Source organism: Alnus glutinosa, chromosome 12 (genome assembly GCF_958979055.1).
Source record: "Alnus glutinosa chromosome 12, dhAlnGlut1.1, whole genome shotgun sequence".
Lineage (NCBI taxonomy): Eukaryota > Viridiplantae > Streptophyta > Magnoliopsida > Fagales > Betulaceae > Alnus > Alnus glutinosa.
Window position 1 is genome coordinate 21,758,819 of NC_084897.1, and position 52,539 is coordinate 21,811,357.

General features: G+C 35.3%; 7 protein-coding genes and 2 pseudogenes across 7 annotated transcripts; 4 read left to right on the forward strand and 5 right to left on the reverse strand.

Annotated features, from left to right (window-relative positions):
* Positions 1–8,476: 8,476 nt before the first annotated feature.
* LOC133851106 (carboxylesterase 15-like) lies at positions 8,477–10,137 on the reverse strand (annotated as a pseudogene).
* Positions 10,138–11,273: 1,136 nt separating this feature from the next.
* On the reverse strand, positions 11,274–13,564 carry LOC133852220 (bidirectional sugar transporter SWEET16-like). Its single transcript, XM_062288921.1, has 6 exons — positions 13,438–13,564; positions 13,292–13,328; positions 12,984–13,194; positions 12,435–12,596; positions 12,168–12,287; positions 11,274–11,727 (listed from the first exon to the last, which is right to left on the reverse strand). Exons 1-6 carry the CDS (start codon positions 13,469–13,471, stop codon positions 11,383–11,385), a joined length of 909 nt encoding a protein of 302 aa, XP_062144905.1. The 5' UTR covers positions 13,472–13,564; the 3' UTR covers positions 11,274–11,382.
* A 4,609-nt stretch (positions 13,565–18,173) lies between these two features.
* On the reverse strand, positions 18,174–20,582 carry LOC133852653 (carboxylesterase 15-like; annotated as a pseudogene).
* Positions 20,583–21,715: 1,133 nt separating this feature from the next.
* On the reverse strand, positions 21,716–24,708 carry LOC133852077 (bidirectional sugar transporter SWEET16-like). The gene is made up of 6 exons (XM_062288751.1): positions 24,557–24,708; positions 24,429–24,465; positions 24,118–24,328; positions 22,970–23,131; positions 22,755–22,874; positions 21,716–22,184 (listed from the first exon to the last, which is right to left on the reverse strand). The coding sequence occupies exons 1-6, from the start codon at positions 24,588–24,590 to the stop codon at positions 21,840–21,842; spliced, it is 909 nt and encodes a 302-aa protein (XP_062144735.1). The 5' UTR covers positions 24,591–24,708; the 3' UTR covers positions 21,716–21,839.
* A 6,131-nt stretch (positions 24,709–30,839) lies between these two features.
* On the reverse strand, positions 30,840–36,254 carry LOC133851533 (uncharacterized). Its single transcript, XM_062287974.1, has 8 exons — positions 36,072–36,254; positions 35,072–35,153; positions 34,894–34,961; positions 34,668–34,765; positions 32,073–32,209; positions 31,865–31,932; positions 31,408–31,471; positions 30,840–31,228 (listed from the first exon to the last, which is right to left on the reverse strand). Exons 1-8 carry the CDS (start codon positions 36,080–36,082, stop codon positions 31,211–31,213), a joined length of 546 nt encoding a protein of 181 aa, XP_062143958.1. The 5' UTR covers positions 36,083–36,254; the 3' UTR covers positions 30,840–31,210.
* Positions 36,255–36,456: 202 nt separating this feature from the next.
* LOC133851532 (large ribosomal subunit protein eL18y) lies at positions 36,457–40,057 on the forward strand. The gene is made up of 5 exons (XM_062287973.1): positions 36,457–36,600; positions 36,698–36,787; positions 38,154–38,282; positions 38,374–38,556; positions 39,677–40,057. The coding sequence occupies exons 1-5, from the start codon at positions 36,598–36,600 to the stop codon at positions 39,833–39,835; spliced, it is 564 nt and encodes a 187-aa protein (XP_062143957.1). The 5' UTR covers positions 36,457–36,597; the 3' UTR covers positions 39,836–40,057.
* A 1,510-nt stretch (positions 40,058–41,567) lies between these two features.
* On the forward strand, positions 41,568–42,068 carry LOC133852655 (pectinesterase inhibitor 3-like). Its single transcript, XM_062289418.1, has one exon. It carries the CDS (start codon positions 41,568–41,570, stop codon positions 42,066–42,068), a length of 501 nt encoding a protein of 166 aa, XP_062145402.1.
* Positions 42,069–45,192: 3,124 nt separating this feature from the next.
* Positions 45,193–45,711, forward strand: LOC133851253 (pectinesterase inhibitor 12-like). The gene has a single exon (XM_062287586.1). It carries the CDS (start codon positions 45,193–45,195, stop codon positions 45,709–45,711), a length of 519 nt encoding a protein of 172 aa, XP_062143570.1.
* A 5,626-nt stretch (positions 45,712–51,337) lies between these two features.
* On the forward strand, positions 51,338–51,853 carry LOC133852656 (pectinesterase inhibitor 12-like). The gene has a single exon (XM_062289419.1). The coding sequence runs from the start codon at positions 51,338–51,340 to the stop codon at positions 51,851–51,853; it is 516 nt and encodes a 171-aa protein (XP_062145403.1).
* Positions 51,854–52,539: the final 686 nt, after the last annotated feature.

The following is a 52,539-nucleotide window of genomic DNA, read 5'->3' on the forward strand; positions in this document are numbered from 1 at the left end:
CTAGTTGGCAATATGTTTTTTTCAAAAAGAAAATAAAATAAGAAAAGAGAAGTATTTGAATTGACACAGATGATTAACTATTCTACACCTTTACATTAAGGAAATCAAAGTGTAAATACAACCGCATTTGTTTGTAAAATTTAAAAGTATCCAACATTGGCACGTAAATTTCATTGAATCTTTTTCAATTATTCTATATTTCCATTGGCATTTAATAGAAATGTTTGGATTGACGAAGATGGTTAACGCATTTTACACCTTAATGAAAATGAAAGAGAAGTGTAATACATTATATTAACACATGTCATCATCATATTCTGCATCACTGTCGCTTGAAGATGAATCTTCGTGATCAGAGTCGTCTACATGTTCAGAGTCCGTATCATTGTTGCTAGATAACTCCTCCTCCTCGTCAGAGTTTGTGTCGTATTATTCAATCAGCGGGTTATTGCCAACAAACAAGTTTGAATCAAGTTGCACATATAATTCATCAATAGGTATTGTTGGATCATCTCTACCTAATGTAGTGGAGTCTTCAACAATGGCAATATTGCCCCCCATCACATACACGCTCCTGGTATACATTAATGTTCATACCTTGGTCATCATCTCTCTCCACTATTGCTGGAACATCGTATATGTTTCTACTGGTCAACTTCTGCACCACTTTCCAACTATCACATAATTTGGGATCATTCAAGTAAAACACTTGTGCAGCTTGAGTTACTAAAATGAACGGGTCAGACTCGTACCATTTACGAGAAGTATTCACAATCGTAAAGTTGTTGTCCATTTTCATTCCCCTCATACTCCCAATATCCCACCAATCACACTCAAATAGGAACACCCGATTTGTGCCAGGATAACGTAACTCAAAAATGTTCCTCAGCTCACCATAGAACTCAATGATTGAATTTTTGTGCTCACCTCGAACTAGAGATGTAAATAAACTAATCCGTTCGACAACCCACTCGGTTTAGTCCGATTCGAACTCGATACTGTAGAAACTCGATTGTTACTGTAGAAACCCTCTCGATTAGTAAGTGATACATACCCGACTCGCCCGACAAAACTCGATAGGGGCTCGCAAGCTCAACTCGTTTAAAGCTCGACCGGATCGCTCGTCCGGCTCGTTAGTCCGACTCGTTAGCTCGTTCATATCTTACATATATATTAGTGAAAATAGTAAATATAGTATAATATATATAGTATTACATATTAATTATAATACTTTGATAACAATATTAAATAGTTAGCATATAAGTATATATATATAAACACATATATATATATACTTATACTTATATTATAGTTACTTAGTTATATAGAATATATTAGACTTACTATTTGTTTACATTATACATATATCATAGTTTATACTCTCTAGTTATATATAATAATATATTGTTAATTTGTTACTTATAAACTATAGTTATATACTATATTTTATAATATACCTTATATAGTTACATATTATATATTTATGTTATTAATAAATGCTTACATGTTGTTCATAAACTTGGGCTTGAATTCTGCTTTGATCACTCATTAAAAAATTTAATAGTTTACATCAAGCTCTAGTTGAGCCAAGCTTGTCGAGTAACCCAGCTCGGCTCGAATGTCATTTTCAACGAACTCGAGCTTGAGCTCGAGCTCGAGCTCGAGCTCGAGCTCGCCCGAGTTTTAAACGAGCCGAGCTTGAACATGCAATTTATAGCTTGGCTCAAATTCGAGTTCAACTATTTAGGCTCGACTCATAAACGAGAGTCTTGAAATCTTCAAACTCGACTCGGCTCGACTCGATTACATCCCTACGGCTCGAACAACAACTCCACTATTCTGGGTAGTACGATTTTGTGCACATTCTTTTGTGTGGAACCTAACCCCAATCACAATACAACCTCTATAAGATCTAACTTGACGCTCAGCCCCGCATGCTAGAAAATATAATGGTTTTGGGACATTTCCTGCATTGCGCGCACCACGGTATATATTATCTCTAAACCAACACTCGAAATTAGCCTCATGCTTCTTCTGAATGTCATGGTAGCCATCTCGTTCAATCAACTGATAGTGTTCACTGCATATATATCCGAAATAAAATGTTAGCCGTCATCTTGTTACATGAGTAAACATAAAGTAATGATAAGAAATCTCTATTATTACACTTCAAGTATGAATTGATGTCCTTACAATTGCTAAGCACATACCATTTAGCCCTTACAAAAAGATTCTCATCAAGTTTTACCAATTTCGCTGCACCCAACGGTCGGACTCGTTGACTGAACACATCCAACTCTTCTTCCTTTTCTTCTCGGCCGACGTCAGCACTTTTCTCGGCACGATTCCATCTTGTCTCAATATCACGAAGATACATTGAGCAAAAGGTCAAACACTCATCAGCGACGTAGCACTAGGCAATTGAACCCTCCGGTCGCGCTTTATTCCGCACACACCTCTTATATCTACCAAGTGTCATTTCAATTGGATACATCCAACGGTGTTGCACTGGTCCCGCAAGCTCAGCCTCTCGAGGTAAATGAATTGCTACATGGACCATAATGTCAAAAAACGTAGGTGGAAATATTTGTTCCAACTTGCACAAGATTATGGCAATGTTGTCCTTTATTTGCTTCAAGACATCTACTTTCAATGTCCGTGCACACAACTGCTTAAAAAAAGTACTCAACTCAGTAAACGTTGTTTGTATTTCAGGCTTTACATACCCACGGATTGCAACAAGAAGTAAGCGTTGTAAGAAGACATGAGAATCGTGACTTTTCATTCCCGAAAGCTTGCCGGGCAGCTTGTTCACACACCGACCGATGTTAGATGCATACCCGTCTAGAAACTTAACTCTTTTCAACCAATCACACAACCTTTTTTTTTTTTTTTTTTTTTTTTTTTTTTTTTTTCTAATCTCTTGTCAAAGTGTACTTTGCAAGTGGCATTTTCACCTTTGCACAATTTTCCTGCAAATGCAATTCCTTACATACACCCATCTCATACAAATCTAATCGTGACTTGTATGTGTCATTTGTCTTCCCATCAATATTCATCAGTGTACCTAATACACTGTCGCATATGTTCTTCTCGATATGCATTACATCTAAGGTAACTCAAAGAAAATACCCTTCTTCGTCCAATTCAATTCATCATTTATGCGCTTTCTCTTTGTCCCACTTCCTTTTCCAAACTGCACACCTATAACTTGATCGAGCTGCCGCAACAGCTCATCATTTGACAATTCTTTAGGTGCTAATCTATGCTCCTCAGTACCATCGAACAATTCTCCTTTTCGGCGCCATATATGACCCCTAAGAACCCACCTACGATGACCCATGTAACACGTCTTCTTCCCATACTTCAATCTCTTGAACATTGTATTCTTGTTACACATCGGACATGCAAGACTTCCCTTGGTAGACCACCCAGACAAGTTTCCATACGCAGGGAAGTCATTTATTGTACACAGTAATGCTGCATGTAATTTAAATGTCTCTTTCGTCGATGCATCGTAAGTGCTTATGCCTTCATCCCATAATTCATGCAAATCATCAATCAACGACCGCAAATAAACATCAATCTCATTTCCGGGGGCCATGGGTCCAGGGATAAGTAATGCCAATATCAAATTTGGAGCCTTCATACACATCTACAGAGGTAAATTGTACGGTGCTAATACTACTGGCCACATACTGTATGATGTACTCATATTACCAAATGGGTTGAAACCATCACTTGCCAAACCAAGTCGCACGTTGCGGGAATCACTAGCAAACCAGTCATGTTCCTTATCAAACTCTTTTCACGCAATGGAATCGGCCGGGTGTCTGAGAGTGTTGTTGTCATCTTCTCGTCCATCTTTGTGCCACCTCATTTGTTTGGCTATATCTTTCGATGTAAACAACCGTTGCAACCTCGGTTTTATTGAAAAATACCGCAAGACTTTTTGATACCACTACCTTTGACAATACTCCATCTTGAAGTGTAGCATTTTGGACATTTATCTTTATCGGCATGTTCCTTCCAGAATAGTACACAGTCATTCTTGCATGCATGTATCAACTCATAACCAATACCCAAGTCTCGGGTCCACCGTGTTGCTTCTCTGTATGATTGTGGCAAGGTCTCTCCATCTGTAAGGGCCCCCTTTATCAAGTTAATCATCATATCGAATGCCTTGTTAGTCATGTTGCAAATCGCCTTTATATGAAGCATCTTCAAAATGAAAGAGATTTTTGAAATTTTCTTACAGCCTGGATAAAGTTCTCTCAGGCCATCTACACATAATCGGTCAAAATATGTTCTCGGCAATTGATTGTTGGTTGTGGAACCTTGAGCAGCAGAGGACTCGCCTATGTTAGCATCGTAAAATGTCCTCATACGCACATCACCTAACAATTCTTCAACCTCATCAATCTCATCTATCGTTTCATTCACACCCACGAATTGTGAGTTGCCAGTAACATTTACCCTACACGGATCTTCTTCCTCGTGGAATATCCATCGAGTGTAGTTAGTGTCAATTCCATGTACATACAAGTGACGCTCTACCAAGTCAATATGATGAAAATATTTGTTTCCGCATTTACGACATGGACACTTTGTCTCACCATCTACTCCCACACAATTACCCGCCATTCTTATGAATTCTTCAACACCAGCCTGATATCTATCCGAACATCGAGTAGGTTCTCGCATCCAACTCCGATCCATCTTGATGTCTCTATAACTATTTACTCTTTGCCTACATTAACACCCAAGTCACAAGAATACCAATAGGAAATGATTTAGGTGAATGAAAAAGAGAGAGAATGACAACTTATGTCAAAATCATTAAAGAGATAATGAAAAAGAGTGACAAACAAAGCCGATGATTTTAATGCACACTTGACAAGTGCTTCAATGGAGCGAGTCCTTTGTGTTTGTTGGAGGGTTTCAGCCTTCACAAATAGGGAAATGTGGTTTGAACACACGATTAACTACAATGGAACTTTTCAAAGTAACTTTCACGCCTATGCAACTTTATCTACGTAGTTATGTATTGAAAAGAAGCTACCTCCTCCAAGTATGGAGATTCCTATTCCTTTTTTTCATTTCCAGCTTCAATATTCATGTTTCTAAAGGTCATCTCGACAACGTTTATAGCCCCTAAACTACAAATATACCCCAACACATCACAAGCTAAGATATCACAAGAAATCTATTTCCAAAAATACTATTATACATTCCCAAATAACTTAGAAATAATCGCTGATTTCATTTAAAAAAAAAAAAAAAAAAAAACCAGGGAAGTAGACAAAGAAGTAGACAATTTGAATCTAATTAGTAGGTATTTTCATCCACGAGGCAGTTGTCTGCTTTTAGCATTGACCTGTTACCATCAATTCCCCTTTTTTCCTTTAAACTTTAAAAGTAAAATAAGACCTAAAATGATATGTGAAAGTACGGGCCTTAGATTCAACCCCACCACCATTAAAGGTCTAGACTGAGTATATATGCATTCTTCTAAGACATTGTCCCTGCTGCCTATGTGTTAGTAGGATAGAGTAATCAAGAACCATATTTGAGATCTACGTACGTGTTAGAAACTTGCTCTTTTTTCATGTCATCATCTGTTTAATTTAATCTTAAGATGATTAGTGACTAGTTTGTTTTTAGTTTACAATAATATTTGACTAATTCGAGTGATGTTTATCTTTCAGTTCTTAATTAATTTCTATATGCTTTTGAATAACTAGAAGGAAATTAAATATGAAAATATCTTTTGTGGGGTGCACTCTTATTTGTCAATCATTGTCAATTGTCTTCGTCTACTTTTCATGCATTTAAATGGGTTTTTGGGCTTTGGCATGGCATGGGGTTGATCTTCTTCTTCTTTCTTTTTTCTTCTCTTCTGGTTTTTTTTTTTTTTTTTTTTTTTTTTTTATTATTCATTAAATAATTAAATTTATATTTTTTTTATCGGTTTATCCGTTTAGGATAAATGGTGATTTAACATGGTATTAGACCAAAGATCTTGATTTCGAACCTTGTCTTAATCAATAATTCCAGAGTATTTATTAAATTATTAAATATCTATTCTTATCAGTTTAAGCTTTTAGAAGTAGAAGCCTTGTTCTATAAACTGGAATGATACATGATTTTTGGTTTAAAAAGGCAAGTTATTGATGTTGTTTATCTTTGGGTTCTTAATTTCTATATGGTTTTGAATAATTGTATTTTAAGCTGGTAGAGTCATAGCCATGGTTGGTGTTTCTTTCTTTTCTATATATTTTTTTAGCTCAATTTCATTGGGAAATCAAAGAATGTGAACAGTTTGCCATTGGGTAAATTATTAACCCAAAAAAAAGGAAGCAATAATATAGTACATTAATTAATTCTTGTTTGAAAATTATAATTAAAATCAACATTAAACAATTTTAAATGATTAAAAAGGAAGCCCGATGAGTCAATCGATGCAATTGACTCAATCTTAGGGTGGCCTAACCCCCCAAGCCCCATGGATTTTCCAAAAAAAAAAAAAGAAATTTACCCCTAAATTGGTGGTTATATTATGGTTGTGGAATATAATTATGATAAGTTTTTGACGTAATCGATGATTAATTAACAAAAATAAATATGGAAACATGCCCAGAATTAATGCCTCTTCAAATATTTGGTAGAGGCAAATTTATGATTTTAACTCTTGACTGAGAACCCATAAATTCATTCCGTAGGATCTCCTCGAGAAAATTTTAACTAAAGGTTTATTCATTTTATTTTTATTTTAAAAAAAATTTCCTTACCCGTCCAGTTTCTAACGAATCCAGATAATCATTCATTCCATTATAGATAGTCATATGGCCAAAGAAGTGGGCCATATATAATAAAAAAAAACTAAATTGAATAGAATGGGCCATATATAATAAAAAAAACTTTACAAAAATTACACTAAAAGATTTTTTTTTTTTTTTTTCTATGCTGTATAAAAAAAAAAAAAAAAAAAGAGAGAGGACATTTTAGTCTTTATTTAAAATGTGACATTAGTTTGTAAACTTATGTTTGTAAAAGTGGAACTATATTTTTAAAAAATTATTAGCGGCCGCTAATAATAATGATAACTTTTTATCAAAATATTGACATCAAAATATTATTAGCAGCCACTTATATAAGTGGCCGCTAATAATGATTAGGGCTGGGCAAGACCCGCAAAAAACCGATCCGCCCCGCAAACCCGATCCGCCCCGCCCAGCAAAAACACTAAACCCGCATAATATATTCGGATTTCGTTTTAGTTTTTAGCAAACCGCGTGGTACGGTGCGGTTTGCGGGTCTGGATTTTTCAAAATCCCGGGGACCCGCCCCGCCCCGCACCTTGTAAACAAAAAATAATAAATAAAATATATTTTAAAGTCCTTAACCCTAGCGTTCCCTAAACTAAACCTCCTCTTATTTTTTTCCTTTCTTTTCTTCTAGCCGCCGCACTCTTCCTTTTCTCTTCCTTTTTCATTTTTTCTTCCTGCACTACTCCTTCCTCTTCACGAACCTCTCAAGATCTTCGAGTCCATGGCGAGCATTGCGAACATTGCGGGGTGGTCAAGGTTGCTGGACGTCCACAGGCGAGGTTCCTGTACATGCTCTCGTAGCTGACGGTGAAGATCTTCAAGGTCTTTTTCTTCGGCACTCCGATTTGTATCTTTTTTGAGTCTCTGTTTTGTTCCTTAAAAAATATTTCAAGATTTCAGTTGAGAAAATATTTTGGTATTTCTTTCTTCTGAAGTTTTTATTTTGTTGTTTGGTTTGTGAATTGTGAGTGGTATCCTGTTTGGTTGGTGAGAAAATGTGAGAAAAGAAAAGAAAACCAAATATTTAGAGATTCAGAGAGGTTTCTTGACTCTCTTCAACAAAACCTGCTACCCCTGCAAACCCGCACCCCTGCCCTGCACGTACCCCCTCCCCGCACGTACCCGCACTGCACGTGGTTCCCTTAAAATAAGCAGTTCACAGGTCTAATTTTTCCAACCCGCAGGGGTGCGGGGCGGGGCCAAAAAGGGCGAAAAACCGCCCCGCCCCGTGCCCACCCCTAATAATGATCACGTTTTACATCAAAATAATATTAACGGCCACTTTTATATGTGGCCGCTAATAATAAGCTATTAGTGGCCACAATATCTCGTCACTAATAGTTTTATTATTAGCGGCCGCCACTAATGTTGTCGTTAATAGCTTTTCGGAATTTTCAGCCGATTCCCACCAAGTTATTAGCAACGACCCGAATTTCGACGCTAATATTAATATTTTTGTGTATTAGCGGCCACCTAATTGTGGCTGCTAATAATCAAATTATTAGCAGCCACTATGCGCTGGCCGCTAATAATGTGGCCGCTAATGATTAAATTTCTTGTAGTGACCAATGATTTTGTAATGTACTGCCACTCCACCAGATATTTAATTATATCATGATATAATTCTTGTGTTAATGAATGGGAGTTTAATTTTCAGCGATGAAGGCTTTAATAATTTGGATGACTCTCTGAGCAACTTGTGAAAATGGACGTTCCGTGAAGAAACCATGCATGTTGCTCTCCTGCAAACTCTACGTACTCAATTTTCTTTCTTAACACCTTCAACCTTCTTGCATACTCCTCCACCCTATCTCTCAGAATTTCATCGCCGCCAACCACCACCAATATTGGATCCAGTGCCACTCCTGCTAGGTTCGGACTTGATGGTCCAAAGGGGTTCGCCAACGCGCGGGTGGTCCGGACTGCCTCCGATTGGAAGAGACAACCTCCAAAACCTGCTTTCATGAATAGAGCACGCACATCAATTACTAATTAATATTAATTTCCTAATGATGATCATATATAATACGTAATTTTAATTTAGTTAGTCAGAAAAGTGTGCATGCAACTTACTCTTTGTTGTTGGAAGAAGACAAACAGAGAGTCATTGATTGAGGGACATATTTGGGGTAACAACAATTTTCACAAGAGTGATTTACATAATGATATAACGGTTTATAATTGGTGAAATGATTAAAAGCATATACTTAACAAGTTAGCTATTTGCTAATTAAATAGACACATTAATTTTTTTTTCTTAAGCATTTCACTAATTATAAACTGTCACATTAGTTTATAAAAGACTCGTAATAAAAATTAGAAAAAAACTTCACTCAACTCTTTTAAACTTTTTTTGTTTTTGCAATCTCTCCCAAAGTTTAAAAACTCTCAATTTAGTGTATCAAACTCTCAATTTTTTACAATCCCACCCCTACTGTAAATCCTAAAGGAAGACATAAAAATTACCAAAATACCCATGTATTTTACTCTTCTTTTTTAAAAAGATTTGATTGTAATTTAAGGGCAATTTTGTAATTTTATAAAGTTTACAGGGGGTATAAGGGTCATCTCACTATTTGACTGTCTAATTAAATTAACCCCAAACCTGAATGAGAGGGATGAGATTGCAAAAATTAAAAGTTGGATACACTAAATTGATAGTTTTTGACATTTGGAAGGAAGATTGTAAAAGCCATAAAAGTTCAAGAAATTAAGTGAAATTTTTCCTAAACTTAAAATTTTTGAGCCTAGAGAAGAAGATTTCACTAATACCCAAAACAAGGCCACATTTATATTCTTACTTATACCTGTCAAACATGTCCAAATTCCAAAAAGCTTCACATGGCCTTTCTTCCTCAGACCTAGTCCTCACACTCCCACCAAAATAAGGAAAAAGGAGCCAAGAGCACATAGCCCCGCACCCGAACAGGCTGCAACTCGACCGAACCTGGCCCGAGCCTAATCGCAACGTAGTGCGCCATGTTCCCACCAGACGAGTCACCCAACAGAAAAACCTTATCAAAGTCCACAACCCCCTCATCCAACCACGCATCATCGCTAGTATCCCCGTGCAACATTGCTAGGGCTTGTAACCATTTTAGAGAACACTTCGCATCATCAATGGCCGATGGGAGCCTATGCTCCGGAGTAAGCCGATGGTCCGGTGCAACGACAATGACACGTAGCACTGATGCAAGGCGATGATAGGGATGTGGGAATCTACGTCGGTCGACCTTGAGATAGTGCCATCGCTGTAGAGCTTCAAGATACTGAACAAATCTTTAACTACATGAGGAAGTTAATCCATCTCTCTAAGGTTCATGATATAAGAACAATGTAAACCCAAATGTGTGTATATATATATATATATTTATTAAAAAAATACATGGTGCCATGTTAGCATAGCATTTCTCTATATACATAATTACAACGTACGCTCAAATTATTGGACGTATATTGAGTAGTTTGCCATGAATTAGGATCCTAGTCTCTACAATTATTTGTCCGAATTTGAAAGAATTTGGGTAGGTGATTATGAGAGACCACTTATGAGACTCGCCTGACCAAATAAAAATTAAGCTGTCCAACCACTTATTAAGTCAAGTGAATTTTATAAGTGGCATCTCATAATTACTTATCAAAATTCTTTTAAATTCAAATAAATAAATATAAAGAATTCTGATTGAGTTGCTAATTCCTATGTTTATTTAATTATTGTCCGGTGGAAAAGCATCTTTTGGCTATTGGATCCATATTAGGCAAAGGGAAAGGAAATTGTCAATATGGCCCACTGGCAAAATTGTTTTTGTCGTAGACTTGACTTATTCGGTTTTTTTTTTTCATAAAGAACTAGGCTTTGGAAAAGTTGGCCAAATTCTGATTTTTACAATAACAGTACTCCTCCTTTGTCTTTTTCTCTTCTTGTCCTCATATTTTTTGGCCCGTGTAGTTTTTTAATTAGTCTCCATGCATATAATTTTTCTTCTTTTTTATTTTTTTGTTTTTATTTTTTTTGTTTTTTTTATCAATTCAGGGGAAGAGAAAAGAGGAGATTACAATACAAGAAATACAAATAAAGGGTGGGTAACCTAACTCTCAAAACAACTAGAAATCTGTGTGATAAATTTAATCTAAAATTATTGAGAATGTGTCAAATAAATAACTTGATTTATTGGATGAACTGGGTTTTTGTTATTTCCGTTGTGCGTTGTTATTATTATTAAGAGTATTAATGATAAAAATTATATTTTTATTTCATAACTATCTTATAATATTAATGTGACAGTTCTAAACAAATATCACAAATGGGTAAGTACTGTATTTCTTAACATAGTACTGACAGGTAATTAAGATGCTAATTTTTTTAAACAAAGTTTAGTTTATTAATCATATTTCACACAGTCGTTCATATATCTTTTTTTTTTTTTTTTTTTTTTTTCTCTCTCTCTTCTATTTTCTCCATATATATTTACAATACTGCAATATTCATCAAAGACGAGGCTAATTAACTTGGAAAAACACGAATGACTTCTAATTAACGTACGTTGATCGATCAAGAGTGATTAATCTTTTCTCCATTTTCAACATCAACTTCAAGGGCCCAATTAGAGTGTATTTCATGTGGATTCAAAGAAAATGTCTTCAAGATTCTTTGGAAGCTGTACTGTCGGATTGCAGACGGCTTTGGGAGGCTTCTTCCCTTGCTCAGGCTTCGATTTTTCAGGGCCGCTACCTTTTCGTCATCCTCATCAAGTGCTCGCATCTGGATCATTCCTTTGACAAGGTGGGCAGATCCCTCTTCTTCCATCTTGTCCGTTGATGACATTGACTTCTTCTTGTAGACTGTGTAGAGGATCAGCTGGGCCGTCCCCAACACAAACCCAACAGCGTTTGGTACCTGATCCAACATGTTTGGTATCAATCAAATCAATTTTCAAAAGCAAATCAACTCAATTTTAAATAGTTTGAGTTTGTAATTTGTCTAAATTGTATGAATTGTCAAACTAAAAAAAAGTAGATTTTGTGCGTTTTCAAATTATAATTTTTAAAAATGTAAATTTTAAACGATTTATGTTTTGAGATTTGATTTAAAATCATACTTATTGCCTAAAAAATCACAATCACAAACGCACCAAAGAGAGATATCATTCACACAATCTGAAAGTCTGAGAATATATATCTGGGAGAAATGATACATATTATTGGAGAAAAGGTTTGAAAAGAAGAAATTAAGCCAAAATTCAAAACGTAATATACACTTTAATTAGATAATGATTTGAAATCTAGAAAATGCTAAAAAGTACTGGAGTAACCGAGTAAGGATGAGGTGAGACTTACTCCAACATAGAAGTCTTTGACAAGAACGGCATAAGCAGACCAAATGCCAGCATTAAGGAATAGGAAAAATGAGAGGAAAAATGGCATGTACTCCACGCTTTCAGTCTTTATCACTGTCCTCTGCCAAATCAAACAGGTTATATATTTGCAAATAATTTCATTTTTTTTTAAAAAAAATAAAAATTGTAAATGGCTGTTTTTCATCAACTAATAACATATATTTATGAAGGAGAGGAGATTGGAGGAGATTAATAGTTAATTAATTACCATGGCTGATAGAGGTGATGCATACATGCCTACGGTTAAGCCAGCACATAAAATTCCGACGAAGGTAAGCCTCACACTTCCATGGAGTGCCAGAAGAGTTACTGCGATTACCAACCCAAGAAAACCGACATTCAATCCGGCCACCAACGTCGCCGTCCGGACCTGAATAACATTGTCAATTTTGTCTTTCATTTTTAGAATATAAATTAAATGATTAAATTTATCCGTTTTTATAAATTTAAGTTTTTATAATAAATAGTGATTTAATGTTTTCTTTTTTTCTCGAGCGGATAAATCTATTAGGTTAACAAGAACAGAAAAAAAAAAGTTAATTAACAAAAATGTTAATTAGGTTAAAGAAAGTTAATTAACAAAAATGGTAGAAGATAAGAGTAAAGATGGACGCAACTTCTAAACTAAAAGTTAATTAGGTTAAAAAAATAGGATCTTCCACTAATGAAGCATGGTCGGCGGGAATTCTACCATATACGTAAACAAATTTGACGTGAAAGAAAAGAGATCGAGCTTTAATTAAATTAAATTCAGTACCTTCTTATCCTTGGGAGCATAGATGAGAAAAAGAGTGACATATATGAACTGAAAGACAACGCCGGCGCCGTTCACCGTCGAGATTAGTAAACCGCCGGGCTTAACAAGTCCGTAAAAGGTCCATAAACTTGTGCTCAGTAGTGTAGTTATATATGGAATGCTTTTGTAATTCTCAGTGGATTTCTTCTTCACCACCTGTCGAAACGTTTTTCTGAAAAAGGAAAAAAGACGTGATGAACACTGATAATTAATCAATAAAGAGATTCTAAGAAAAAAGAAACCATCGTACGCGCGTTGTTATCACTTACATGGGAGAAGTAAAAACCAGTATTGAAATTATGTTGCCTGTAAATAAAGAAAGAAATATATATAATGTGATATTATATTGTTTTTCTCGAAGAAAAAGAGAAAATTAAGAACTTTGATGACCAATAATTAAGGATGATAGACTAACCAATAATGCCAATGATGAAGCTCAAGGCAGCCATGGAAGGAGGAGTAGAGGAGCTAGCTCTGTACGTTGCAGGAATATAATATTGATGATGAAACAGCAGTGGTGATGGGAAATTACACGTGAAAATAAAAAGATGGAGGACGTGCATATATAAGTCGATCGAGCTAGCTAGCGAGGTTGATATTTATATCTACCATGCAATGTTTGCCACGTATACACGCATTTATTTGTACCTAAATGTTCGTACTTCATATATATATATATATATAGAATAATATATACATGGCATGTAGACCACTCCTTTTCATGTCTGGGCCCTTTGGGGGGCTTTTAAATTTTTTTTTTTAAAAAAAAAAATTTAAAAATACTAGGGTTGATGAACTTTCTCATAAAACGACAAGGTATATATATATATGTCGGTACGTCTATTATTTGATGAGATTCTAGGGGCAATTGTCTGACTGCTTTTAACTGTATTAATTATTGACATTTTCTCTCCAAAGTAGCTAGGGATTTGATGGCCACTTTTGAATGTCCACGAAAGCATTGTTGCAGAAAAATCCTTACGACCTACCCATGGTGGGGGGAGGTGAGGGCCGGTGGGAATGATGATGATCAGAAAATATCACCCTTTTCATTTCTCCTCTTCGATCTATATCTTCTCCAGCAGTAGCATATTTTACCGATCCCTCACAATTAGTAAGAATTGCCAAACAAGGAGTTCAACAAAGCTTTCGCCTCTTCTTCATCCTTTTTTTTTTTTTTGTTGGTCGTTACAAACATCAAGAAAAATCAAACAAAAGAGAAACCGAAATGGCCGGGAAAAGCCTCCAAGTGGGGTGATTAAAATAAATTGGAGTCCATTGATAGACAAAATTAAAAAACAGATGGGTCATGAAGGAGTCATGCATTAATTGCTAGAGATCGATTATGAGAAAATGTGTTGGTATCTATATATGCATGTGTAGCGCAAAGTTGGGTTTAATTGAGGTGTGGACAGTATGGAATGCTATAGAATTTTGTAGAGATCTAGAGCCTCAATGGGTTATGATCGAAAGAGACGCCTTAGAGATAGCACATGCCTTGCAAAGGGATGGAAGCGATTGGAGTAGATATGAGCAGTTGAGAGATGAATGAAAAACTATAATGAATAGTTTTCGGTCATTTTATGTGGAGTATGCAAAATGAGAGGCTAATTAATGAAGTGACTCACTGCTTAGCGAAATTAAGAATATAATGTGTTATTCGAAATACAATCATTAAGAAATAAAATGTACTTCCTTGATTTTTAATGAGAGTACGGTGATTTTTGCTTAAAATAAAAAATAATAATAATAATAAATTAATCTACTAAAAAAAAAGGAGGTTACTTTTCATATTATGTCATAATTTATGTTTTTTTGCCTGTACTTATATATCATTGTTTATTAGTATTCTATTCACTAACATTTATTTAATTTCTTTTTTTTAGCTGATGATTTATTTTTCAATCAAATTAAATACAGTACTATAAATATAAATGTTACTTTTTGAAATGGATTTTTCACTTTCATTTCTATTGGCTCACACTTTGGACATGAGAGAATAGATGGCTGTTAGAATGGATCTTTTACTCTTATTTCTATTGGCCAATGGTAAGAGGGTTGATTATGTGAATTTTGAAACTATACTTAATTAATATGTTGCCGGTTTTTACAAATTTAAAGAAAGAAAATTGACTTTTTTTTTTTTTTTTTTAAATAATAGCTTATGATTTAATTATAAATATAGATGTTACTTTCTATCATTGTTTCGCATGTCATTTATGAAGAATCTCACGACTCACGAGAGGCCAAAAAAGATATTCATTTTTTTTGTGTGTCAAATCATGAGAAATGATAGACAGGGGACTTCTGTTTGTTCCTTGTCCATCATTTAATATTAAAAAAATATATTTTTTAAACAAAAAATAAAAAAATTAGAAAGAATAAATGAAAAGAAATATATAATATATTTTTTTAGTATTAAATGATGGACAGGGGACCTGTCTATCATTTCTCGTCAAATCATTTCATTATCAACCATCAGATTTAAAATAATTTTATGAATATTAACAAAACTATTAAATGGTCATTTTTTTTTTCATTTAGTACTTATTATAAATCAACAGGGCTATTTTTTCAACCCGTTAAAATGATGAACAACAAGAGCCGGGCCGGGTCCTAATTGAAGATCATGTTGTAGAACCCGACATAAGATATGCTTCCTAAGATCACCGATGGCTTATTACGGAAAGCAAGGCATATGCATGGCATCTATAAAAGTAACCAAAAGCTTAAAAAAAGACCGACACACGTGAAAGACGTGGAAGTTAAAAACAAAAGCAAACAAGACAAGTCACTCAACAAATTGATCTTCATCTTGACTTCAATTCTTTGGAGTCTCTAATGCAAATACCTCGTGACATCGATCTCCTCTAATACTCCTAAAAGTAATTACAGGCTACAAACATTAAGCAAGTCCAAATAATGCTTGAACTTTGAGAATCGAAACTGATTTAGTCAACATGTTGGTTGGATTTTTCATTATAGCAATTTATGTCATCTTGTGTCACAGTCTCTCGAAGGAAATGATATTGACATCAATGTGCTTGGCCCTCTTGTGATATATTTTTATTTTTGGTCAAATGTGTTGTGCTCTCGCTATTGCAAAACACAACATTTTCATCTTGCTGCAAACTTAGATCGCCAATCAGACCTCGATCTCAACCAAATTACTTATTTTGCTGCCATATACTCTATTTTTGTGGTAGACAAAACAACCGTCGACTGTAATATGCTTTCCAACTAATGACATACCCTCAAAAAGATGAAAACATAACTTGTCGGAAATCTCATCTTATCCAAATTATCAACAAAATCTGAATCAACAGACACTAGAACCAATATCACCAATATCATTGCCTCTGCTGCACCAATGAACTTTGTCAAGAGTAGTCAATATAGCGACTAATAACACTGATTGCACCGATGGGCTTGCACATTCTAAGTTTAGCAATTTTTTTTTATTTATTTATTTTTTTTTTCATTAGACAAATATAAACACTTGGGCTGGTTATAAATTTGTCGGGGAACTCCACTTATAATTTTTAATCTTTTATTACTTTTGTAATTAGGGTATCCATCTTTAAAAAATGTCAATTTACTGTATTCATCTTTTAATTTTTTTCAATTTTAATTTTCTGTTAGAATTTTTCGTTAAATTCTACAAAATTCTCAAAATATCCCTGTATTTTTTATATAAAAAAAAATATATAAAATTTTTCAAAGATTTAGGCATGAGTATTTTTACAAATTTCGTTAAATTCTTACCAACACTTAAATCCTTGCGATTTTTTTCCCGAAAAAAATTATGGGTATTTTGAAAATTTTAACAAGATTTAACGAAAAATTCTAACTGAGGGTTGAAATTGAAAAAAAAAAAATTGAAGGATAAATATTCTAAATTGATACTTCTTAAAAATGAATGCTCTAATTGGAAAAATAATAAAATATCAAAGGTTATAAATGAAAAAATTTCTTACTTCTCGCAAGGCCTAGATTATTAAATTAATAATTTTGATGCTCTATTTGGTGTTTGGGGATGGAAGTCAAAAGCCAGCCTACCTTTGTTTCTTTGGTCTCTACCTGAGATTTCAAATGTTTGAATATACGTTTGAGGCAATTCACATTTGTTTTAGTAAAATTGATGAAGGCAGGCATATACTATTAGAGAGACGGGCATGATCCAATAGCTATATTTTATTATTATTATTCAAATCCGGCAAAAGGTTGCAAGGAACAATGGCTAGATTCATGCGTTTCATTCATTTAATATGGTTGATCGAATGCACGAGGATTGTCGGCGAAACGCTTTATGGTGGCAGTGCACATGGTTATAGTATAGGATCGGCCAAATTAAAGAATCGTAGGCCTTTAGGCTAATATCGACATAATGAGAATTGTGGGCTCCAAGTCAAAACAACAAGACTCTCGGATGGGCCTATCTGGGAAATAGACACTCAAACGAATCTTCCACAGAAAAATGTTATTTTCGAGAATACATGATTGGCGGCACATCTAGATTGAATCCCGAGAGTGGATACATCACAGGCCCAAGATTCAACTCCGGCTCGAGGCAAACATGTCCTGAGAAATCAGGTCTTATCCTATGAAATATGGATCAGAACTCTACTCCAAGCCGAATTGAGTTAGGAGTCTCAATCTGAGTTCAATTAGGACACATTGAAGAATCCGGTCAATAGTTTAACTCCCAGTTGAATTGGAATAGGACTTTAAGACCGAATCAAACTCCTAGCACTCTTAGTTTAAGTTGGAGTAGGAAACCTAATCCAGGTTTGACTCAACTTCTTCCCCTATAAATATAGGCTCTTATACCAATTAAGTATAAGCTTTACACTTAATTATTGTGTATTAAGCATACTTTTCTTTCAAATACTGACTTTGATATTAGAGTGAGACCCGCTGACACCCCGATTAGTTCTCTTAATTTTAGTGATTGTGAAAACGTGAACAACATAAAAAAAAAAAAAAAAAAAAAAAAAAAAAAAAAAAAGTGCCATTCATACTGTACAGAAAACTGTTTTAACAATTACTTACAAATAACATAAGATAATTGCCATCCAAAAGGTTGTCTTCATCCAATGTTCAACCAATGATTTTGTAATTTACTGCCACTCCACCAGATATTTAATTATATCATGATATAATTCGTGTGTTAATGAATGGGAGTTTAATTTTCAGCGATGAAGGCTTTGATAATTTGGATGACTCGATCTCTGAGCAACTTGTGAAAATGGACGTTCCGTGAAGAAACCATGCATGTTGCTCTCCTGCAAACTCTACGTACTCAATTTTCTTTCTTAACACCTTCAAACCTTCTTGCATACTCCTCCACCCTATCTCTCAGAATTTCATCGCCGCCAACCACCACCAATATCGGATCCAGTGCCACTCCTGCTAGGTTCGGAATTGATGGTCCAAAGGGGTTCGCCAACGGGTGGTCCGGACTGCCTCCTATTGGAAGAGACAACCTCCAAAACCTGCTTTCATGAATAGAGCACGCACATCAATTACTAATTAATATTAATTTCCTAATGATGATCATATATAATACGTAATTTTAATTTAGTTAGTCAGAAAATTAGTGTGCATGCAACTTACTGTTTGTTGTTGGAAGAAGACAAACAGAGAGTACTTATTGATCACTTAATTCCTTTGAACTTTTTTCGCTTTTGCAATCTTCCTTCAAAGTTTAAAAACTCTCGATCAATTTTGTATATTAAACTTTCAATTTTTTACAATATCATCCCTCCGTTAGGATTTACTGTTAAATCCTAACGGAGGACATGAAAATTACCAAAATACCCATATATTTTACTTTTCTTTTAAAAAAGTTTTGATTGTAATTTAAGGGCAATTTTGTAATTTTATAAAGTTTACAGGGGTATAAGGGTCATCTCACTATTTGACTGTCTAATTAAACCCCAAACCCGAATGAGAGGGTGAGATTGCAAAAATTAAAAGTTGAATACACTAAATTGACAATTTTTGACCTAACTTTAAGAGGAAGATTATAAAAATAATGAAAGTTCAGGAGGTTAAGAAAAGTTTTTCCTAAAATTTAAAATTCTTAAACCTTGAGAAGAAGATTTCACTAATACCCCTAAGCACCCACATTTATATTCTACTTATGCCCGTCAAACATGTCCAAATTCCAAAAAGCTTCACATGGCCTTTCTTCCTCAGACCTAGTCCTTACACTCCCACCAAAAAAAGGAGCCAAGAGCACATAGCCCCGCACCCGAACAGGCTGCAACTCGACCGAACCTGGCCCGAGCCTAATCGCAACGTGGTGCGCCATGTTCCCACCAGACGAGTCACCCAACAGAAAAACCTTATCAAAGTCCACAACCCCCTCATCCAACCACGCATCATCGCTAGCATCCCCGCGCAACGTCGCTAGGGCTTGTAACCATTTTAGAGAACACATTGCATCATCAATGGCCGACGGGAGCCTATGCTCCGGCGCAAGCCGATGGTCCGGTGCAACGACAACGACACATAGCGCCGATGCAAGGCGGTAGCAAATGTTGTGGAACTTGGGATAAGTACGTGAACCAAGGCAGAAACCGCCGTTGTGAAGGTAATATAGGACGGGAAGTGCCGTGAGTGATGAGGCGAATGTGGGCTTGTAGAGGCACAAATGTGCTGCTTGTCAAAGAGATAGTCTTTCCAGAGGACCGAGCCATCGTCGATGATAGCCTTGATAGGGATGTGGGAATCTACGTCGTAAAAGAAGATAGAATGTAGAAAGTGATCTTTGATAATTCCAAAGTTACAAGGTATATCAGTATATATACAGTTCTGCAAAACCAACAAGAAAGGAAAAAATAATTTTACAATCAATGAGAAAATGTTTATTTAGCAAAGGGTCTCCTCCATATTTTTTCCATATAGATTTGGCACGTCTAGAGAGCATGCACATCTGTTGTATCTTGATAGACTTGAGAAGCAAGGTAGGCAGTGATTTCCGGGTGCTTTCCATCTTGGTGTGATTGCATCAATATTTGATGGACAGGATTGGCTCCATGTTGTGTGTACTAGCTGCTTTCCTTTGGTGGTACATAGCATAGCATGATATGCGGGCATTGACATTCCATGATTGGTGAGTTGTCTTGTGGCTGATTGATTTCCATCATAGTGCTTATGATACTTTCCTTTGGTGGCTGTAATCTCAGAGGATGATATTGCAGTATTGTTGGTGACAGTATCTTCAATGTGCTGGTTTTGAATGTGCGAATCTCCACTAGACATATATAGCTGGCGTGGTTGCTGCCTCATTGACAATAGGTGATGTCGTGGCTGCTTTAGATGAGGCTTCATCATGTGGTGTTGCATTCGTGACTGTTGTCTCATCGGTAGTGGGTGATGCCGTGGCTTCTTTAGAGAATACTTCAGCATGTGATGCTGCATACGTGGCTGCTTCAAAGGGGGTTGCATCATATAGTTTAACACGTCGGTCAAGCGTGAAATAGTGCCATCGCTGTAGAGCTTCAAGATACCAAACAAATCTTCAACTACATGAGGAAGACAATCCAAAGGTTTAAACCCAAAGGTATATATATATATATATATATATTATTTTATTTTTCTTTATTAAAAAAAATACTAGGTTTCATTTCAGCATAGTATTTTTCTATATATGTAATAACAACGTACGTTCAAATCATTGGACGTATAATGAGTAGGTTGCCATAAATTAGGATCCTAATCTCTAGAATTATTTGTTCGAATTTGAATAAGGAATTGTAAGAGACTATTTATGAGATTCATCCGACCAATTAAAAATTGGGCTACCCTGCCCAACTACTTATTAGGTCAAGTGAGTCTTATAAATAATTTCGTACAATAATTTATTTGAATTCTTTCGTATTCGTACAAATAATTATAGAGAATTGGGTTGCTAATTCCTATGTTTGTTTAATTATTGTCCGATGGAAAAGCATCTTTTGGCTATTGGATTTATATTAGGCAAACGGAAAGGAAATTGTCAATATGGCCCACTGCCAAAATTGTTATTGTCAATTTGTCATAGACTTGACCTATTCCTGATTTTTTTTTTTTTTTTTCATAAAGAACTAGGCTTTGGAAAAGTTAAGTTGTCCAAATTCTGGTTTTTACAATAACAGTACTCCTACTTTGTCTTTTTCTCTTTTGTCCTCATATTTTTTGGCCCATGTAGTTTTTTAATTAGTCTCCATGCATATAATTTTTCTTCTTGTTTTTTTACTCAACTCAGGGGAAGAGAAAAGAGGAGATTACAATATAATAAATACAAAAAAAAAAGGGTGGGCAACCCAAACAATAGCTCTCAAAATAACTAGAAATCTGTGCAATAAAATTAACCTAAAATTATTGAGAATGTGTCAAATAAATGACTTGACCGATTGGATGAACTGGATTTTTATTGTTTTCGTTGTACATTGTTATTATTATTAAGAATACTAATCTAATGATAAAAATATAAATCTTATAACTATCTTAAAATATTGACGTCACACTTCTAAACAAATGTCACAAATGGGTAAGTGTCGTATTTCTTAATATAGTACTGACAGGTAATTAAGATGCTAATTTTATTAAACAAAGTTTAGTTTCTTAATCATATTTCACACACTCGTTCATTAGTTCATATATCCTCCCTTTTTTCTTTTTCTTTTTCTTTCTTTTTTTTTTTTCTTTTTTTTTTTTTTTCTCTTCTATTTTCTCCATATATATTTTCAATACTGCAATATTCATCAAAGACAAGGCTAATTAACTTGGAAAAACACGAATGACTTCTAATTAACGTACGTTGATCGATCAAGAGTGATTAATCTTTTCTCCATTTTCAACATCAACTTCAGGGGCCCAATTAGAGTGTATTTCATGTGGATTCAAAGAAAATGTCTTCAAGATTCTTTGGAAGCTGTACTGTCGGATTGCAGACGGCTTTGGGAGGCTTCTTCCCTTGCTCAGGCTTCGATTTTTCAGGGCCGCCGCCTTTTCGTCATCCTCATCAAGTGCTCGCATCTGGATCATTCCTTTGACAAGGTGGGCAGATCCCTCTTCTTCCATCTTGTCCGTTGATGACATTGACTTCTTCTTGTAGACTGTGTAGAGGATCAGCTGGGCCGTCCCCAACACAAACCCGACAGCGTTTGGTACCTGATCCAACATGTTTGGTTTCAATCAAATCAATTTTCAAAAGCAAATCAACTCAATTTTAAATAGTTTTAGTTTGTGATTTGTCTAGATTGTATGAATTGTCTAACTAACTTTTAGTATAAACGTGCATACACTTTCAATTATCTTACAAGTTAATTAGTAGTTTTGGTGGTAATTAGAAAGAAATGAACAAAAAAAAAAAAAAAAACCAGAAAAATTGGTGAAGAGAAATCATTCACACAATACTGAGGGTGCGTTTGAGATAACGATTTTATAAATAAAAAATGCTATTTTAAAAGAAATCGCAGAAAATGAATCTTTTGACAAACGTTTAACTGTATTTTTAAAAATTATTTTAAAATCGCAAATTGAAATGGAGCATGAAAAAGTCTTAGAATATCGAGGGGAAAGAATATTGGAGAAAAGGTTTGAAAAGAAGAAATTAAGCCAAAATTCAAATCGTAATATACACTTTAATTATAATATGATTTAGTGATTTGAAATCCAGAAAATTTTAAAAAGTGGGGTACTATAGTACTAGCTGTGGAGATGGGATGAGGTGAGACTTACTCCAACATAGAAGTCTTTGACAAGAACGGCATAAGCAGACCAAATGCCAGCATTAAGGAATAGGAAAAATGAGAGGAAAAATGGCATGTACTCCACGCTCTCAGTCTTTATCACTGTCCTCTGCCAAATCAAACAGGTTATATATTTGCAAATAATTTCATTTTTTTTTCTTATATATTTATGAAGGAGAGGAGATTAATTAATTAATTAATTACCATGGCTGATAGAGGTGATGCATACATGCCTACGGTTAAGCCAGCACATAAAATTCCGACGAAGGTAAGCCTCAAACTTCCGTGGAGTGCCAGAAGAGTTACTGCGATTACCGACCCCAGAAAACCGACATTCAATCCGGCTACCAACTGCGCTGTCCGGACCTGAAAATAGCATTATTAATTTTGTCTTTCTCTTTTTCAGAATATAAATTAAATGATTAAATTTATCTATTTTCATAAATTTGAAATTTTAGAATAAGTGATGGTGGATCTAAATTTTTTTTTATTTTTTTCTAGAACAAATAAATCTATTAGGTTATTAAGAACAGAAAGAAGAATTTCAAATACATGTAAATCTCAATCATTCGTATGTACATACGTGTGAATATATATATATATGTATGTATAAATCTCGATCATGAAATGCATGGGACAAAGTTAAATCTTCGATATAATTAACAAAAATTGTAGAAAATAAGGGTAAAGATGGACGCAACTTTTAACCTAATAGGAAAAATGACATTCAATCCGCCCACCAACTTGGCCGTCCGGACCTGAATAAGAAATGCCAGAGCATCTCCGTGTGTTCTCCTAACATAGCATATATGTAATTAACAAATTACATTTATGTCATTTTGAATGGCATAGATGTAATTTTTGAATAAAAAAATTACATTTATGTTATCTAAAGATAACACTAGAAGATGTTCTAGGACCTGAATAGTATTGTCAATTTTGTCTTTTTTAAAAAATAATAATTAAATTCATCTATTTTTATAAACTTCAATTTTTACAATAAATAGTCATTTAACGTTTTTTTTTTTCTCGAACGGATAAATCTATTAGGTTATCAAGAACAGAAAAAAAGAATTTCAAATACATGTAAATCTCATTCATTTGTATGCAATTATGCGTGAATGTGTGTATATATATATATATATATATATATATATATAAAGCCTAAAATGGGACAAAGAAAAATGGTAGAAGATAAGGGTAAAGATGGACGCAACTTCTAAACTAAAAGTTAATTAGGTTCAAAAATAGGATCTTCCAATAATGAAGCATGGTCGGCGGGAATTCTACCATATACGTAAACAAATTTGACGTGGAAGAAAAGAGACCTTTAATTAAATTAAATTCAGTACCTTCTTATCCTTGGGAGCATAGATGAGAAAAAGAGTGACATATATGAACTGAAAGAGGACGCCGGCGCCGTTCACCGTCGAGATTAGTAAACCGCCGGGCTTAATAAGTCCGTAAAAGGTCCATAAACTTGTGCTCAGTAGTGTAGTTATATATGGAATGCTTTTGTAATTCTCAGTGGATTTCTTCTTCACCACCTGTCGAAACGTTTTTCTGAAAAAGGAAAAAAGACGTGATGAACACTGATAATATATTAATCAATAAAGAGATTTTAAGAAGAAAAAAAAAACAATCGTACGTTGTTATCACTTACATGGGAGAAGTAAAAACCAGTATTGAAATTATGTTGCCTGTAAGTAAAGAAAAAAATAGATATAATGTGATATTATATTGTTTTTCTCGAAGAAAAAGAGAAAACTAAGAAATTGATGATAGACTAACCAATAATGCCAATGATGAAGCTCAAGGCAGCCATGGAAGGAGGACTAGAGGAGCTCTGTACGTTGAAGATTATTGATGATGAAGAAGCAGTACTGGTGATGGGAAATTGCACGTGAAATTAAAGTAAAAGATGGAGGACGGACGTGGATATATATGTCGATCGAGCTAGCTAGCTAGGTTGATATTTATATCTACCATGCAATGTTTGCCACGTATACACGCATTTATTTGTACCAAAATGTTCATATATATATATATATTATTTAATATACATGGCATATATGTGGACCACTCTTTTTCATGTCTGTGGCCCTGTGGTGGGTTTTTAGATTTTCCTAGTAATTCATTGAACTTTGTTGTTGTTTTTTTTTTTTTTTTAAATAATAATAAAAAAAAAAAATTAGGGTTGATGAACTTTCTCATAAAACGACAAGGTATGTCAGTACGTATTATTTTTATGAGATTGTCTGATACTGCTTTTTACTGTATATATTATTGACATTTTCTCTCGAGAGTAGGGATTTGATGGCCACTTTTGAATGTCCACGAAATCTTCATTGGTGCAGAAAGATCCTTACGTATCTTTAACCTACCAATGGTGGGGGAAGGTGAGGTTGAGAATGATGATGAGAAAATATCACCCTTTTTCTCCTCTTCTATATCCTCTCCAGGCTCCAGCAGTAGTAAGAATTGCCAATTAAAGAAGGGAGTTCAACAAAGCTTTCTCCTCTTCTTCATCCTTCTTCTTCTTTTTTATTTTTTATATTATTTTTTTTGGTCGTTACAAATATCAAGAAAAATAAAACAAAAGAGGAACCGAATTGGCCGGGAAAAGCCTCCAAGTGGGGTGATCATTAAAATAAATTGGAATCCATTGATAGACAAAATTAATTATATATAAATTATACTTGTATGAATCAACAGGGCTTTTTTTTCAACCGTACCCGTTAAAATGATGAACAACAAGCGCCGGGCCGGGTCCTAATTGAAGAGCATGTCGTAGAACCCGACGTAAGATATGCTTCCTAAGATCACCGATGGCTTATTACGGAAAGCAAGGCATATGGCATCTATAAAGTAGCCAAAAAAAAAGAAAGAAAAAAGGACCAACCAGCGTGAAAGACTTGGAAGTACAAAACAAAAAGCAACAAGTCACTCAACAAATTGATCTTCATCTTGACTTCAATTCTTTGGGGTCTCTAATGCAAATACCCCGTGACATCTCCTCTAATACTCCCGAAAGTAATTACAGGCTACAAACATTAAGCAAGTCCAAATAATGCTTGAACTTTGAGAATCGAAACTGATTTAGTCATCATGTTGGTGGGATTTTTCGTTGTAGCAATTTTCTTTATTGTGATGTCATCTTGTGTTACAATCTCTCGAAGGAAATGATATTTGACATCAATGTGCTTGGCCCTATTGTAATATATTTTTATTTTTGGTCAAATGTGCTGTGCTCTCGCTATTGCAAAACACAACATTCTCATCTTGCCGCAAACTTAGATCGCCAATCAAACTTATAAACCAAATTGCTTATTTTGCTGCCATATATATACTCTACTTTTGTGGTAGACAAAACAACCGTCGACTGTAATATCGTTTTCTAACTGACATACCCTGAAAAAAATGAAAACATAACTTGTCAGAAATCTCATCTTATCCAAATTATCAACATAATCTAAAATTAACAGGCACTAGAACCAATATCGCCAATATCATTACCTCTGCTGCACCAATGAACTTTGTCAAGACTAGTCTATACAGCGATTAATAACACTAACTGCACCATTGGGCATGCACCTTCTAAGTTCAACAATTTGGGTTTGCCCGATGATTATCATAAACTAAGGCAGGGGATGTTACCATATATGCTTTGACCTAATTAGTTAAAATATGCTTCAATCCTAACCACCGTGCATGTCTTTTAGTCCAAGAAAATACTTGCTTAGAAGAGAAAGAAATTGTCACCAATGAAATGCTTTAGGGTTTTTACACCATTTCTTTAGGGTGTTTACAAATGCGCTTCTACACCCTTTCTTTAGGGTTTTTCCTCCACCACCGGCGAGTTCTCTAGGGGAGGAGGGATGGATCCTTTGTCCTCCCTCCTCCCTTCCGTCTCTCCATTTTTTTTTTTTTGCACTTTTCTTTCTCTAAAACATAGTTCCTGTTATACCACATCCACAGACTCACTGCCTAGGCCACCTCCGGCCTCCTCCACTGTCTATCTATGTATTCTCATCAGCCTAGTTTCCCGCCGGCGGTTGTTCCTGAGTTTGATTTGAAGATTAGATATTGGTTTTTCCAATCCATATTTGTCATTTGCGTCACTCCCCCACCAACGCGTCATACTACCATCTTTTTTGGCCTCTCCGCTCCTCAATGCACCCCTCCATGCCGCCGTGTGGCCCTCTAGCGTCGATGCATATCCTTCATGCACCATCAAGATGTCGTTCTTCTTCATCGTTGCGGTCATTATTGGGTTTTTTTTTTTTTTTTTGCTAGTGTTTTGTTATTATGTTTTTTTTAGTGAGTTGTGTTTTCCGGGTTTTAGTCTCCATGCGCCTTTGTAGTTCGATCTTATAGTGGAGACTTCTGCAACTGGTGTTTGTTCTCCCTATTCATCGGCTCCTACTCGAATTTTATCAGTGCCTCTCCTACTTTAGCTTTTTTCTGATGGTTGATGTTTCCTAGCAGTGATTCGAAAAGGTCGAGGGACCTTTCGAGTTTCATGTCCCTTCATGTGACCATTTTACTTCAGTTACAGCTTTATGAAGCCATTACTGAAAGAACCAGGTATTTTTACAATATAATTTTTGTTTTGAGTCTATTGTTAAGGAGCACACCTCTATTTAGATCTATTTTTAGATGTTTTGATTCCATATTTGCTACATATGTCAAGTCCATCAAATTCTATAGAGTGTACTTTGGCCCATTAGAGCTAGGTTCGTTAACTCGATAAAAATCTTGAAAAAGGTTTTAGTTAAATTGTTGATTTAACAGAATATCAGATTAAATGGTTTAAGTTTGAACTTTGTTTTTGTCAATTTATCCCTTATTTCAGTTAAATATTTCACGTATTAGGCGTTACTTATTAAGTGAGAGTTTGATCTCACACGTGAAGGGGGTGTTAGAATATAAATTAAGTGATTAAATTCATCATTTCTTATCAGCTTAAGCTCTAGAATAAGTGATGATTTAACATGGTATCATAGCAAATATTATGAGTTCGAACCTTGTCTCCGTCAATTCACCCAACTCCATTTCAGAGTATAAGTCTACACGTGAAAAAGAATGTTAAATAAAAATTAAATGATTAAATTTATTTTTTCGTACAACAATCAAACTTTGGTAAACATCACATAAGTCATGAAATATTTTATGTGCCCAAAGCATTTATTTAATAAATAACATGACATAATGCAACTACAGCTACAAGTGATTACCAAAGCTTAGCATTATGTCATGCATGCTACATCCACATACAAAGACAACCAAGAAAATTTTCAATTTTATCTATAAAAAAAAAATAAAAAATAATAATAATTTTTTTTTCAATTTCATTATTTTTTAAGAAAAATGCTATACTTTTTAAAAATATTCTTCAAATAATGTGTCACAATCAGGAATGGGGTCTTCTTAGGCCTTGCGCCTCCCAAGCCCCTATATTTTTCTTAAAAAAAATAAAAATAAAATTTTACTCTTAATTATTATTATTATTTTTTTTTAATTTTACTTTCTAAATTTCAAATGCTTGACTCCATCCCTGGTCACAATTAATCCAGAGTGACATCGACACATTTCTCAAACAAATTTTTAAAAAATGTGAGAATTTTTTTTTTTTTTTTTTAAAAATGTAGCATTTCGATCTCTCTTTTCAACCAACAAACTCTCTCTTCAATTGTCTCCTCCGTGACAGCTTCACAAAGAACAGAAATCTCTTTCTTTTGTACGACGTTGTTGTCTTGTCCTTCTCTGTTGTTCACACTTCTCACAAATGATTGAACACGCGCTCCTTTTAAAACCACGCGCGGGAGATGCTGCTAGAGAGAGAGAGAGAGGACTTCAAAATCAGCAGGATAAGGAAATAAGAGTCGGAAACAACCACATGAAATCAATCGGCTGAGAAACCAAAAGCAAAAAAGTGACCGACCCACTTGAACTACTTGAAGTAAAAAACAAAAGAGAAATGTTGGACATCTCAAAAACTACGGGCCGCTATGACTTAATAGCGACAAGTCACTCAACAAAACTTCAACTTGAATTCTTTGGAGTCTCTAATGCAAATACCTTGTGCGTCTCCTCTAACACCCCACAGGAATTTAGTCATCATGTCGGTCAGATTTTTCGATGTAACAATTTTTTTTTTTTTTTTTTTTTTTACTGTGATATCATCTTGTGTCATAATCTCTCGAACGAAATGATATCAGACATCGATGTGCTTTGTCCTCTTACGATATTTGGTTAGATGTATTGTGTTCTTGCTATTGCAAAACACACCAATCTCATCTGGTTGCAAACCCAGATCGCGAACCAGACCGCTTAGCCAAATTGCTTATTTCGCTGCCATATACTCCACTTTCGTGGTAGACAAAATAATTGCCGACTGTAATGTTGCTTTCCAACTAATAACATACCCCGAAAAAAATGAAAACATAATTATCCAGATTATCGACATAATCTGAAACGACCAACACTAGAACTAACATCATTGCCTCTGCTGCACCAATGAGCTTTGTCAAGATTAACCAATATAGCGACTAATAACACTAACCGCACCAATGGGCATGCACCTTCTAAGTTCAGTAATTTGGGCTTTCCTTTGCCACTGGTTAGTTCTATAGGGAAGGAGGGATGGATCCTTTGTCCTCCCCTCCCCCATTCCGTCTCTCCATTTTTTTTTTTGGTTTTGCACTTTATTTCCCTAAAACACAACTCTTGGTTATACCACATCCACAAATTCACTGCCCAGGCCACCTCTAACCTCCTCTATTGTCCATTTGTGCCTACTCGGCCTAGTTTCCAGCCGCCGGTTGTTCATGAGTTTGATTTGATTATTAGATTTAGATATTGGTTTTTCCAATCCATATTTGTCATTTTTGTCACTCCCCCACTAGATGCATCACACCACCATCTTTTTCGGCCTCTCTGGTCCTCAATGCAACCCTCCATGCCACCGTACAGCTGACGCGTGGCCTTCATGCGTCATCCAAACACCGTTCTTCTCCATCGTTGTTGCCGTTGTTGGTTTTTTTTTTTTTTTTTTTTTTTTGTTTTGTTATTATGTTTTTTTAGCTTTGTTATTCTGTATTTTTTTTTGTTGTGTTTTTCAGGTTAAATTTAGTCTTCATATGCCTACGTGGTTCAATCTTATAGTTGAAACTTGCGCAATTGGTGTTTGTTCTCCCTATTCATCGGCTCTTACTCAAATTTTATTGGTGTCTCTCTCGCTTCAGCTTCTTTTTTATGGTTGTAGCTATCTCCTAGTAGTATTTCGAGAAGGGTTGAGAGACATTTCAAAGTTTGTGCCATTTTTACTTCAGTTACTGCTTCATGAAGCTATTACTGAAAGGACCAAGTAATTTTTAAGGCCAATTTCCTACTATATAGTTGTATTTTCGACAATATAATTTTTTGTTTTTGAAGTCTGTTGTTAGATAACACACCCCCTTTTTAGATCACTTTTTAGATGTTTTGATTCCATATTTGCTACGTATGTATCCCAAGTCCAATCAAATAGCTATGTGTTATTTTTTATTAATAATAAATTTATGAGCACTAGTTTTTTGAATGACTTATAGGAAACGTGCCCAGGGCTAATTGATTGGACGTTTGTGTTTGAAAGCTCTCTAGTCTCTGCCAAACCATGAACAGACCGCTACCAGTTTTAGAGTGAAAGCCGTGTGCGAGTCCGGAGATCTGTTGCTCTCTCATCTCCACTCTTCCGGCCGCCCCCCGCCCATGTTTGGATAAACCTTTCAGATCTTTACTAAAAAAGGCCTTTTTTTTCTTGACCTGATCTTGGGGCGGGCACTGGGTCAACATTTTATCGTTTCCATAGGATGACTATGGAATTCACAATCATTTACCATCATATATATATATATATCAGAAAATTGTTATTCAAATGAGGGCCATTGGGGGTGGTCACAACCACCACCCAGCCGGCCCTTCTAGGTGATTCGGCCACCTAACACCCCTAAAAAAAAAAAAATCCCAACAGTCACTTTCTTGGTTTCCCAAGTGGGCATTTAAAGCCCATCATCACGTTATTGTGATGTCAAAAAGAAAAATATGGGTATCAAATTGAATCATTCAAACTTGATGATGTGTGGTTTAAACACAGAAACTTCAGAATCGAATTAGACAAGCACCAAGCAACTCAGCTCTAATATTTGCCATGGCCACCAGAAGAAAATTCACCAATGTTACATGGAATATGCATGGAAACTCGTTAACTAATCGATCATTATGATAAAAATGATTTCTTCACTGTATACAGCGGCAAAAAAACCAAAAAAAGGAACACGAGAAATGCTATGCATATCGCATATAATGCCTTTATCCGGACACTAACATCCAGAAAACAGAGCACTGCATTTTGCATAGATCTTTATCCTGTATGGACAGCACCACAGTGGCCCCAGTACATCCTCAATCAAGACGCTCCATCTGCAAAGTAAGACAAAGATTTTAAGGTTGTTGCCTTGTTGGAACTTAACATACCACATCCAGCCAATATAAGAGGAAAAGTCAAATTGTTCTTCATACGAGAATGCCTATTTCTTCAATAACATTAAAGAGCAGTGAAGAAACAAAGAGGTGAGGATTTAAGCTTAACCATGACATACCTTCCAAAGACCATCGTTAAGATAATGCATGTTGTCCACTCCAATACCCTTGTTGATTGCTTTTCTGTAACCCAAGGCAAACGGTTCAACTTATTAAATATGTCAATGAGCAAAGGAGTTACCTCTACACTTAATAGTGAAAACGTAGATGTTATAAATAAATAAGCGGACGTGCGTCTATGATTTCAATATAATCATAGGAAACATGAGGCATATGAAGTATGTTACTAATTAGCAAATGGTTAAGTGCTAGTTTTTGCTTAATAAGATGTAAACCAAAACCTTAGGCTTGTGCTTCTCTCTATTGTCACAGTCATGAATTGCTCCACCACCCCTTCTGGGAAAAGAAGTGAGGCGGAAAAGAAAACCTAAGTAGCTGGCTACTCTCCACTTCCGGTTCAGCTTCCGGTTCAGCACTCTAATTACTAGAAAATACAATACATCAAAACTAACTTACATGTCTTTTGCTGACATTTTTGTAAATCCAATTGCAAGGGCATGCTCCTTTCCTTCTGCCATAACGGCCTGAGAGTATTCAGTTCTACAGATCAGAAAGATATGAAACTAACATTCAACACTTTAATATGACACTATTCCTATGCATCAAAGAATTATTCCAAGTTTGACATGATATGACGGTAGCCACAGACAAAATGTATTCATACCACTGGCCTTTCTGCCTCCACATCTTCATCCAAAGCACCACCAGGAGATGTAAGACCAGGACACATTATGTTGGCACCAGCAAGGACAAACTTTATTGCACCTCGGTCAACTTGAAACTTCTTCATTATATTTGGATCTGTAAAACCAAAAATAGAAAACAACGTTATAGGCCTTGGATTTTAGGGATAAGATTCACTCACATGAGAACATCAAGTGATGATTACATGAGTGCTAGACAAACTTTAAGACAACGTTTCAGTGAGAACCTAGAATCTTAATTGAAGTTCCATAAATACTTCTGTACAACTGGATTTAGAAAAGAAATGGTAGGTGCAGCACTTTAATTTGGTTATGTACATGGGCATGTGGAGGAGATTGAGGAGAGAGAGCATGCACAAGAGTTACACTAGAGGTGGTCCTTCTCCTATGCAATATGCATGTCATAGAACTAATCTCATGTTCTGTATGCAACCAAGTGCGGCTCAATGAAAATTGAGGCATTAGGCAAAAAGTTAGAATCCGGTTGTTTTTAATTTTGATATATTAATATACTTATTAATAAATTTTTATACCAAATATTAAAAAAATAATTTAAAAATCATTCTTCTAGCTTTTTGAAAAGTAATATTACTAATTAAATTTTTATGTTCAAGTTTTGTTAATATATTATTCTCAATAAATAATAGTGCTAATCGATTTTATCTTTCTTGTAAGATAATCGATTGTAACTAGGATTCAAATAATTGTGTACTAAAATCAACAGCACGGTGATGATAAGCGACCAAAACTCGTGACGTTACCCAACTAAAATCAATGGTGTCTAATTGTAAGTATAAAAAATCAAAGCAATAAAGAATGATAGAACAAGAAGCAAAAGATTATAAGTGAATAAAGAAAATAAGAGGACAAAGAAATACAAAAAGACAGTAGATGATGCTTTAGTTTGGAATCTTTTAAGATTTTAACCATGTTATGTCACTTTTTTCTTGTACTTTTTTTCCAAACCTCATAGCATGTCAAATGGCCTATTCTCATTTTATTTTTCTTAAGGTTTTTCACCCTTTTTTTTTTCAGGACACATTTAATATAAAAGGCCTTTTTTGGGGGGTCTATTATAAATTAGGGGGACTTAAGCGGAGGCCTAATTTACCTTACCATTTGCAACTTAGGACACTTTAGTAAAAACCAGAACCGTAATGGTTTCTGCCAAAAAAAGAAAAGAATCTTGATGGTTTTGCAATGTAAACCCCCCACCCCCCCTTTTTTTCTTGCTAAGTTTTGTATAAGCGTCGCCCTTAGGTAAAGTGTCAACCCACCAACTTTATTGGGCTACTCCCTGGACCTAACATCATCTACGTATATTTCCCTAATGAGGAGGCAGAGACTGCTTCTAGACCATGAGACAAGTGTGTAATGCTTAGATGAGTCAAAAATATGGAAGAAAGTTTTCATAAAAGAGTGAAAAAAATCCAATATTAAGGAGAATAAAAAAGGAGTATACCGATTTACAACATTTTCCAAACTCAACCCTCCATCTGCCAGATATCAGCCAATAATACAATAGATACAAAAGTCAAAGAGAAAGTAATCTGATGATAAATGACAAGGTATCCTCGTGATAAGTTGGCCTCTAAATCAGCAAAAATGGAATGTTCCTCCATTTTTTATTTTTTATTTTTTTTATTTTATGAGTAAATCAATCTTATTAGAAGGCGCAAAGGGGCGCAACCTAAATACATAGAGAGTATACAAGAGAGACACCCATTTAGGGAGAAGAAAGAGAACACATAAAAAAATTCAAGAAAATTTGAAAAAAATGAGAACTATTGGTAGCAACCGTCCACTCATAAAGGGTTTTGCACTAGATATGTTCCTCCATAAAAAGTCGCTCTTGGCTCCCAACTAGAATGGGACTCAGCCCCACGTTTAAACTCTCATTCACATCCCACTTTAAAGCAAGATGCCTAGAAAGGGAAGAAGCACCTAAATTAGTTGGTCATTACCCATAATCCCTGATCATTTCATTCACTCCATGGTTGTTTTTCACTGCTTCTGAGGTGTATGGTAGAAAAATCCTACTGATTCCTTTTTCTTCTTTTCCCCTTTTTGATCAGTAAGTCACACATGCATCTAGTTGGTCTTCAACCGACGACCACACTCCATTCTATTCTTAGAGAAAAAGAGGTGCTTTTTAAGTTAGAGCATATTGGCAAAACCTATGGACTACTTTTTTTTATTGATAAGTTATGCACCCGGTGGGACGAAAACCCACGACCTCACCCTCCACCTTGCTACAAAGAGAGGAAGTACCATTTGAGCTAAAACTCATTGTCAAATCTATGGACTGTTGTTAGTCAAGAACTATGCATTTTCTAAAAACTTATCTGTCTAATACAATTTTTAAATACATCATTAAATAAAATATAAGTACCAACTCCAAAATTCACTTGGACTTCATTTCAATACATGCAGATCAGGTTAAGACAATCCCAGAAAAAGCATCACATTGCAGCAGAAAAAGCAAAACAATGACTTTTAAAGTGACAAATGTTTACTGGTAAAGTAGATGTGAAAATGTAGATAAGACACTTTACATTGATGAAGGAGTCGTAGGGTAGGCATGTATGGTCCATCACGTACATTGAAGAATAGTGGCACATTGTTCACCAGTACCAGGTTTAAATGGTTTTGACTATTAAAACAAGATAGGGGAAAAAGAAAAAAAAAAAGTTGTCAGAAATATAACTCAGATATACAGGATACCGCAGTTATGATGAAAAAAAAAAATGTGAGGGAAGCAAAAGCAACAGAATTACAAACCATTTAGCAACAATAAGAGGAGATTTCTTTGGAAGCAAATCATCCAACACTGGTTCAAGACCTGGATACTGCAATAGAGGCGAGATAGAGTTATATATAGATTTAAATTTTTTTTTAAAATTTTTTTTTTTTAAACTTTTAAAGAATATAGAGTGAAAGATGCACTGATATACATCACCTCCTCTGCAATACTTTGTCGAATTTTGCGTTGCACGGATGCCTTGACTTGATTTTGTGCAGAGACCTCTTCAGAGGAAAACCTAGAAGAAAACAAAACACGCATGGTTCATAAGACTATAGAGTTGAAGTGCCAATGCACAATAGAAATTAGAAACATGCCAAAGACTAAGACCATAAAAAGTTGTAGTGTCAGATTAAAGAATAGACCACCCCAAAATCAAACAATAAAACTAATGTTCCACAACTTTTTGGTAAAACCAACAATAAACCTAGAATCCATTCACTTTAATTACTATCCCCCAATACCTAAGAAAGATGAATTAAAAATATGACCACAACGGCATAAAAAAACCCATTCTTGAGATTTCCAACCACCTACATTGCATATGCAGACACATCAAGAAACCATGGAAAATACTACAACAAAGTGATCCCCCACAGTCCGCAAATCCATCACCTCCCCAAACAACAACCAATATATTGCCCCATGCTTCATGTGGTGTACTTAGTTACTTAAAGCATGGCCCGTCAAGCTTCAAAATGCTTTTCTACAAACTGAAACAATTTGCCTTCCAAAGCCCAACATAAACAACCTCCGTATAATACTCCATACACTATAAAAACCAATGCCCACAAAACCCACTTCCCCAATTCCCCAAAATGGCCTAGCACATGGTGCACAAAAATGTAAGCAAAAACATAATGGTAAGAGTCGTATGCGTACTTCCATAAAGCAACTTAAACAAAACTCATGCCATTAAAGGCATCAATGGAGTGCAAGCTACGAACCACAATCATCAGTACACCAAAAAAAAAAAATTTCTTGGATTCACATATAGCAAACCCAATAGGAAAAAAGATGGGTAACGTTTTCTAATTCAAATAAGACAAAACCCAGAATAATTTGCTACAGTAATGAAAAAAGAAAACACAATAACCACATAAACACACAGAGAGAGAGAGAGAGAGAGAGAGAGAGAGAGAGAGAGAGAGCTTACTTTTTGAACATTTTGCTGTTGGAGAAACAACAAGTGAAAGATCTAGAAGAACTTTAGGAAATGGGTTTGGCTATCTATCCGGGGTTTTAGGTTTAGCATCGATCTAAACCTCGGCTTTCAGCTCTTGGAATCTCGGAATCGGAAAAGAAGGTCGCGAACAGTTCGCTCACGGCGCACTTTAGTCCGCGTTGTGGTTACGCCGTGCTTTATATTTGGGCTGGGCCAACTCGGTTGGGTTTGGCCCGTTTTGGTTTGTTGGGCTTTGAGAAATGGGTACTCGTAGTCCATGAATTAACCCAACTCTCATTTTTGGGTTAATTGAAGACAATAATCAATTTTTTTTAAGACGGACACGTGTACGTCCCAAGATCTGAAGGTTCACGAAGACCTATACGCCTCCCCAGTTTGAAAACGCACAATAAAAAGCCCCTCAAAACCCTAACCCTAAATTTCATTCTTACCAGCTCGTCACTTTAGTCGCGGCGTACCCAGCACCACCAGAGACGCAACAGCCCAGCAAGCTCCAATGGTTCTCTCTCTTTCTCTTCTCTCTGTGATTCTTATTCTCATATTCTTATATTCTCAATCTGACTCTGTGAATATGTGTGTGTTTCATTTCCACGAAGGGGATCGATCTGGTAGCAGGAGGTAAGGTCAAGAAGAGCAAGCGTACTGCTCCCAAATCCGATGATATCTACCTTAAACTCCTCGTCAAGGTGTCTCCAAAATCCTCCTTACATACAAATATTTTTTATCTATATGTGAACCATATTTGTTTGTGTTCGCAAGCGTGCGTGCGTGTGTGTGTGTTTTTTTTTTGTCTCTGTATGTGTTTTTTATGTTTCCGATATAGGTGTGATGTACCATGATGTGGTTTTGGTGTCTTAGGAAAATCTTAAAGCAGACCCACCTTCGTTTATGTTTAGAATGCAATTTCAAACGTAGAAAAGTTGTCAATGTAAGTACTTTCTCACTGTTGGAAGGTAAAAAGGAAACTGAAGAACAATTCTGGAGGAATTCTTGCTGATTGAGTGTTTGTCTGTGTGTTTATTATCATGAGCTGTTAAATATTGGTCGAATGTAATGTATTGTTAGTTACTAAGGTAAACAACCTGATGGGGTAGTTTGGAATTGTATATCCTAGCTTTGTTCCTAGTAGACGCAAATCCACTGGAGTGGGAATAAATAACTTTGTATGAATAAACATAAACCATCAAACACCGGTCAAATCTAACATTTTTTTTAACACAAATGACTTGATGGGTTGTGGGTCATGGCTTATACTTTCAAGATTTGTGACTTAGGTCGTACTTTAAAATAAGGTCTCTGGACGGAATGCTGGATTTGTGATTGAATCTGTGTTGAATTAGTCAATTTTGTTCTTTCTAAACTTGAAGAATCTGAATGTCCAAGCAATAGAAACTTTTATCGTAGTTTTGGACGTAGGATTCAGAATTCATTAGAGATGGGAACACTTTTTCACCACTTGCAGATATTTGTTGCCTTATTTTGAACCTAAGATGCACAAGGCATTTGAGTGGTGATTGAGTTCTTCCTTGTTGTCTTAGATATCCTAGTTTTGAACCCAGGATACAAATTGTATTGTTCCAAACATATTTCTTACTCGCTAATGTAATTAGCTTCCAATGTGGATACCTGAACAAGATGTGATTATAACCATAGAATGTATGAAATAATGATTCCTTAAAGTGAGTTATTGCGCCTTCAAATATGTATAGCTGCTCCGGTGACTTTGTAAGCCCTATCACATATTCAACATTTTTTCTCTTCCGATATTGCTTCTTAAATTTGTCTTTTTTCTGAACTATTCTAAAGAGGATCACTGTAATTTTCGTTCTTTCATATGAAATATTCTGTGGGAAAAACACTCTGTTTTGTTATTATTTAAAATGTTTCTTTAGAGTTTTGCTCTAGTTTGGATTATGTGAAGTTGTTTGCATTTTTTTTTATTTGGAGAGAAGGAAAAAAAAACATTTTTGTAGTAAATGGATGAACATGGGTTCTTGTTATAGTGTATTTGTGTGTATTTCTTTGTATTCTGACTTGATGCTACTTAATTAGCTTTACCGGTTCCTTGTTCGGAGAACTGGCAGCAAGTTCAATGCAGTTATTCTCAAGCGCTTGTTCATGAGCAAAGTCAACAAGCCACCAATTTCTCTGTCTAGGTTGATCCGTTTTGTAAAAGGAAAGGTTTGTGTTTTTGTTTGTCCACTTTATTCTTGGAAAATATAGTTAGTTTATTGGGCTTTTAATCTTATTGCGCCTGTGTTTGGTCTTATAGGAGAATAAGATTGCCGTAGTTGTTGGGACTGTGACCGATGATACTCGGGTGTATGAAGTTCCTGCTTTGAAGGTTACGGCACTGAGGTTTACTGAGACTGCTAGGGCGAGGATTGAGAAGGCAGGTGGTGAGTGCCTGACATTTGACCAGCTGGCTCTCAGGGCTCCATTGGGACAGAACACGGTATTGACTTTGATGCCATTATCAGCCTTATTTTTTATTGGTCTGTTATGGATTTTTTTTCTATGTTTTATTGATTAGTTAAAATTGATAACTAATTGAATTGGTTTACGATGTCTAATACCCAAGACTTATATTCAGCTTGGGCATTTTTTTTAATCTAATTCTGTTTTGAGGGCTTATATTCTACAGAACAATTTGATGCATCCCGTAAAGCTGATTTTAAACAACAATCTTGAAATTTTGGGTGGTGATAGATTGGCAAATTTGGTTGTCTTTGCAAATTTCCAAAAAAAAAAAAAATTCTAAAAACTATGGAGTTAACATCCTAGAAGTGAGACCCTGCAACAATTACGAAGCATGTCTCTTTGCCTTGTGGATGTTATGTGGTATGCAACGGATTGTTCATGCCTTGTATGGTGTTACCGTCTGTTATTTTAGCAACCGTGGATGTGATAAGTAGTACCTATTATATTTCTTTTCATTGAAGGTGGCTACCTTGCTTCAAATTTTCCTTTTTTGTAGCAAGGTGGAGGTGAGGTTGTGGGTCAAGTTCCACTGGGTGAGCGTGTTTAATTTACGGTGGCAAAATGTCTTTTTACTTCTTTTTTTTTTGGGGGGGGGGGGGGGGGGGGGGTTATGTGTGTGTTGGTGGGAGGGTTGTACTTTACATGGCATGGTATCTAATACTATGCATTAATGTGTAATGCATTAATGCTTAGTAAAAGAGATGGAATAGTGATAGTGTAATTATTATTTTTCTCAATCATTTAATTGATACTTTTTACCATTCACATCACTTTTTAGTTTATTCTACTTATAAAAAAAAATCAGTTTATTCTGAATTGATGCTGCTTTAGTCATGCCCTTCACTATCACAGTTTCATCTCCCTACAATTGTTTTCAAAGTTTCTAGAATATTAACAAAAATTATAGATTTTAGTAGCATATTAATCGAGAAAGCGGTATAAGTTGTTATGTAGCTGTTTATTTGAGAGGCATCATTTTCATCACTGTTGTAAAAAATTGCTTCTTACGCAAATATTAATTAGTTTTTCTTAATAGTCGCCAAAATGGTTAAGAGGTCCTATCCTATTGTATTAAACATAAATCTTGGATGCAGGTTCTTCTCAGAGGTCCAAAGAATACTCGTGAAGCAGTGAAACACTTCGGACCTGCTCCTGGTGTGCCACACAGCCACACCAAGCCCTATGTACGATCAAAGGGAAGAAAGTTTGAGAAGGCCAGAGGAAGGAGGAACAGCAGGGGATTTAGGAATTAATTGAGTTGATTTTATTACTTGTTGAGCAAGAAGAGTGTCATTTCTGACTATGGCAATCCAAATTTTTGCAAGACTATTAGGTGCTTGTGCCAGTTTACGTCAATCTTATTTAATATTCACTGCTTGTTACTCGAGACTCGTTTCTTATTTGACACACTGGTTCATCTAAAGTGTATTTGGGGCAGCTTGATATTCAAGTTTTGGTTACAAAAGTTTCAGCAATTATGATTTCTTTTAAAAATCCCGGTGCTTGATGCATCACCGAATGTTGCATATATTTGTTCCATTTATGCGGCAGATGTTTCTGATCAAATCCTTTTCATACAGATGACGTGAAAGCATATTTTGGTTTACATGCCAAATAATAGGAGAATCCCGAAGCATTACAAGCTAATGCTTTTTTTTTACTTACATTTTCAAGCCCCCACAAAACACATGGCATTTGCACCTCAAGCGATTTAACAAAATCAGCATTTATAGATAATTAGATATCATATGGAGTTTGATTATTATTATTATTCCGAATATCTTCTTGGTGATCCCAGGCTTGATCTCTTCTCTCTTAAGAGTGCCATTGGTTGCTTTTGGTGTGGACGCGCGAGGCTGAAACATGATATTAATCTATCCTACAATCTTGTCAAAGAAATATTACGTTGTGAGGACAGTGTCGAATGGTAGAAGTGAAGGACTTGGAAGTATTAAGAGGCTGCTGGTATGCACAAAAATCCACAGCAAGCATCCCGTCAACTTTTCACTACAATGTTTTTTAATATCATATGCTTAATCTCTCACATTAGTGAGTAAGCGCTTAAGAGTGTAAAAGGAGTTTAAGAACAACTACGGTTGGAATTGCTATCAATTAGGGCATATAATGTGAGAGATCTTATATGGATAATTGTTGTAGATCCTTATTCCGTTTACATACGCATCTGGTGAATATATTGTGAGGAGGACAAGTCTCAGAGTTAGCACTTCGCTCTAATCCATTTCTCACCAAGAAATTTGACTTTCACTTGGTGAAGCAACTAGCCATCCATTGATAGCGGGGCTATGGGGAATCCAGGTGACATTGGAAGAAAACATGTGCTGCTTTGAGCACATATTAATCTTTGTTTTATAATACACCAAAACAGTTTCACTAAATCATGCAATAAACCAAATCTGGTTTAAGTAGGTTATGTTGGTAAGATAAGAACCTGAAATCTGCAGATATAGTAGTCTGGTGCTACAAAATGGCATCCGAGTGAGCTTAAACTAAGTACTGATGGCTAATTAATTAGGAAAAATAAATAATTAAAACAAACTTAAAATGTCGTCACAATCGATTACCTATTTGTCAGATTTCAATTTCTTTCTTAAATTATCAATTCTGTCATTTTGGTTGGTATTTTGAAAGGGCTTCAATACTATTTTTAGCATGTTTGACCCAAATAAATAGTCCATGGATAAAATTAAATTTTTACAAATAGTTGACCCATTAAAATAGCATTTTGATCTAAAAAAAGTAATTAGGATAAGTGGAATTCACAATGTTTTGCTAGAAACATGGAGAGCCCAAAGAGACTTGTTAAACAGAGTGATTGTGTGGTGATGTGCTTCTCTCGTGCACTAATCTAATCCCTCTACTCTTTTTATATATATATATACACACACATCAATGTAGGTAATTAGAAGCCCATAACATTCCATCTCTTTCTCTATTTGACGACATCAATTTTTTTGAAAAGCAAACATGAACACCATTTCAAAGGTATTCCTTGTGCTGCTTGTAACTCTGTGGTCAAACCAAATTCTTGCTGAAAATTTGATCTCCTCAGCTTGTGACCACACTCTGTACAAGGATCTGTGCACACAAACTCTTCAATCGGACCCTGAGAGCAGCGCGGCTACTAGTTTCGAAGTCCTAGCCAAAGTTGCACTAAAGCATGCAACATCTACAGCTACCCAAATCACAGAACTGCTCAAAGGATCATCGGGCAACAAGGGTGCCCTGAAAGATTGCAATGAGAACTACCAAAATGCAATTGAAGGACTTACGAAATCGGCCCGTGCCTTGGCATCTAAGAAGTACAATGATGTTAACGCATGGGTGTCGGCTGCCATGAGTGCTGGTGACTCATGTGACGATGGCTTCAAGGATGTTGGAGGCGGCAAGTCTCCAGTAGGCACTCGGGGTACCACATTTACCGGCCTTTGCAGCATTGTCTTGGCCATTACCAATCAACTCAAATGAAAGGGCGCTAATCTCTAGCTGCTCTCAGTGGCTGAACTTAATTTACCATATTAAGCTCAGCTCTCGGCAATAAAATAAAAAAAATCCTTCCAGTATACAACTGATGGATTTGTTCTAGGAAATTGGAGAGGAGTTTGTAATAAGGAAATTGGATAGAGTAATGTCGAATAAGTTTACAAATTGTAGTTGCTTCAAATTTACAGCATTGTCTTCAAATTTACATTTTCTGGATACTGATCTCAGCGTTTTCTTGATGCTGGAAAATAAATCTACATAATATTGTATACAGTATACTAACAATGAGTTTGCAAAATCTTTGAACTGCACATGATTCAGTGAATAGATGTTTGAATGTCCATGTGTGGTGGAACAGTATTACTGAGCCTTGTCCATTTTCTGCTATGTGCTTTCTTAGGCCATTGACACTCACAGTCCTGCGCTCTTATCCCTTTCCATGTCTCTCCTCTCCCTACCAACTTTTTTCTCCTTGCTCTTTCTCTTTTGATAAATGACTTTCTATTAAACCAAACAAATGTACAATACACTCTAGCAGCAAAACTGCTAGATCCCCCAGGTCCAAAAGCCCTTTTTTAGCAAACAAATCAATGTATCTCAGCTCAAACAGTAGCCACTATACAAGCTACTTCAATCAGACAACCTATACAACTATATCAAAAAACATTACAGGCAAAACCAGTACTAAACAACCAGCAGCAACATCCCCTGTTCCAGGAGAACCACATCATCTAATATATACAAGTACCAGATCCTTCTTTCAACATCCACAAGTCAGAACAACAGAAAATAGGAACAAAACAACAAGTAACCAAGCAAACCTAAGCAGCAGTCTCAGCAGACAGCAAAACAAACAGCCCCAACCAGACCAAGTCAGATTTAGCAGTCTAACCATGCTTTAGCAGTGCACGCATCACTCCTGTTCCAAAGGAATCGATTGAATTTTCTCTCAATAGACCTTAAACATTTCTTTGCAAAAATAAAGATTTGGGACCAATAGACTTGGAAGCTATAAAGCACCCAAGTCAATAGTCGGAGCCTACCAGCAAAAGAAAGGTGTTTGGAAATCCAAGAATCAATTTTACCTGAGATTTTGTCCAAATATAACACCTCACAGTCCCCAGCCACAAGCCTTTAGGAGATCAATGGGACTCCTAGGTAACGCACCGGGAGCTTCCCTTGAGGCATTTGCAGATATTAAAGCTGTCTGATTGAGGCTTATCAGTCCATCCAATGGTGATTTTTCACTGCGCATTTGAGAGTGTAAACTAGGGATATAGCAGTCATCTTTGGATTTTCACTTCCATTGTCACCTAGAAACTGAAATCTGCAGATATAGTAGTCATCTCCCAAAGCAAGCTCGCATGCTCTCCACTGGCTTCATCTTTGGATTTCTCGGCCTGAATGGAAAACACTATCCCTATCCCGAGTCGAGTATTGAATGTTCGGTCTCGGTTCGTTTAATTTTTTTTCGAATACGAATCGATCTCGAGTTTATTATCAAACTAAATAATTTGTTCATTTATATTTTTTAACAAACTCGAGCTTATTCATGAGTTACTCAATTAATTTAATCATTTTATATATAAAGTAAATATAACATTGTTTTTAAAATTAATACTAATTATTAATTACTTAATTGTAGTTAAGATTTATTGTTTGAATAATCAGAGAAATTAACTCAAATCTTAAAAAATCTAATTTCAATTTTATATGTTTATCTTATAGTATATATAGATACATTCATATACACATACAAGCTCACTCATATACACACAAATGCACTTATATCTATATCCAGATTCAAAATTACAATAATTCAAGTTATATCTATTATATTACGAAAAATATTTCTTTTTTCTTTTAAAAAAAATACTTAACATGTTTTCATTACAAAATTAAAAATAATATTATAAAAATAACAAAAATAAAGTTATTCAAGCTTATGCGAGCCTATACGAGTCGAGTCGAGCTTAAATTTATAGGAGCTTGAATTTTTTGTTCAAGCTCTATTTTTTTAATAAACAAACCAATTCTGAGCCAAACTTAAGCATGTTCATGAGTAGCTCTAATTGCTTACAACCCTACAAAGGACTTTGGGGAAGAACACGAACATCAATGCTACTTAGAACTTCTCCAAGAAGGGGTGCTTCAATTTAAAAAATAAATAAAATAAATTGGGACTATGATATGATTCTCAAATTACAGAATTTAGGAAGTTTCTTTACATTAAAATGCTTGGAAAATGTCACATATTAAAATTGTGACATGTTACATTTAAGAATTTAATATATTTTTGTCAGTTTCTTGCTCTTTATATTGTAAAAAAACTTTTTTAAAATTTTGTAATTTGAGAATCTACAATTTTTTAAAAATTGTAAAAAATTAGTCATTCACAATTACCTGTCCTAATTTTCTCAAATTCGGATAATAATTATAGGCTATCTTAGTCCATAAACGGGTACCCAAAGGCCGAATGGATTAACAATTAAAACGAACTTAAAATATTATCATAATCCATTAACTTTTTTTTGTCTGATTTCAATTTCTTTCTTATGTTATCAATTCTGCCATTTTATTTGGTACGTATTTTGAAGATATTATTTTTGCTAGCATTTTTGAGTCTTTGACCAAAATTAAAAGAGAAATGTTAGAGCTCATTCTAAAGTCCTTACGTGGTATTTCTATATTAACATGACACTTTGTTTTTAATAAAAAAAAATTACAGCTTGATTTATCTCTCATATTTTTATTAAAAAATGCATTGTACCACGTCAATATAGAAGAATCCTAAAATGACCTTAGAAAGAGTTATACTATTCCTCAAATTAAAAATAGTTCATGGACAAAATCAAAATCTAACAAATAACTGACTCAAACAACATTTTGGTCTAAAGAAAGTAATTAAGATAAGTGGAGTTGAAAATGTTTTGTTAGAAAAATGGGGAGTGCATGATATATATATATTGTGTGGTAATGCACTTCTGTCGTGCCCGGCCTAATCCAATCCCTTTACACTTTATATATATATATACACTTCAATGCAGGTAGCCCATAACATTCCTTCCGTTTTCCTATTTTACAACACTAAATTTTCTGAAGAGCAAACATGAACACCATTCCAAAGGTCTTCCTTGTGCTGCTTGTAACTCTGTGGCCAAGCCAAATTCTTGCTGGGGATTTGATCTCCTCAGCTTGTGATCACACTCTGTACAAACAAGTGTGCAGACAAACTCTTCAATCGGACCCGGAGAGCCGCGCGGCTACAAGTTTCGAAGTCCTGGCCAAAGTTGCACTGAAGCATGCAACGTCTAAAGCTACCCAAATACACGACCAAGTCACAAAACTGCTCAACGGATCATCGAGCGCAGCAGCTAAGGGTGCACTAACAGATTGCGATGAGAACTACGAAGATTCAATTGAAAAGCTTAAAGACTCGGCCACTGCCTTGGCATCTAAGAGGTATAGTGATGTTAATACATGGGTGTCGGCTGCCATGAGTGCCGGCGACTCTTGTGACGAAGGCTTCAAGGAAGTGGGAGAAGGCCAGTCTCCATTAGGCAATCAAGGTACCTTGTTTACACGGCTTTGCAGCATTGTCTTAGCCATTACTAATCAACTCAAATAGGGTCGTTGGGAACTATTGGCATTTTAATATAGCTTTCCCTAGCCTGTTTGTCACTTCTGTGAACATCTATGTCAATGTAAAATAGATGTCGGAATGTCCTTGCGTCCCTAAACAAAGGAATAAAAGAGAAATGCCGTTATTCTAGTCTTTTTCTAAATCGGGTCGAAGAAAATTCTTTCAATTCAATTTATTAGATTAATATTCATCCACTCAAGATTAGCCATTACTCGGTCAAGTTTCTCAGAAACAAAATCAGTACCTACTCTTTTTGTTTGACCATGTGTAGAAGCACCCAGAAAAGATAAATCCTCAATCTCCAAATGGTTAACACATTCCACAACTTCATTTTTATAACAGTCGAGCTTTCCATTTCCCCACTTTTCTGGACTGAACCTAATCACTTTTCAAAGGCACATCAGATGATGAACAATTGCCAATGACCTCGATCACTTAAAAGGTTCGAAATATTGTTATTAGCGATTACATTATTGGCGGCGACCTTTGGGTTGCCGCTAATAAGGGCTTATTAGTGTTAACTTTTGATAGTCGACCTTAATAGTTGCTGTTAATGTTAGAAAAAAATGTCGTTGCTAATAACCTAGCAGGAATTTTTTCCCGCGTACGGGTTGAAGTACATGGGAAACTATTAGCGACAACATTCTCCCATTAGCAATGACAAAAGTCGATGCTAGTAACAAAATATCAGCATCGACTCTAACATCGTGCTGATGTTATATCTAAATTAATATAAAAAATAAAACTCATGTCAGTCTCGACTACGTACTGGTATTGTCGCTGTCAACGCTAATATATGGTAAGTTGATGCTGACGTGTTCCTACTTCCTCTTAAGTTTTTGTACATATTCCTTTTACTAGGGGTGAAAATGCGGATGCAGTTATTAGTAATATTCGTATCCAATCCGCAAAATGCGATTATCACTTTTAGGTATCCGGGTCAGTACCATGCAATTACTATCCTCATCTATGCGTTTATTATCCGCTATCCGCATATGATGTAATTGGCATTTTGAATTACTATCTAACACTATATATATGCAAGATTAAATAATGCGGTTATTACTATATATAAGCTTAAATAAATTAAAATTTCACTTGTTACACAATTCACGATTATCAACTATAAATGATCATTGTCTCATAGAGTAATTGGGATTTGATTTACCCAAAGAAAAGAAAAACAATAAATGTGGTAAGGTATGACTTTGATATAATAGTGAAAAAATCCAAACATAATCTAAAGGTCCTAAACTTACTAAATTCAAAATGACATCATTTTAGTAAATTTAATTAAATATATATTATATATAAAAGGAATGTGGATATGGTTATTAACCGCATCCGTATACCTTAAAATCATTATCCACATCCGCATATGCAAATAATGGATTTTGATATCCACATCCGTATGTGCGGATTGCGAATGCTGGCGGTTATATATTAACTGCTCACGTTTTCACTCGTTGTAGGTTTTTTTGTCTGGTATGAACAGTGAAATTAATGCAGTGCACTAAAAGGCTCGCATGGCAAAATAACTTTCCCGCTGCTTAATGAATATGCCATGTTTGGTTTTCCATCGCAAAGACTCTTGGGGAAGAACACGAACATTAATGCTACTTAATTAGAACTTCTCCAAGAAGCTAAGGGGTGCTTCGATTAAAAAAATAAAAACAAACTCTCTTATACAACATAGGATCCAAACAAGTATATACCCCAAAGGCCAAATGGCTTATTAATTAGGAAAAATAAATAATTAAAACAAACTTAAAATATAATTATCATAAACTATATTAATTTTGTCATTTTAATTGGTATTTTGAAAGTGCTTCAATATTATTTTTAGCAAGTTTGACCAAAATAAAAATAGTTCATGGACAAAATTTAAATCTAACAATGTCTTGCTACAAACATGGGAGTGGATGGCGAAGACTCACTCATATATATTGCCCAAAAGAAGCCCAAAAAGACTGTTAAAAAGAGTAATTGTGTGGTCATGCACTTCTCTCGTGCACTAATCTAATCCATCTCTTTATATACATATATATATATACACACGCATCAATGAAGGTAATTAGAATCCCATAACATTCATTCCATCTCTTTCTCTATTTGACAACATAAAATCTTCAGAAAAGCAAACATGAACACCATTTCAAAGGTCTTCCTTGTGCTGCTTGTAACTCTGTGGCCAAACCAAATTCTTGCTCAAAATTTGATCTCCTCAGCCTGTGAACACACTCTGTACAAGGAAATGTGCATAGAAACTCTCCATTCGGACCCCGAGAGCAGCGCGGCTACTAGTTTCGGAGTCCTGGCCAAAGTTGCACTAAAGCATGCAACATCTACAGCTACCCAAATCACAAAACAGCTCAAAGGATCATCGGGCAACAAGGGTGCCCTGAAAGATTGCAATGGGAACTACCGAAATGCAATTGAACGACTAACGAACTCGGGCAGTGCCTTGGCATCTAAGAGGTACAGTGATGTTAATGCATGGGTGTCGGCTGCCATGAGTGCTGGTGCTTCATGTGACGAAGGCTTCAAGGAAGTGGGAGGCAGCAAGCCTCCATTTTTAGCCAGTCAGAATACCAAATTTACTCAGCTTTGCAGCATTGTCTTGGCCATTACCAATCAACTCAAATGAAAGGGCACTAATCTCTACCTGCTCTCCTTGTCTGAGCTTAATTAATTTACTATATTAGTCTAAACGACACAGTTTTTGGCTTACAGCACATATACTTGTTCTATGGCTACAACAATGCCGTGCTTCAACAATAATTCCAAACTTGTATAAAAAGAGAACTCTTTAATGAGCTATCTCGAAAAATGTGATTATAAAATTTTTGAAATACGATTGATAATATTTTTTATTTTCCTTGTTTATTTTTTGAATAAAAATGAAATATTAACAGACTAATATTCATGTAATTTCAATTTAATCTCTTAAGTTTTAATTTACTTAAGAAAAAAAAAATGCAAAATCAATCAATGTAGTTAGCTTAATTTATAAATCGGAAAAAAGTACACATATCCCTCTTAAACTACCAATCAATTGTCAATCTAATCCACAAACTATCAATTGTGTCAATGTCCTCCCTAAGACCAACATAAAGACAAAAATGACCCCAATTTTTTTTTGAATAAGATAAAAATGTCCTTGCAAATTCAAAAAAAAAATTAAAATTAAAATTAAAAACTAAAAATTAAAAAAAAGAAATTACTTTTTTAAGAAAACAAATTAAATAAAAAACGAAAAAAAAAAAGATGAAAAAAGAACAATTTTTTATTTTTATTTTTTTAAAAAAAGAAAACTAAAAAAAATAACAGAAAATTATAAAAACTTTTTTTTCAAAAAAAAAGTAAATAATGAAAACGAAAAACTAGTTTTTTTATTAAAATAAAATTTTTTTTTAAAAAAAAAGAAGGAAAAGTACGATTTTTTTTTTAAAAAAAACCAGTTTTTATTTCTTGGTATAAATTTTTGTTATTTTATATTTTTTTAATAATTTTGTTAGTTTTTATTTTGTTTTAATAATTTTCTGAAGGGTATTTTTATCAATAGATAGACATTAACATTTTTTGGTAGTTTATGGGAGGACATTGACACAATTGATGGTTTGGAGGTATATTGACAGTAAGGTGATAGTTTGAGGGAGTAATGTATATTTTTCCCTTATAAATCACTCCATACGGTATAGAAAATAATTTGAAGGTCTTCGGGATAGGCTAAAATAACAATTTAATCCCTGCAATCTAATTCCATCAAAAAACTTGACGGATTCCATTAATATGTCACGTCATAACCGATAGAAGATTTGGTTTGGTTTAGGTAGAGAAGAAAGTGAAGCTGGTGGCAGTGTTGGAGGTGGAGGAGAAGCTTGGAGGGGCAGGTCATGGTGGTGGGATTGGTGTTGGTGGCAGCCTGAAGGAGGATTTGGGATTGGAATTGTCCAATTGGCACCGGATTTGAAGTTGGAGTTGGAGCTAGTGCTGGGGCAAGCCATGGATCCAGAAGTGGATCATTAGACCCTTTTGAATTTCACCAACATTGGCGTGGGTCACCGTACCCTAAAGAATTTTGAGTTTTTTTTGGGTTTGCTTTGGTTCTGGGCTCTTTTATTGGCCTATATGAGTGGACTTCTCTGGCCGTGGATTAAAATACATTTTACAATTCTTTCTCAAGATGTTTCGTCGAAAATATTTATTAAACTTAATTAAAAGATCCTTCTCCTGTCGTTTTTTATTGATGTGACATTGTAAATTCACCTTTAAATCAATTATAATTAAAAAATAAATAAATCAATGGTTAATTGACAATGTCATATCAGCGGGGAATGATGAAAGAATGACAAGATGATACAAATTAACAACTATAAATAGAGGATACAGGAAACTAAATAATTTATGAGATGAAAATTTCATTGCAAAATGATTAACAAGTGTGATATGAATAATAATGTTCAACTATAAATAATGTCTTTTTGTATTTACTAGAAGTAGGAATTTCAATTTCAATTCCCAAAACGCCTATTATCTCATATGCTGGTAGCATATAATATCTAGGGGTAATTACCTTTTCCCCCATGAACTACCAAAAAATACGCGATGCCCCCATAAACTACCAACTCGACCAAAATAGAGCATTCAACTACCAAAGACAACCATTTTTCCCCCTTCCGTCAGTTAGAAAGGTTAAAAGAAATAGTCAACGGGTCATGTCCCGTTTTACGTGGGGGCATGTTGGAAGATGGTGGTAGTTCATGGGGGAAAAAAAGGAAGATGGCGGTACTTCATGGGGGGAAAAAAGGAAGAAAATGACAGTAAAACGGCATGTGACTGTCACGTGATGCGTTGACCATTTGTTTTAACCCCTTTGATTGACGGAAGGGGGGAAAATGGTTGTTTTTTGTAGTTGGATGCTTTATTTTGGTCGAGTTGGTAGTTTGTGGGGGCTTTGCGCAAAAATTAGTAGTTCATGGGGGGAAAAGGTAATTACCCCTAATATCTATATTTAATAACTACAACAACCGTGTGGATGCAGATAATAATCGCATGATGCTGATCACATATGCGAGTACCTAAAAGTGATAACTGCACTATACGGATATTGCTAATAATCACGTCCACATTTTCATCCTTAGACGAAACCAATATTAATTCTCTTTGCCAACATAGGATCCAAACAAGTACCAAAAGGCCAAATGGCTTATTAATTAGGAAAAATAATTAATTAATTCAAACTTTAAACATTATCATAATTTCTTAAACTATAATCAATTCTGTCATTTTAGTTGGTATTTTGAAAATGCTTCAATATTATTTTTAGCATGTTTAAACAAAATAAAATTAAAATCGAACAAAATAACTGACTAAAATAGCATTTTGGTCTAAAGAAAGTAATTAAGATAGGTGGAGCTGAAAGTGTTTTGCTACAAACATGGGAGTGGATGGTGCAAAAGAAGCCCAAAGAGACTGTAAAACAGAGTGATTGTATGGTCATGCACTTCTCTCGTGCACTAATCTAACCCCTCTACTCTTTCTATATATATATATATATATACACACACACCTCACTTCAATGTAGGTAATTAAAAGCCCCATAGCAAACATGAACACCATTTCAAAGGTCTTCCTTGTGCTGCTTCTAACTCTCTGGACAAACCAAATTCTTGCTCAAAATTTGATCATCTCAACTTGTGATGGCACTCTGTACAAGGATCTGTGCCAAAAGACTCTTCAATCGGACCCCGAGAGCCGTGCGGCTACTAGTGTGGAAGTCCTAGCCAAAGTTGCACTAAAGCATGCAACATCTACAGCTACCCAGATACATAACCTAGTCAAGAAACTGCTCAAATCATCGACCAAGCCCATTAAGGTTGCCCTGACAGACTGCAACGAGGTCTACGAAGATGCACTCGAACAACTCGATGACTCGAGCATTGCCTTGATAACTAAGAGTTACGAATCTATCAGTACATACTTGTCGGCCGCCATGGATGATGCTGACACATGTGACCAAAGCTTCGAGGAAGTGGCACCCGGCAAGTCTCCGATAGGCACTCAGGGTACCACATTGAGCCAGCTTTGCAGCATTGTTTTATCCATTACCAAACAACTGAAATGAATTGTCTGAGCTAAATTTACCATATTAATCTCACCCATCGGCTATAAACAAAAATTACTCTATTATACAACTAATGGATTTTCGTAAAGCCTCAAGATATGGCTTTACTTGATTTCAAACATGATTAATGACAATCTTTAATATCTTGTCTCATGTTTTTCCGTTTGTCATAGCACAATCCATGGCCTAGAAATTAACTGACATGATTTCAGTATGAACTGACACATCTTTTGTCGAGGAAGCTGTTTTGAAAACTAGAAATTAAATTTGGGAAATAAGCTGGAAATCAGATTTGAGGTACAGAAACTCTTAATTCCAAGATTAGAGTTGACATCCGCTTCAATATTCAATAGCGCATGAAATTTGTGAGCTAAATTTGAAATGAAATTCTGACAATAGTCAAAATAGAGAAATTATAGAGAGTTTGTTAAAGTGAACTTTTTGAACTTTTTACCAAATTTTGGTAAAAATTTTGAAATTGAAAGCTCACTAGGAATGCTCTTACAATAGGCCAACTTCAACTTATTTAATTAAATGGGTCAAAATCACCAACCCGACCCTTTAATTTCATGTTGAAATTCGAAGGTCGCGTAAAAAATAGCGACCCCTACCCAAGCTACAAGGGGTTTCTGAAAAATAAAACGGGGCAATACAAACACACCCTTAAAACCAAAAGCCACTTGATG

Excerpts from the sequence above, each read along its gene's own strand:
- LOC133852220 (XM_062288921.1), bottom strand. The coding sequence starts at position 13,471 with ATGGCTGCCTTGAGCTTCATCATTGGCATTATTG. Across the intron at positions 13,195-13,291 it reads CTGGTTTTTACTTCTCCCAT|AAAAACGTTTCGACAGGTGG; the intron begins GTAAGTGATAAC and ends TTCCTTTTTCAG. Across the intron at positions 11,728-12,167 it reads TCAAAGACTTCTATGTTGGA|GTACCAAACGCTGTTGGGTT; the intron begins GTAAGTCTCACC and ends ATGTTGGATCAG.
- LOC133852077 (XM_062288751.1), bottom strand. The coding sequence starts at position 24,590 with ATGGCTGCCTTGAGCTTCATCATTGGCATTATTG. Across the intron at positions 24,329-24,428 it reads CTGGTTTTTACTTCTCCCAT|AAAAACGTTTCGACAGGTGG; the intron begins GTAAGTGATAAC and ends TTCCTTTTTCAG. Across the intron at positions 22,185-22,754 it reads TCAAAGACTTCTATGTTGGA|GTACCAAACGCTGTCGGGTT; the intron begins GTAAGTCTCACC and ends ATGTTGGATCAG.
- LOC133851533 (XM_062287974.1), bottom strand. Across the intron at positions 34,766-34,893 it reads CCTCTTATTGTTGCTAAATG|TCAAAACCATTTAAACCTGG; the intron begins GTTTGTAATTCT and ends TTGTTTTAATAG. Across the intron at positions 31,472-31,864 it reads AAAATGTCAGCAAAAGACAT|AAAAGCAATCAACAAGGGTA; the intron begins GTAAGTTAGTTT and ends CTTGGGTTACAG.
- LOC133851532 (XM_062287973.1), top strand. Across the intron at positions 38,283-38,373 it reads TCCGTTTTGTAAAAGGAAAG|GAGAATAAGATTGCCGTAGT; the intron begins GTTTGTGTTTTT and ends TTGGTCTTATAG. Across the intron at positions 38,557-39,676 it reads CTCCATTGGGACAGAACACG|GTTCTTCTCAGAGGTCCAAA; the intron begins GTATTGACTTTG and ends TCTTGGATGCAG.
- LOC133852655 (XM_062289418.1), top strand. The coding sequence starts at position 41,568 with ATGAACACCATTTCAAAGGTATTCCTTGTGCTGCTTGTAACTCTGTGG.
- LOC133851253 (XM_062287586.1), top strand. The coding sequence starts at position 45,193 with ATGAACACCATTCCAAAGGTCTTCCTTGTGCTGCTTGTAACTCTGTGG.
- LOC133852656 (XM_062289419.1), top strand. The coding sequence starts at position 51,338 with ATGAACACCATTTCAAAGGTCTTCCTTGTGCTGCTTCTAACTCTCTGG.